Raw genomic sequence first — 67,469 nt, 5'->3', positions numbered from 1 at the left:
TTAAAAAAGATAGATGGCTGGAGAGAAAGCTGAAAGGTTGAAGTTTATTGTACCAATGTCAAAATTGCCACTAAAATTTAAATTTTGGAATAGAATCGTCGTTTTCTTTTCGACCACATGTTCGACGTAGGCTCCACGTTGTCTGATCACTGCCTGCAAATGCGTTGTCATGTTCTCCACACTTTGGGAAACGTTTCCTGAGGAATGTTCTGGATTTCTTGGTGGATGTTTTCCTTCAGCTGATCGAGTCTGAGGCCTAGGGTTTCCATAGATCCTGTCCTTGAGATACCCCCACAAGAAGAAGTCTGGAGGAGTAAGGTCAGGGGAATACGGTGGCCACTCAACGTCTTCGTAGAGGGAGAGAAAGCGGCCCTGAAAATGTTGGTTGAGAAAACGCCTTGTTTCCCTGGCTGTATGGGGCGGTGCCCCATCCTGCTGGAACCACTGGGTTCTCATCTGGATCAGCTTGTTTCTCCTACGGGCCTGAGTACGTAGCTCAGGCAGATAGAATTCCTGAATCATTTCGCGACAGTTCCTCTGGTTTACCATGCAAGTGCGTCCCTGGTCATCTTCAAAGTATGGACCAATTATCCCATACCAACCTTTGGTAACTTTGAGAACAGATCGAGGCACCAGTTCAGTTGATGCATTACCAGGATTTTCAGTCCCCCAGTCCCGAAAGTTTTGCTTGTTTCCCTCCCCAGACAAGTGAGCATGGTATTCGTCCATCATGTGAAGTTTTTTGAGGAAGTCTACATCTTCCTCCAACTTTCCTGAGAACCAATTTGCAAAGTCGTCTTTTGCATTTGTTGATCAATAAGCACAGTTTCCGTTTGAATTTTGTATGGTAAGGCATGAATGTCTTGGCAAAGGATCCTCTGAACAGTGTTCTTATGAATGTGTCTCGACAAAGTCATCGAATCGATTTTTTTGGACTCTGAACGACCACCTGTCTCACCATTTCCACATTTTCTTCACTACGACCTGTCCTCTTCCGAGCGCTGTGACCCTTGTGAAGCTCACAGATGGTTCCCACATTGGTAAACTTTGCGATGGTGCACTTTATTGTCCGAAAGTTTGGGGCATGGCGCAAGTGGATACCGAAATGTCTCGAGTAGACGTTGCACCTGTATGACTTTTCGTCCGTTGTTGTACGGTCCAGTCTTGGCATTTTTCTGGCACTTGTTTGGTATAAAAATAAACTTCAGGGTCTCAACAACAAGAAATGAAGCATGTGACAAAATTACTGCTTTTTAGGATCAAACAAAGCATTTTAAAAGTTGTATATTTTTTGGGGACACAAATATATATCACTGCTCTGGAAGGGTCAACCAGTTATTTTGCTGAAAAAAACCAGTTGTTTTTTCCCTTTTGCTGAAAGGGAAAGACATTGTCATGGATTGAGTGCTTTAACCACTCCCCCAACCCCCTGCTCCACCTGCCTTGCCCCCACCCCATCCATCCTGATGTCCCTTCCCACAAGGAATGGCTCACAATGACAGGGTCCTCCACTTTTTTAGGGGAAGGAGGTGAGGGGAAGGAGGTGAAGGAAAGGAAAAGAGGAAAGGAAAAGAGGAAAGGAAAAGAGGAAAGGAAAGAGGAAAGGAAAGAGGAAAGGAAAGAGGAAAGGAAAGAGGAAAGGAAAGAGGAAAGGAAAGAGGAAAGGAAAGAGGAAAGGAAAAGAGGAAAGGAAAAGAGGAAAGGAAAGAGGAAAGGAAAGAGGAAAGGAAAGAGGAAAGGAAAGAGGAAAGGAAAGAGGAAAGGAAAGAGGAAAGGAAAGAGGAAAGGAAAGAGGAAAGGAAAGAGGAAAGGAAAGAGGAAAGGAAAGAGGAAAGGAAAGAGGAAAGGAAAGAGGAAAGGAAAGAGGAAAGGAAAGAGGAAAGGAAAGAGGAAAGGAAAGAGGAAAAGGAAAGAGGAAAAGGAAAGAGGAAAGGAAAGAGGAAAGGAAAGAGGAAAGGAAAGAGGAAAGGAAAGAGGAAAGGAAAGAGGAAAGGAAAAGAGGAAAGGAAAGAGGAAAGGAAAGGAAAGGAAAGGAAAGGAAGAAAAGGAAAGGAAAGAGGAAAGGAAAAAGGAAAGGAAAAGAGGAAAGGAAAAGAGGAAAGGAAAAGAGGAAAGGAAAGAGGAAAGGAAAGAGGAAAGGAAAGAGGAAAGGAAAGAGGAAAGGAAAGAGGAAAGGAAAGAGGAAAGGAAAGAGGAAAGGAAAGAGGAAAGGAAAGGAAAAAGGAAAGGAAAGAGGAAAGGAAAGAGGAAAGGAAAGAGGAAAGGAAAGAGGAAAGGAAAGAGGAAAGGAAAGAGGAAAGGAAAGAGGAAAGGAAAGAGGAAAGGAAAGAGGAAAGGAAAGAGGAAAGGAAAGAGGAAAGGAAAGAGGAAAGGAAAGAGGAAAGGAAAGAGGAAAGGAAAGAGGAAAGGAAAGAGGAAAGGAAAGAGGAAAGGAAAGAGGAAAGGAAAGAGGAAAGGAAGAGAGAAAGGAAAGAGGAAAGGAAAGAGGAAAGGAAAGAGGAAAGGAAAAAGGAAAGAGGAAAGGAAAGAGGAAAGGAAAGAGGAAAGGAAAGAGGAAAGGAAAGAGGAAAGGAAAGAGGAAAGGAAAGAGGAAAGGAAAGAGGAAAGGAAAGGAAAAGGAAAGGAAAAAGGAAAGGAAAAAGGAAAGGAAAAAGGAAAGGAAAAAGGAAAGGAAAAAAGGAAAGGAAAAAGGAAAGGAAAAGGAAAGGAAAGGAAAGGAAAAGGAAAGGAAAAAGGAAAGGAAAAAGGAAAGAAAAGGAAAGGAAAGGAAAGGAAAGGAAAGGAAAGGAGAGGAAAGGAAAGGAAAGGAGAGGAAAGGAAAGGAAAAAGGAAAGGAAAAAGGAAAGGAAAGGAAAAAGGAAAGGAAAAAAGGAAAGGAAAAAAGGAAAGGAAAGGAAAGGAAAGGAAAAAGGAAAGGAAAAAGGAAAGGAAAGGAAAAGGAAAGGAAAGGAGAAGGGAAAGGAAAAAGGAAAGGAAAAGGAAAAAGGAAAGGAAAAGGAAAGGAAAAAGGAAAGGAAAAGGAAAGGAAAAAGGAAAGGAAAAAGGAAAGGAAAAAGGAAAGGAAAAAGGAAAGGAAAAAGGAAAGGAAAAAGGAAAGGAAAAAGGAAAGGAAAAAGGAAAGGAAAAGGAAAGGAAAAAAGGAAAGGAAAAAAGGAAAGGAAAAAAGAAAAGAAAAAAGGAAAGGAAAAAGGAAAGGAAAAAGGAAAAAAAAAAGGAAAGGAAAAAGGAAAGGAAAAAAGAAAGGAAAAAGGAAAGGAAAAGGAAGGGAGGGGAGGGAAAAGGAAGGGGAGGGGAAAGGAAGGGAGGGGAAAGGAAGGGAGGTGAGGGGAAGGAGGTGAGGGGAGGGGAAGGAGGTGAGGGGAGGGAAGGAGGGGAGGGGAAGGAGGTGATGGGAGGGGAAGGAGGGGAGGGGAAGGAGGTGATGGGAGGGGAAGGAGGGGAGGGGAAGGAGGTGAGGGGAGGGGAAGGGAGGTGAGGGGAGGGGAAGGAGGTGAGGGGAGGGGAAGGAGGTGAGGGGAAGTGAGGGGAGGGGAAAGAGGTGAGGGGAGAAAGGGAAATGAGGGGAGGGGAAAGAGGTGAGGGGAGGGGAAAGAGGTGAGGGGAGAAAGGGAAGGAGGGGAGGGGAGAAAGGGAAGGAGGGGAGGGGAGAAAGGGAAGGAGGGGAGGGGAGAAAGGGAAGGAGGGGAGGGGAGAAAGGGAAGGAGGGGAGGGGAGAAAGGGAAGGAGGGGAGGGGAGAAAGGGAAGGAGGGGAGGGGAGAAAGGGAAGGATGGGAGGGGAGAAAGGGAAGGATGGGAGGGGAGAAAGGGAAGGAGGGGAGGGGAGAAAGGGAAGGAGGGGAGGGGAGAAAGGGAAGGAGGGGAGGGGAGAAAGGGAAGGAGGGGAGGGGAGAAAGGGAAGGAGGGGAGGGGAGAAAGGGAAGGAGGGGAGGGGAGAAAGGGAAGGAGGGGAGGGGAGAAAGGGAAGGAGGGGAGGGGAGAAAGGGAAGGAGGGGAGGGGAGAAAGGGAAGGAGGGGAGGGGAGAAAGGGAAGGAGGGGAGGGGAGAAAGGGAAGGAGGGAGGGGAGAAAGGGAAGAAAGGGAAGGAGGGGAGGGGAGAAAGGGAAGGAGGGGAGGGGAGAAAGGGAAGGAGGGGGAGAAAGGGAAGGAGGGGAGGGGAGAAAGGGAAGGAGGGGAGGGGAGAAAGGGAAGGAGGGGAGGGGAGAAAGGGAAGGAGGGGAGGGAGAAAGGGAAGGAGGGGAGGGGAGAAAGGGAAGGAGGGGAGGGGAGAAAGGGAAGGAGGGGAGGGGAGAAAGGGAAGGAGGGGGAGGGGAAGGGAGAAAGGGAAGGAGGGGAGGGAGAAAGGGAAGGAGGGGAGGGAAGGGAGAAAGGGAAGGAGGGAGGGGAGAAAGGGAAGGAGGGGAGGGGAAGGGAGAAAGGGAAGGAGGGAGCGGAAGGAGGGGAGGGGAAGGAGGGGAGGGGAGGGGAGGGGAAGGAGGGGAGGGGAAGGAGGGGAGGGGAAGTAGGGGAGGGGAAGGAGGGGAGGGGAGGGGAAGGAGGGGAAGGGAAGGGGGGGGAGGGGAAGGGAAGGAGGGGAGGAGGGGAAGGAGGGGAGGGGAGGGGAGGAAGGAGGGGAGGGGAGGGGAAGGAGGGGAGGGGAAAGAGGTGAGGGGAGGGGAAAGAGGTGAGGGGAGGGGAAAGAGGTGAGGGGAGGGGAAAGAGGTGAGGGGAGGGGAAAGAGGTGAGGGAGGGGAAAGAGGTGAGGGAGGGGAAAGAGGTGAGGGGAGGGGAAAGAGGTGAGGGGAGGGGAAAGAGGTGAGGGGAGGGGAAAGAGGTGAGGGGAGGGGAAAGAGGTGAGGGGAAAGAGGTGAGGGGAGGGAAAGAGGTGAGGGGAGGGGAAAGAGGTGAGGGGAGGGGAAAGAGGTGAGGGGAGGGGAAAGAGGTGAGGGGAGGGGAAAGAGGTGAGGGGAGGGGAAAGAGGTGAGGGGAGGGGAAAGAGGTGAGGGGAGGGGAGGGGTGAGGGGAGGGAGGGGTGAGGGGAGGGAGGTGAGGGGAGGGAGGTGAGGGGAGGGAGGTGAGGGGAGGGAGGTGAGGGGAAGGAGGTGAGGGGAAGGAGGTGAGGGAAGGAGGTGAGGGGAAGGAGGTGAGGGGAAGGAGGTGAGGGGAAGGAGGTGAGGGGAAGGAGGTGAGGGGAGGGGAAGGAGGTGAGGGGAGGGGAAGGAGGTGAGGGGAGGGGAAGGAGGTGAGGGGAAGGAGGTGAGGGGAGGGGAAGGAGGTGAGGGGAGGGGAAGGAGGTGAGGGGAGGGGAAGGTGGTGGGAGGGGAGGGGAAGGTGAGGGGAGGGGAAGGAGGTGAGGGGAGGGGAAGGAGGTGAGGGGAGGGGAAGGAGGTGAGGGGAGGGGAAGGAGGTGAGGGGAGGGGAAGGAGGTGAGGGGAGAAAGGGAAGGAGGGGAGGGGAGAAAGGGAAGGAGGGGAGAAAGGGAAGGAGGGAGGGGAAGGAGGGGAGGGGAAGGGAAGGAGGGGAAGGGAAGGGGAAGGGGAGGGGAAGGAGGGGAGGGGAAGGAGGGGAGGGGAAGGGAAGAAGGAGGGGAAGGGAAGGGGGAGGGGAAGGGAAGGAGGGGAAGGAGGGGAGGGGAAGGAGGAGGAGGGGAAGGAGGAGGGGAAGGAGGGGAGGGGAAGGAGGGGAGGGGAAGGAGGGGAGGGGAAGGAGGGGAGGGGAGGGGAAGAAGAGGAGGGGAAGGGAAGGAGGGGAGGGGAGGGAAGGGAATGAGGGGAGGGGAAGGAAGGAGGGGAAGGGAAGGAGGGGAGGGGAAGGAGGGGAGGGGAAGGGAAGGAGGGGAAGGAGGGGAGGGGAAGGAGGGGAGGGGAAGGAGGGGAGGGGAAGGAGGGGAGGGGAAGGGAAGAAGGGGAGGGGAAGGGGAAGGGAAGGGGGAAGGGGAAGGGAAGGAGGGGAAGGAGGGGAGGGGAAGGAGGGGAGGGGAAGGAGGGGAGGGGAAGGAGGGGAGGGGAAGGAGGGGAGGGGAAGGGAAGGGAAGAAGGGGAGGGAAGGGAAGGAGGGGAGGGGAGGGGAAGGGAACGAGGGGAGGGGAAGGGAAGGAGGGGAGGGGACGGAGGGGAGGGGACGGAGGGAGGGGACAGAGGGGAGGGGACGGAGGGGAGGGGACGGAGGGGAGGGGACGGAGGGGAGGGGAAGGAGGGAAGGGGAGGGGGAGGGAAAGGGGTGAAAGGGGGAGGGGAAGGGGGAGGGGAAAGGGGTGAAAGGGGGGAGGGGAAGGGGGAGGGAAGGGGAGGAGGGGAGGGAAGGAGGGGAGGGGAAGGAGGGGGGGAAGGGGGAAGGAAAGGGGTGAAAGGGGGGAGGGGAAGGGGGAGGGGGAGGGAAAGGGGGGAAGGGGGAGGGAAAGGGGTGAAAGGGGGAGGGGAAGGGGGAGGGGGGAGGGAAAGGGGGGAAGGGGGAGGGGGAGGGGAGGGGGAGCAGAGGGAGAAGGGGGGCAGTAGAGAGAGAAGGGGGGAGCAGAGGGAGAAGGGAAGGACCAATTGATCCATGCAAAGAGCGCTTTAACCTCAGCATTGAAAGGTAACAAAGGAAACTGTAACACCCTCTGCCACCACGAGGAAATACTACACATTTACATTTATAATTTATGCCCCCACCGAAGGCAACAGCCACAGAGATGTTAACCCCCACACAAAGTTGTATTTGCACGTACGCACAGCAAATACTCAGGTGCATCCCACACAGCCTTTTTATATTTGATGAAGTGGATTGTGCTTGCAGTCTCAACGGCTAAATAAGTCAAGTAAATCAAGAATTAGTGATCAGAATGAGCTCTTTATTTAAAAGTGTACAGCGACAGTAATTTTTTTGAAAATATGGCAAAAGTTATAAAATAAGAAGAGGAAGTGGTGCTTGGCATTGCCGAGCAACCAGTTCGTGCAAGCTTCATTGTCTTGGGTGCGAGGCTACACGGGCCGTCTTTTATTCGCGCACATATGAGTTTGTGGACATTTTGATGATTGTGATTCCCCCCCCCCACCCCCACCCAGAATATTGGCTAAGAGTTCCATCAGTGAGCAAAATTTCAGGTTTCGAACCGAATGAGGAACTATGAAACATATACGAGTGAGTGCTGAGAAAGAGAGAGATATATATATATATATATATATATATATATATATATATATATATATATATATATATATATATATATATATATATATATATATATATATATATATATATATATATATATATATATATATATATATATATATATATATATATATATATATATATATATATACATACAAACAAACAAACATTCACGAGCTCGTTTCCTTGAACGTTTCCAAACAACTGGGCCAATTTCCCTGAAATTTGCTATTCCATATTATTTTCACATGCAGAAGGGAAGGTCAGCACCACAAATAAAAACTTTCAATCCTAAATCAAATCGATATGAAAAACAGCAGCAAGAATCGCGAGTCACGTGATACCATTCCCACCCCTCATCTCACATTGGCTTCGGAAGTGGCACATCACCCTCAGCCCGGAGAATAGCGGAGCTTTAACTGCACCCGTGTTAGCAAGTTTTATGTTGCATTTGATGCGATGCAAAAATCTACAGAGCAAGACCGATTTATATATCTGTGGGACCTTTTCCTCTTTTTATTCTAATACTCTCATACAAGGAATGACCATTTCATAATACAACATACTGCAGACATGCATGGTTGACCCAAACCCAAAGCAAAGGCCAAACCAATACGAACACAATCCATGGAAATGTTCGCAAACGAGGGTCAGAGTACTTTTGAAGAATGTGTGCAATAATGAGCTGTCTTCATATGGTGGGGAAGGGGGCTTGTGAAGGGAGGTGTAGGTGAGAAATGCGCACATCACGGATTGCAGGAAGAACCAGAGGGGCAGGTAAGCAGGCAAAAGGGGCATCTCATGGTGTGCTGCATATTTTAAGCCAAACAATGTGCAATCTTAAAAGATCTGCACACCATTCACTGTAGGGAGTGACCCAAGCAAGGGGAGAGCAAATTATCAGTGTGCTACTAAAAGGTCAAGGCTGAGATTAGACCCTGAACACATACCACTCTTCAATCCCCATGAACACCGCTCACTAACCAATATCAAAGTACTATGGATTTTCAGTGGCGACTTGGAATGTAAAGAGGGTGAGGAAGAAAACCGAAGACTAATCAATCCTCTGTAGGAAAGCGCGTCAAGGATTTTGAATCAAATTGACAAGCAAAATGGGCCAACATACAGAAAGTGAAGACAAGCAAGTGGGATCATGGCCAAGAATTGAGAAAATGAGTCGTGAGAGTCTTCTCTTCACCCCTCCCTTCCACCTTCCCCAGTGGATCACAGGTGAAATGCAAAAACCATATCCTTAAACCTGGTTTACCTGTGAAGTAGCTTGACAATATCAGGTGATAAAAAGTCAGTTCAGATAATGATGCAACAAAATAATAATAATAATAAAACAACAAATGATGACAATAATGGAAAAGACTGGTGAGGATGAAATCTCAGCATTTGATGAAGGGAACAGAAGATAAAGGAAAAGGGACAAAGCTGAAAGGCAAAATAAGACAGCAATGTAACGGGATACAGGGAACTGTGAACAGAGATGCCCGGCAAGACTCATTTATTGGCCTTGAGCTGGTTAGATAGCCAGTCGAGGCCCTCGTAGAGACCGTCCCCGCTGGTGGCACACGTCGCCTGGATGTACCAGTGGCGATGGCGCAGGGAGTGCAGACCCAGTTTGTCAGTGATCTCTGCTGCGTTCATTGCATTCGGAAGATCCTACAGAAGTGGGATTGATGTTGGAGAGAAGACGTTACAATTTCGGTCAGGCGAACATGCAATTTATTCATTTACTTCATTCTAAGGCATGGACAGGTTAACTTTTTGAACCCTTGTCGATAAATGCTTGGAAAGTTACTTTAAACAAAAAGAATGCATAGTTTTCATTATCAATGCCAAGTTCGTTTGAGGGGTTAAGATGGGTTGCCCACTGACATTCCCATTTAACCATGATGTGACTGTTTACTGAAAAATCATATGGTTGACACTCAATTGTTTAAAATAAATAAATAAATAAAAAATAATGATAATAATAATAACGAGAACACATTGAAAAGTAATTCCTCCTATTCTTTTTCTCCAAAACAGGTAAAAATATTCAAAAGAACCAATGATAAATACTTCAATTGATCTTTATTCTCCGATGGTGTAGATTTATATATCAACATAATTAACACTGCGGTCCACACATTTCCACAAACGTTCAAGTAGTTCTGCGATGGTGTCACAATACAACCACATGCGTCCTGCAAATTAACGAGCACTCCACAGAGGCTTGACAGTCAGAAAAAAAAAAAAAAAAAAATATATATATATATATATATATATATATATATATATATATATATATATATATACATATATACATATATATATATACATATATACATACACACACAGTATATATAAACACATATATACATGTTGTGTTCGTCTTTCGGCTGCTCCCGTTAGGGGTCGCCACAGCAAATCATCCGCATACTGATTTGGCACAGGTTTTATGCTGGATGCCCTTCCTGACGCAACCCTGGTCGCCTCTTACGACACAGGGATAAGGATTGGGTTTTGCCGTGATTCCAGGCTGCCCTACACCCTCTCATAGCGCTCCCGTCCTCAAGCGATCCTCCAATCCAAGCCTCCGAGTCGCCGGATTACAGGCGCACGCAACTACGCCCGGTATAGATTCCATATTACATGTACATATACATAGCTCTGGAAAAAAAAAAAAATAAGAGACTACTGCAAAATTATCAGTTTTTCTGGTTTTACTATTTATCGATATGTGTTTGAGTAAAATGAACATTTGTTTTATTTCATAAACGACTGACATTTCTCCCAAATTCCAAATAAAAATAGTCATTTAGAGCATTTATTTGCAGAAAATGACAACTGGTCAAAATAACAACAAAGATTCAGTGTTTTCAGAACTCAAATAATACAAACAAAACAAGGTCATATTCATTTTTAACCAACACAAGACTAATGTTTTAACTTAGGAAGAGTTCAGAAATCAATATTTTGTGGAATATCCCTGATTTTTCAATCACAGCTTTCATGCGTCTTGGCATGCTCTCCACCAGTCTTTCACATTGCTGTTGGGTGACTTAATGCCACTCCTGGCGCAAAAATTCAAGCAGCTCGGCTTTGTTTGATGACTTGTGACCACCCATCTTACTCATGATCACATTCCAGTGGTTTTCAATGGGGTTCAGGTCTGGAGATTGGGCTGGCCATGACAGGGTCTTGATCTGATGGTCCTCCATCCACACCTTGATTGACCAGGCTGTGTGGCATGGAGCATTGTCCTGCTGGAAAAACCAATCCTCAGAGTTGGGGAACAGTCAGAGCAGAAGGAAGCAAGTGTTCTTCCAGGACAACCTTGTACGTGGCTTGATTCATGAGTCCTTCACAAAGACAAATCTGCCCGATTCCATCCTTGCTGAAGCACCCCCAGATCATCACCGATCCTCCACCAAATTTCACAGTGCGAGACAGTGTGGCTTGAAGGCCTCTCCAGGTCTCCATCTAACTATTAGACGACCAGGTGTTGGGCAAAGCTGAAATTTGGACTCATCAGAGAAGATGACCTAACTCCAGTCCTCCACGGTCCAATCCTTATGGTCTTTTGCAAACCTCAGCCTGGCTCTTCTTTGCTTCTCAGTGATGAAGGGCTTTTTTCTTGCTTTGCACGACGTCAGCCCTGCCCCAAGGAGCCTGTTTTGAACCGTCCTCGCCGTGCACTTCACCCCAGCTGCCGTTTGCCATTCTTTTTGTAGGTCACTTGATGTCATCCTATGGTTGTTGAGTGACATTCGAATGAGTTGGCGGTCATCCCGGTCAGTGGAAAGTCGTTTTCACCCTCTGCCAGTCTGTAGCTTTGTTGTCCCCAATGTCTGCTGCTTGACCTTGTTGCTATGAACCGCAGTCTTTGAAATTTTAAGGATGGAAGCAACGTGACGTTCACTGTATCCCTCTGCCAGTAAAGACAGAATTGAACCCTTCTTTTCCTCACTCAAAACTTTTCTTTTCAACTCTTTTGGCATGGTCAATAGTTATTTTTTTTGATTCCAATTACTTTTGAGGTACTACACACTGTTTTTGCCATCCAGCTGGTGCTATTGCAAGAGGATAGTGATGACCACAACAGTGGTTTTTATACTTTTTCTTGTTAAATAAGATTCGGTTCAGGTGATCACCTAAACAGTACCTCACGAAACAGAATGAGGTGTGTCTGTGTTGGAATTTAATGGCTGCAATACATGCAGAGATGCTGATTTAAATTTTTTTTGGAATGGTCTCTTATTTTTTTTCCAGAGCTGTATGTGTGTGTGTGTATATATATATATATATATATATATATATATATATATATATATATATATATATATATATATATATATATATATACATATATATACATATATATACATATATATACATATATATACATATATATACATATATATACATATATATACATATATATACACACATACACACACACACACACACACACACACACACACACACACACACACACACACACACACACACACACACACACACACACACACACACACACACACACACACACACACACACACACACACACACACACACACACACACACACACACACACACACACGACACTTAACGACGGGGATACGTTCTGAGAAATGTGTCGCTAAGGCCTAAGTCACATTTGCTCTACGGCGAGGATATGGAGGCCGTACGCCCTCTGAATTGACAGAAACGTGCGGCGGCCGCAGAGTTTCTGTGGTGGCCTCAGGGTGGCCCTACGCCGTTTGGCTATCTTTTACAGGCCGTAAGGTCGCCGTGGAATTATAACGCGGAGTTACAACTTTTTTCATTTCTACGTTCGCCGTAGCAATTCGACAATCCGAAACAAAAAAAACTGGTAAAAATAAAATAAAATTAACCCACTCTTTACCGTCCGTCTGGCCGCACGTTCGCCTTAGGGCCCCCCTGCAGGCACCTTGAGGCGATCTTGCATCTGCCTTAAAAATTCTATGGCCGCCGCAGGGCCCCCTTAAGGTCACCGTGCGACATCAAATCAAAGACCGTACGGCAACCCCACATTTACGGTCTCCACAATTTCTAAGACCTAAGGCCCAAGTCACATTTGCTCTACGGCGAGGATACGGGGGCCGTACGCCCTCTGAATTGACAGAAACGTGCGGTGGCCGCAGAGTTTCTGCAGTGGCCTCAGGGTGGCCCTACGCCGTTTGGCTATATTTTACAGGTCATAAGGTCACCGTGGAATTATAACGCGGAGTTATAACTTTTTTCATTTCTACGTTCACCGTAGCAATTCGACAAGCCGAAACAAAAACACTAGTAGAAACAAAAAATTAAAAAAAGAACGCACTCGTTACCATTCGTCTGGCCGCACGTTCGCCTTCGGGCCCCCCTGCGGTCGCCTTGCGACTGCCTTGAAAATTCTATGGCCGCCGCAGGAACGCCCCAAGGTCACCGTGCGACATCAAATCAAAGACCGTACGGCACCCCCACGTTTTCGGTCTCCACAATTTATAAATATGCCATGCGGCTACCCGAAAAATAAAAACATGTGACTGCTACATTGTGTGACCATGGAAATACTGCTGCCGCCATATAATTGCAAGTGGCCGTAGATTTTGGAGACCCCACGGCCGCCGTGGCAAATTTGATTTCAGCCTAAGCGATATAGTCATTGTGCGAACATCATAGTGTGCTTACACAAACCTAGATGGTATAGCCTACTACACACCTAGGCCAGATGGTGTGGCTTATTGCTCCTCAGCTACAAATCTGTACAGCATGTAACTGCACTGAATACTGTCGGCAATTGTAAGACACATCCAAGAGAGACGGACGACACGTTAGTTTTACCTTTGTGCTGTTCATGATGGCCATGTGTGTTGTTAGCGGCTGCTTACAATCTCCTCTCCCATCGATTATAGAAAGGTGAATAAATAGCGTTTAGATCTTACAAATACGTAATCATTGCATCGATGTTATAATTTACAAATGAAGAAACGAGCACCTGTCAATTGTGTGATATATTTTCGGAACAGTGCGAATGTTTTAATAACATAAAAAGCTTCACCAAAAATTAACTTAAGTTTTAATTTTGACTGTAACAATGATTTATTCACTGAATTCTTTAATTCAAAAATAATTTACTTGCTTGAAGGTAAACGTGCAAACATAGGTTCAGTTTGAACGCCGATTTTCTTGAATCCCGATTTAGCGCGACCCCGCTTTTTTCACGATGACATTTTATGGACCTCAACGATCGCATTATAACGGGGCCACACTGTCGTTTATTATTATGAAGTATTATGCACTGTACATAATTGTATGTGCTATCCTGTACTTTTATACGACTGGCAGCGCAACGACGGCTATGACATCACTAGGTGATAGGAACTTTTCAGCTCCATTATAATCTTATGGGACCACCGTAGTATATGCGGTCCGTCGTTGACCGGAACGTTGTAATGCGGCGCGTGTGTGTGTGTGTGTGTGTGTGTGTGTGTGTGTGTGTGTGTGTGTGTGTGTGTGTGTGTGTGTGTGTGTGTGTGTGTGTGTGTGTGTGTGTGTGTGTGTGTGTGTGTGTGTGTATATACGTATAGTCATCCCCCGTTTATCGCGGGGGTTTATGTTCCAAACCCCCCGCGAGAAGTGAAAATCCGCGATGAATGGACGCCTCCCCCAAAAATGCCTATTTTTTTTATAAACGCGGTGTATAAACACGATTGGGTTTGATTTATATCGAGTGCATAATAAACGCTGGGTGGTGTATTAACACGATTGGGTTTTTTGTGTCGAGTGTTTCTATCGAGTGATTATTAAACGCTGGGTGGTGTGTAAACATGATTGGGTTTGATTTATATCGAGTGAATATTAAACGCTGGGCGGTGTGTAAACACGATTGGGTATTATTTATATCGAGTGAAGATAAACCTTCCTCTGGCGCTTCGGTTCCTTGCCAGAAGCCTTGGCAAGGCGTTTCGGCGACATCGTGGGGCTTGGAGAAAAAAAAAAAACGAAGAAAATATTCGAAGTTCACAAGCGAAACTTTGGCTCGTGCGTTGTGTGACTGGTCGAGCGCCACGCATTATAATTTATATATTACCGCGGTAAAAATTAGTTAGGTTCCAAAGGAAAAACCGCGATGAAGCGGGGGCGCGATAGGTGAACCGCGATATAGTGGGGGATTACTGTGTATGTGTGTGTATGTGTATATATATATATATATATATATATATATATATATATATATATATATATATATATATATATATATATATATATATATATATATATATATATATATATATATATATATATATATATATATATATATATATATATATATATATATATATATACATACATACATACAGTAGACGAGGCGAAAGTCGGCAGCGTGTAACTCGTCACTTCGCCTAAGTCAGCAGCGTCAAAAAGTCCCGAATTTATCTCATGTTAAATCCCTTTGAATAAAGGGTCATCCCTCTGTAAGTCGTCATCTCTAAGTCGTCACTTCGTCCAAGTCGTCAGATGTTGTCTGTTCCCGCGTAATGGAAACAAGTAAATTACCACTCCTAACTCATCACACGGAACTGCTGCCTCGTGAGAATCCCGATTTCATGGAATCGTGATGCTCGCTCATTGGTTTACACCGCCAGTGATAGGCTATTTATAACTGTGTACACACATTGATCGCACTTCAGGCAGGACAATGGCGACCAAGCGTAAGCTTACAACTAAAACCTACCAAGAAAAATACGACATTATCCAGTTTTGCGAGGCAACCCCACTGATGAAGAAAACAGCCATAGCTGAGAAGTTCCGACATCAAACGGCAGACATTGAACAATATCTTGAAGAATAAGGGCAAGATATTTGGACAAATGGAGAAGATCGCGAGGCTGGTAGTAAGTGTGAAACGCGTGAAATGTGTGTCCTTTGAAGATGTCGATGACGTGCTCATCATCTGGTTTCGGCAAATGTCGGCTCAGCCAAATATTCGGTTGGACGGTGAAATGTTGCTGCTGAAGGCACGTAAATTCGCTGCGGACCTCGGGCATAATGATGCCGAGACCATGCTGATGCACTGGATAGACTGATTCAAAGTGAGGTGGGGAATCAGCAAGGTCAAGAAGTGCGGCGAATCAGGCAGCGTGGATTCAGCAGTGGTGCACGACTGGAAGGATGGCAAATTGAAAGACATCTTGGAAAGGTATGAGCCTCAGGACGTGTACAATGCCGATGAGACTGGGCTTTTCTGGCAGATGCTGCCAGAAAAGTCTCTGGGGCTCGTTGGTCAATCCCATCATGGTGATAAGCAGGCGAAGTTGTTGTCTTACAGTTGTTCATGATATTTACTTTTGATAAAGTGATTCATGAATTCCATCTTTGCTTGATCACTTTCCAACTCACCAATGAACCCCCACCTATTCCCTGAGGATTGTGTTTTCCTTTTGGTACAATAGCCGGCTCTTACACATACGTGTCCAGGCCACGCGCGACCTCATCCTTCACCCCACAGTCATCATGAATGTTCGCATACGCGCAAGTCGTCATTTCTAAGTTGTCACTTTTTTCTCGGTCCCGATGGTGACGACTTATGCCTAGTCTACTGTATGTATGTGTGTATGTGTATATATAAATAAATAAAGTTACGGCTGTGGGAATTCGCACAACACCATAAAGGGCCCTCAGGTGAGATATCTCCATAGGTACATGTGCAGTTAGCCCAAACCCGTTGTATCGAGGGAATTTATGTGATCCATTCGGGCTGCGATTCTCCAATTAGCCATTTTTCTGTTCTATCTTTTATTTCAAACAAACAGCATCTCAACAACCACGCCATCCCCATCACAGCGCCAACCACACTACAACCACGCCAACTCCACCATCCACGCTACCACATCTTCGCCACTACGTCCGCTTCCGAACGGAAAACAAAGGCGCCAAGGAAGGAACTGCGAGGATGTGCGGCTTTTCCCGCTGTTTCTCCCGTTTGAGTTCTCCGCGCTCGGTGTGGGAGGTGCGATCCGAGCCGGGGGTCAAAGGTGAGAAAAGGTGGGGGTCTCTTTTTGGGGGAATAATTCTCTGGCCCCGAGCAAAGACTGACTTTCCTCGCCCCTTGCACGGCATGGGTAGGGGGGAACGAGAGGCACGCCCCTTTTCGGGAACCTTCTCGAAGGAAGGTGGAGCTGAAAACAGGGCGGAACGAAGGGCGGAGCCCCGCGCTACAAAAAAGGCGGACAGGACGGACCTATGGGGGGGGGTTTTGTTCGTCGAGAGTTGGTCTTCGGTTGGTTGGTTGGGCGAGGGTTGGTCGAGTTGGTACGAGAGTCTGGTTTTCGAGGGAAGAGGTCCTGCGCCCGCGGCTTGGCGAGCAGCCCTGTCACGAAGGCACGGACGGGAGACGCGGCAGCGTCAGTTGTGAGGTGGACTTGCGCGTCCAGACAGAGAGTGCCGGAGAGAATTCGCCGGTCGTGAGAGAGGTCGGGCCCAGGCGCGACTACGCTGACGGTCGTGGGAGCGGGACTCACCAGCCACAAAAGGGAAGTCGCGACTTCCTTTCTTTCTTTTCTTTGGGTTTGTGTAAATGACTGTGGGTGGCGCCTGTCCGACAAGTAGAACTGTTGTAGTGTTGCCGTGTGTGCGTATTCGGTTTTAACTCTTCTTTCGCTTTATATGTGCATTTTGATTATTGTGACTGTAAATACGTGCCTTCCGTGCTGGTCTGTGTGTGTGAATAAAAATGCTTGCTTGTTGAACTGTTCCCGCTCTGCTTCGTCTCTTTTCCTTTTTATTGACCCTCTATCTTGCATCACGTAAGGGGTTCGTCGTGGGTGCAACATCCCGGTAATCAATTGGAACCGTCAAGGCCGATGATAACACCGCTCGGTTATCACTGCAGAACGGACCGCTTAAGCGGTTCGTGTGCGGAGTCGGCCTGCGGCGTGGTACGATCGCCCGGTCGACCATTCGCGCAGGTACTTAGGTAGATCGAATTTGGCGAGCAACCCTATCCTGCGCGGGTGGGCAATTGGCACGATCGTGGTGAGTTTAAACCCCCACCCGTGACTAACTCCCGGCGTTGTTCCGAGAGGGTCACGACAGAATTGTCCGTTCCGGTGGGCGAGGCGGCTGCCATTCGAGTCGAGCGGCCGATCGCGAATTCGCAACAATATATATTGTTCTCCTTGAAGGTGTTCCTTAAGTTTGGGGAAGAGATGAAAGTCTGACGGAGCCAAGCCGGGGCTGGTGATCCAAAATGGCGGTACTCCGTTGACCATCATTTACTCTTTGGATCATAACGGTGTACCTAACTCACCGCCAGTCAATCATCCCAAAACGCATCTCCAGCATTGACATCATGCTGCCCTCTACCATCTTGACAAATGTTTCACTGAGACATCTCATGTCAGAATCTTAAATCTTCGCACCCAGTGGTGGGAAAAATGAAATTGCACACTGCGATTTCATTCGAATATCTTTTCCTGTTTTGAGGAAAAAAGAAGAGGAGACATTACTTTTCATCATGCCCTCGTAATAGGTGTTCGAGGACTTAAAGAGTGGAATTATTTCGAAGCATATACAGTTGAGACACCACAGATGATGCTTTACCATGGTGCAGTGCCAGACCAGAACTCACAACAATGTGCAAGCCGATGTTCTTCAAGACACAAACCATTTGCTAAACGTTCTGTGAAGCGAATAAACAACTGACTGGTTCAAAGCTTGTAACGTATCACAGAACAATGACTAAGAGACTGGACTGCAATAAGACACAAGCACGTGAAGAAGTTCCAATGAAAGGATCCCAGGTTTGGAATCAAAGCTTTCATTTCACATCTCTTCAGATGATGATTTTTGCAGTGTTTTGAAACACAAAGGAGAAACTTGCTATTTTTCATGTGATAATCTCATTTAGTAAATACTTGTGCATGCCCGTACATGCAAAGAAAAACAAGTGAAATCCTTCAATACAGCACGTGTGGTGAAGTAAATGAGTACACTAATGTTAAAATATGCAATTTATGCTTTTTCAGTTAAAAAACAATTAAAAAGCGTACTCAATATTTGAAATGTAAAAATCTTGTTATAATCGTGATAAGCACCTTTATATATATAACAGCAGGAATGAAATCGTTCGATAAAGCGTGGCAGAAGGCCACAAAAGAATGATAGCATAAGAAGAACTTAGCTTTCAGCATTCAGCGATCGGCGCGAAATGCGATGGTGGGCGGAAATGACGTCTTTCGGCACGAAATGCGATGGTGGGCAGAAATGACGTCTTTCGTTCGTTCGAACATGAGAGGGGCGCATTTCTTGGTTTTTTCCCCATCAAGCAATAAATGAAATGGTTTTCACATATACAACACATTAGTTTCACAAATTTCCATTGAAATACTTGGGTATTTCCGTCAATTATCGCTATTTCCGTCGAGGTTACGCACTGCCATCTACCGGACGGCCGTCATTGGCCGTCTTGAGGCACGAGGGGGGGGGGGGGAGGGACACTGGAGACGTGGTAGACACGGGGGACATTTCAAACTCGGTGCAATTGTATACAGCACACACGCTGTAAAAATAATAATAAACTTTCAAACCACGTGCCAGAAACAACCACACTTCGCTCTCGCGTGCCCGTACGTACAAAAAAAAAAATGAATATCCGTTTCGTTCTTCATCAGTTTCAGCTGCACGACACCTTGTCACGCGCGTAGCGTCGCGTGTCAAGTGAGCAGCTCGTGCTTCGTGAGATTCCATTGTGCGTGCACGCCGCGCATCTTCGTTCCTTCGCCGTCGTAAACGACGACTGGATTGGGGCATTGTGTTTTTTCTCTTGTTGTAACTGCTATATGTGCATTTTGACTGTTTGGCTGTATATGTGTGCTCTGTATCGAGACAAGTTTGGCTGTATAAGAAAATTGAGAAAGTACAGAAATCGAGAAAGAAAGAATACAGTAAGTCGATAAATCGAGAAAGAATACAGTAAGTCATCACTATCCGGAAGTTCGCATATCGCAGTTACAATTATTCACAATTTAGTTTTAATGGCCAATTATTCAATTCGCGCCAACGTATTTTGCCTTTTCGCAATGTCATCGCAAGGAAAAACACAAAGAGAAGAGAAGAGAAAAAAAAAAAAAAAAAAAAAAAAAAAAAGTACGTGCAAAAAACAAAAAAAAAAACAAAAAAACTTTCAAACAAATACACAGGCCGTTCCTTCGCTCTCGTAAATGACGACTGGATTGGGGCATTGTGTTCATCTATAAATGCGCAGAAGAAATCGAGAAATTATTAGAATACACCAAGTCATCACTATCCGGAAGTCCGTACGTTGTAACCCGTAATGGGGAATGCGGCTGAGGTTCTCTTCCCCATCGGCCACGCCTACGCAGCACCATGTCCTGTCATTGGTTGGTAAATAAATGGCCATAACTTTGGAAGCACTTGTCCGATTAATATTGTTGTGGTTACCAAATTCGCAAACCACCATTCAGGTCCCTTAGGTGAGGTATCTCGGTAAGTACATGTGTAGTTAGGCCCAAACCCGTTGTCTAGTGGGAATACATGTCATTTATGCGTGCTGCGACTCTTCAGGATAGCCGTTTTTCTTTTACTATCTTTAATTTGGACCAACCGCCATGATTACCACCACAACCACAACAACCACCAACCACCACGCCGCTTCACCACAACCGCCACGACCTTCACGTCACACCTCGCAACCGTCGCATCGCCACCGTTCTTGCCCCGCTGTGGGTACTGGTGTTGGACTCGTGCAGGGCGCGCGCCGAACAGCGTGTACAAAATCACGGATTTTGTGCTTCAAAAACGGATCAAAAACGACACACGCCCACTTTTTGCCGTCCAATCGGTGAGCGAGGGGCGAATTGGCCCCGCCCCCAGGGCGATCGATATATGCAAATTTATGGATCAAAAAGCCTTCACGCCCACTTTTTCTCGGGCCAATGGGGAGCGAGGTGAAAGGTCGAAGGGAGGGGGTCAAAGATGAGAGGGCGAAGCTACGGGGCTGATAAAAGGACCGTGTTCGTCAGTCCAGAGAGTCGAGAGGCGGAGAGTAGGAGAGTCCAGAGGCGGAGAGTAGGAGAGTAGGAGAGTCGGAAACAGAGTCAAGACTTCGCGGGCGGTGGAGTTGGCAAGAAGGAGCTGGTCGTCGTGTGCGTTGGAGTCGGAACGGAGGGGACGGAGCTGTGGAAAGGCAGCGACACCAGACGAGGGGGTGCTCGCGTCGGGAGCTGCACCCCAGGGAGGCCGACAGCGCGACCTGGCCGAGGTGGAGACGCTCGTCGCGGGATAATAAAAATCCTCTATACCCCGAGCATCAGCAACCCCCTCCTGTTTCCCCCCGCGCTGAGATAGTGCGACCAAGGGGGCCCCTTTCCCACCCCCTACCAGACACTGTCCGCGAGGCCCGCGGAGTTGAGGCGCCATCGCCGCTCCGCGTCTCATCACCAGACGGGTAGGCGCGACCCGGTCTCGGCCTCAGGCCCGCCTCATCCTTGAGGGTATTCTTTTCCTTGGTTTTGGGTATGTGTTGTCGGCGCCGTCTGTGAAGTAGAATTGTATAAGTGTTGCCGTGTGCTCGGTAGTCGGTATTAGCTCTGCATTGTGTTTTCGCTTTTACATTTGCTTTTTGTGTAAATTACATTGTGTCTTTTCTGTGTGCTTTTGGTGGAATTGAATATGTGTGCTTCCCGTGTGCCGCGAATAAATGTGCTTTGTGTTGAACTGTTTCCCGCTTCGCTTCGTCATTTCTTTCTTTGAATCCTCATCTTGCTTCACGTAAAGGGTTGGTAGTGGGCTGAATACGCCCGATAATTAATCGAACCGTCGAGGTCGACGATAACACCGCTCGGTTATTCTGATAGTACGGAACGGGTCGCTTAAGTGGCCCGTGTCCGAAGTCGACCTGCGGCGAGGTGCGATCGCCCGGTCTACCCTCCGCGTGGGTACTTAGGTAGGTCGAATTTGGCGAGCAACCCTATCCCACGCGGGGGCTGATTGGCTCGATCGCGGTGAGACCGAAAGGTCCACCCGTGACTGGTTCCCGGCGTTAGTCCGAGAGGGTCACGACTGGATTGTCCGTCCGGTGGGCGACGTGCCGCGATTCGAGTTACGTGGCCGTCAGCACGCCGGCGGGCGCGAATACCGCAACAATATCATACCTTGAAAAGGCACATCCTCAGGTCCCCAGCAATATACCTGGCAAGTTTCAATTAGATCGGACCAGTGTTTGTTGAGAAACAGCGGTGACACACACACACACACACACACACACACACACACACACACACACACACACACACACACACACACACACACACACACACACACACACACACACACACACACACACACACACACACACACACACAGCATGAGCAAGTGCCAAGGGAAATCCTTATGATAATTCATGGAATGGTGCTTGTTGGAAAACTCCTCCTTCAGTTCTGGCCCAATTACATCCAGACTTGCTACAGAAGATCAGCAGAACCCCAATTAATATATCGAGGTGTTTTTATCTTTGCCGGTGGTCTTAGAGAGATGAGGGGGACGGCTGCGAATTCTCTAATAAATGTGGATGGTGGAGCGCCGCCTCCAGGTGGGGGAGGGTATTAAAAGTCCACATCATTTATAGAACAGTATTCCTGTCCCCACATTTCCCAGTGCAGTGACACGCTTTGAATTATAAGCAGTAGGTACGTTTTTACTTCATGTACATAACCCGGGTTATTTATTTTTCCTAGACAGAGCTGTCACTTGCCTATACACCTCCCAAATAAAGGTATGCATCAAAAGAACATGTTGCATGCTTGGAACAAGATCACCCTTAAGGCAGGTACTCTGCTGGTTATAATCAAAGAATGACACAGGTCATCAGGAATAAACCATTACCAATGTAATTCGATAAGCAGGCAAGCATGTCCAAATGATGAGATGGTGGATTACATCAATATCACCTGTTTGTTTGCAAATACAAGCAACACAGCATCTCGCAGCTCATCCTCAGCAAGCATTCTCATGAGCTCTTCCCGTGCCTCGCCGATACGCTCACGATCATTACTGTCCACAACAAAGATAAGACCTGCAAAGGTACAAGGACACGCCGTAAGTTGGAGCACAAAGAGCCCAAAAAAAGACACAGGATATATGTTAAACATTGATGAGCACATGACATGAAAAGGCAGGAGGGGAAAGGCTGGGTCCATGTTACATACCCTGTGTGTTCTGAAAGTAGTGACGCCAAAGAGGCCTTATCTTGTCCTGGCCCCCGACATCCCAAACCGTAAAGCTGATGTTCTTGTATTCTACAGTCTCAACGTTAAAACCTGAATGACAGGGAAGGCAGCCACATTGCATACACAAAGTACTCAACTTGCAACGCCGTGCCCGAAAACCACTTTATGACACTTATTAAATGTGCATGTGGCAGAGAGTTGGCTGCTCCCTATTCTGTCACATGCATAAAACTAGAGGGTTATGCTCCAATTAAACCAAGTCACATCTTGTAACAGGTGGTCAATTCTGCAAAAATCCAGATCGGATTTAAAAAAAAAACAATAATAATAGACCATGTGTCCTGAAGCTCACCTGGATCAGGAGCAACAGTCTCACCTGCCCAACCACCCCCCCCCCACCCATATATATATTAATGCTGTGAACAAACTGGTACATTTTTAGATAAAGGAGCAAATACCTATTTTTTTTTTGGGGGGGGGAAATCACCCCCGTAATGAGCAGATTTTCGTGTGGTCAACACACCTTCGTTAGGCATCAGAGGTGAAGCTTGCAGCCAAGTTTCATCAAAATCGTGTGTTTTGTTCAAGCAATAATGATTGAAGTGTTTACAGACTGAATGACACTCATTCACAGACACTGTTCGATCGCACAAGATCACCAGACTAAAGTCCAGGTGAGCAAAAAAAAAAGGAGATGTTACAGGTCTTAAAGTTTCAATGTACATCACATTAATTGCAGCAACAGCAGCTTCAGAATAAAAATATTGTTACGGTTGTGGAAATTCAGAGCACCATATAGGTCCTTAGATCAGTTATGTCGATAAGTCTGTGTTCAGATAGATTTCCCCACCGATGTTTAAAGGAAATTATTCGTGTGCAGGGCTGTGATCTTTGAGGTAGCCATTTTTCTTTTGCTATCGTTATTTTGGACTAACCGCATTTCAACCACCACAACCACCTTCTCCATAACGCTGACCACAACCACCTTCTCCACAATCGCCAACATCCCCACAGACAACGAACAACCACCTTCACAATGCCAACCACAACGCCAGCCACAGTCACCATCTCCTAAACCACATCTCCCCCGATAACCAACAACGAACACCATCGCCTCACCTTCAACTCCGCAAACGCCGCCATCTTTGCGCCAGCCACGGCGAGTTCCCAGCGAACAGCATCGCTGCAAACAGACGCAGGGGTTTCCTCGTTGCGCAGGGGCGGTGATTTCACCCACGTCCGCGCTCTCAGAGCTTCGCATCGAGATCAGATCAGGAGATCAAAGGGGGCGGAGCCAGCGGGGGGTCAGAGGTGAGGGATCGAAGATCAAACCTCGCCTCACAGGTCCTATAAAAAAAGCGCGCAGAGCGCCAAGCTCGCAGTCGGTCTGGGTTTGGAGTTGTGTGAAGATCAAGGTTCGAGTCCAGTGGAGGGCAGTGGAGGTCTGGGTTCGCCGAGGAGCCAAGGAGCGCAGCCAAGCCTGCCGTGCTGCGCAGAACTGCACGTGACGTGGAGAGGAGTCGCCAGCCAGAGGCATAACGGTCCGAGGTGATCAGGCCTTGGGACAGTCCGAGCAACGCTGAGGGACGGACGGGCTCTTACAGAGGGCATCAACTCTTCAAGAGCGAAGACCCGTTCGTTCCTCGGAGGCGTTGTCGGCTGGGCCCGAACCACCAGGCTGCCCGACGAGGCCTGGGCCGGACCGCGGTCATGCCAGCTACCGTGAGGACGGGACATCGCAAGTCACCCCAGCGAGGCACCACGAAGGTGAAGGTAACCAGCCCTGCCTCTCAGAGTTTCTGCGGTCGTCACAGCTCCGTGAAAATAAAGACCCTTGAGGTCCAGTCTACCCCTCGTCTTCCCTTGTTTCTTTGCATGAACGTTGTGGCGCCATGTCCTTAGGTAGAACTGATGTTAAGTGCAAGTGACTGTAGATAATAACTATACGGTTGTAGTCTTTGTCTTGCTCGCGTCTTGTCCCTACCCCCATTCATTGCATGCTTGTACATCTCTGCATTGCTGCTTTGACCGTATATGTGTACAAATAAGTGTCCTTGTGTGAATGTTAACCCGTTTGTCATGTCCTTTTCCTTCGAATTGAACTGCCGTATTGCATTCGAAATAGCTGGCTTTTTAGTAGCCGATAATAGAATCAGATCAATCGGGGCTTTCGCGATAATACCCCGCTCGGTTATCCCAAAGCGAAGCGAGCTTCTTAAGCGGCTCGTTTCCAAGTGGGCCCCGTTGAGGTACAGTCTCTCGGTTGTCTGCCCGCACAATTAATTCGGTAAATCGACCATTCGGCGATCGGACCCTGTAGCGCGGGTAGAGTGTTGACTAGGTTGTGGTGTGCATTAAAAACACACCCGCAGCGGGATTTCGGCGTTTGAACCGGAAGGCTGCGACTGGATTGCTCATCCGGTGGGCGTACGGCCACGATTCGGCTGAAAGCGGCTGTCCGCACACCGGCGGGCGGAAAACAACAATATTTTAATCAAGTCTACACTCAACAGCACATTAACATTTATTGTTGCGAGAACAGACTCGAGGCAAAATTACATGTACACACACATTGTGTGTGTATAATATATATATACATACATACACACACACACACACACACACGTGTGTGTTGTATATGTATATATACATGGGGCTGCAAAAGTAGGTATACAGTAAGTATACCAGTATAGCATTACTGTATACCTACTTTTGCAGCCCCCTGTATGTATATGTATATGTATATGTATATGTATATGTATATATATATATATATATATATATATATATATATATATATATATATATATATATATATATATATATATATATATATATATATATATATATATATATATATATATATATATATATATATATATATATATATATATGTATATGTATATGTATATATATATGTATATGTATATATATATATATATATATATATATATATATATATATATATATATATCGTTACGAATTTCACTGGTTCAACACCCACGCACGACCGCTTACGGCCCAACTACAGTCGCGCGTCTGCCGAAAACCAGAATTCAGTCGTAGCTTCTGGACAACTCCGGAAACCTGTTACGGGTGCCTTAACGCGCCATAAATTGCCAATATTCTGCCCACGCAGTTTAAGGTTAATCGCCGAATCTCGATATAACTAATTATCCACGCAGACAGAAGTACCGAGAATTTATACCTCAACGGATTTTGAGCGGGGCGAGCAGTTACCTTGCCCACACTGTTCGTGACCCGAGCGGAGATCACCAAGGTCCGTCGGACCAAATGACCACTTTTATTGGCTTTAACAGCCTGCTAATTTCTCGAGCGTGCCGTGGAAGTCAATGGGAGGAATGGACGCAACGAGCAGGTTTATTCAAACAATGGGGCATTTATTTTTAGACAAGCAATCAATGGGGGAAGGGGATATGACACGAGAAAAGCCTACAGTCGATGTATATTCATTTGTATACAGGCATGCACTTAACCATCATTTCTACTTACAAAGACAAGGCGCCACAGAACAGACTTTCATACAAAAACCCAGAAAAGAAATGGGCCCGGGATCCTTTATTCGAACTCGGAGCCTGGATGACCGAAGGCTCGCGAGAGGTCGTGCGCAGGTAACCTGGCCGCCCCTGGTGACGACTCGAATGTCTTCGGGTCAGCGACCCGTGGTGTCTCTGCCTGGCCCTCGTGTCGCAACGCGCCAGTCGCTTGAGCGGCCGAGCGGCTTAAGCAGCAGTGCGAGCGGCTGCTTGGTTCTCCTCGATGGTCCAGCTTCCATCGCGGCCTGTGGTCGGGCCTGGCCGGTGATGCTTTTGGAGAAGTGAACGGGTCCTTGCTCTTAGAGTTGATGCTCTTTGTGACCCGTCCACCACCTCAGCGACGTCGCTCGACCGCCTTCAGGGCCGTTCGCCCGGGCCACCAAGCTCTGCCACTGTCCCATCGACCATCGTCCCAAGCGCCTCCGACTGGCTCTCCTACCCACTACGACAAATCTCCACGACTGGCTGCTTCTCCGCGACGACCACTCCTTCTCTCGCTTCTCCAGCTTCGACACGACTGGCTTCCTCGCCCGCTTCTGCTTCTGGTGCGTCGAGCTTCGCCCTTTTATTGGTCTCGGCAAGCCGCCCCTTGAACTCTCACCCGAGGCCGGGGCTCTGCCCATTCTTCACCTCCGACCTCTCACCCCTCGCTGGAAACCCTATGTTTGATGTCACTGGCGATTTCCATCGCCTCAGACCGGGACTCTGCCCAGGAAGGCAGGGGCGTGCCCTTGTCCAATCATGCCACAGAAGGCGACTTTCCCACGGCACCCCGGCCAATGGGGTTGAGATTGCCACAGAGCGACTTTCCCACGACACCCCGTCCAATGAGAGTGGGGAGCGCCTCAGATGGCGATTTTCTCGCCCCGGAGGAATAAGGAATATAAAGGAATGCAAGGCTGGGAGCGTTGGTCATGGTGGTGGTTGTAAAGTCATCGCCGTCTTGGGGGTCGTGGGTCTTGGTGCCGGCTGGTTCGTCTGGTCCTGGATCATTGTAGTCTCTGATCTTCTCCTCGGTCTTGGTAGATTGGTGCATGGCCGGTTGGAGAGCGCAGTACCGGGAGCTTGGAGTGGCATCGTGTTGCGGGTTCGAGTCCCGCCGAGCCGGATCATCGAAGACCACATGAGGTGGACAGGTCCAAGCACAGGCTCTGGTCTCCAGCTCACCTTCCCTCGAGCTGGAAGCCTTCAATACAAAACCGACAGGGTCCATTTCTGTGTGTGTGTGTGTGTGTGTGTGTGTGTGTGTGTGTGGGCCCATCTTCAAGTGGAATTGTGTAAATGCTTTCTTTTGCTCATTCTACATTGCATTTCTTATAGTCGTGATAGCTCTGCTCTTTGTGTGTTCCCTTCCCCCGAATGTAAAATAAATACCCCTATTGTTGAATGTACCAGCTCATTTATGTGTTTCTATCATTGGTTTGCCATGCTGTGAATGGGAACTAGGAGGCCTCATTGCTGCCGAAATCGTGCAATCAGCCTGGCAGGATTCTGGTACTCTCCGCTCGGGGTATGGCTCGGATCCGGCTCGGTAACGGCCCGGATCGCGCAGATCCTGCCGAGGGTGAATTTCCCCGGTAGTTTGGACGACGTGGGTATTTAGGTAAATTGAAATTGGCAATCGACCCTATCCCACGCGGTCGACCTATTGGCGATCTTCGGTCGGATAAGGGACCCGTCGGCTCCGGAGTTGTCTGGAGTGACGACCTATAAATTCCAGGTGCTCGGTGAAGCCAACTCTACTGCTCCATCTCGCGGTCATGCTCACCGAAACTCGGCCCCACAATATATCCCCATAAACGAACCCTTCCACTCCAACTGGAGTCACTTGTTTACCTGCGCAAACAGCACATTTGACATCAGGTACCACCGGCAGTCTACCCTGATGCCACTACACCTCTTGTGCACCAAGCTGTTGCAGGAGTTGCACAATATTGAATTGTTACCAACACCTTTTCTTCAGACAGTACAGGGCCACCTCCCTCTTTTTTCCCCCCCACACTTCCTTCTCCAGCACCACTAATCAGTACTTTCATTTTCCCTGTATTCACTTTCAGCCCTTTGGCCTCCGAACTGTATATTTGCCCATTATCTCTTCCACACAGTTGGCTATCAGCACCAGGTCATCAGCATACAGGAGTTCCCAAGGTAAGCCTCCTCTAAATTCCTGTGATGTAGCCTCAAGAACCATGATGAACAGGATTGGGCTCAAGACTGACCACTGATGAACACACACTTTCACTTCAAAATCCTCACTCTGCACTCCATTAACCCTCAAAGATTTTTGGGCAAAAAAAATAAACAAATAAATAAGAAAACATTTTCTTGACATATAAACAATGGTATTGAGCTGGAGTAAGAGCAGAAATACCTTATGCCATCAGTGTTCCACATCACAGCCAAACTGGTTTTATGGGTGTGCTCACGACCCCTCCCTCGTTGTCCCTCCAATTCCCAACCCTCCACCACCCCCTTTTCTCAATTTCACCCGTCCCATACAACCAACTATATTTAAAGACATGACAAGTAATTTGACACCTTAAATTTATTCATTTAATCTGTATATCACAGTTTTACTCAGTGATTTGAACTAATATTTAACTATTTATTTGCAGAAACGAGTTCCTGGGTCACGTATGACAATAAACTGTCTCGAACCCAGGGAGCACACTCACTTTAATTTTTCAAGAGGACGAATTGTTAGCCATTCAGAAGGTGGAGTCAGCCAGCATCAGATAGCTCAGCACTTTGACATTCCACTTTCTACGGTCAATCAGGTGATTGTGCAATTCACCAGTGAAGGCAAGGAATCCACAGCTTCCCGTTCTGGTCGATCTGGGCCTTCAGAAAGTTGTCTTCGAGCTGTCAAGCGGTCCATTGAGAAAACTCCCCGTTGCAAAGCAGCAAATGTTGCAGAGGAGGTCCAGGTTAGCTCAAGAACTGCCGTGCGGTACCTTCATCAACGGCCACTATGGGAGAGCAGCTCAGAGAAAACCTCTTCTTAGACCAGCCAATATTCAAAGGAGAAAGAAGTGGGCTGACGAGATGGCCAACAGACCCTTGGAGTTTTGGCAAGCTGTCATTTTTTTTTCCAGGTGAGTCCCAATTTACTCAAATTTTCTGATAGTGAATGTGTATGGATCTGGAGATTTCCCAATCAAGAGTATTATTTGAACCGATTGCAGTCAACTGTCAAACAAGGTAGTTTTTCAGTGATGGTGTGGGGAGCAATATGTAGCACTGGTCGGTCACAGATTGTCGAGTGTGTTGGCATAAACAACTCTACGATAGACGTCTCCCAGTTTTCTCCACTGGTCAGATGGTCAAAAACTCTGTTCATGGAAGGAGCTCCATGCCACACTCCGAAAAGGCCAAAGAATGGCAGGACAGAAATGGGATCAAACAACTTCCATGGCCAAATCAGTCTCCTGACATGAATCCCATTGCACACTTCTTGGCCATATTGGATTGAGCTGTGCAGGAAAATTCCAGGAAGCCAACATCATGGGCAGAATTACTAAACCTTTTGTGTGAAGCCTGGGCAGAAATCTCACAAGAGGAAATTTCAGAACTCATTAGATCTACGTCTGAAAGAGTTAAAGCATCGAAATCTGAAAATGGCAAGTCCACCAAATGCTCATGTTCAGTATGTATCAAGATGGATCAAATGTACTTCAAATGTTAAATAAATTATTTTAAAATCATGGTGTCTATTTACTTCTGTCATGTCTCTGTAGATGTCCAACAGTCATTGCAGGATATGCAACACACCAAAGATGTTTTTGGATCAGCCATTCCAAATAAAAAAATAATTTAACAGCAAAATCTGAAACAACATGCTGACAAGAATGAAACGATGCTTCAAGCAGGTGGTCAAGCTTTGGAAAGAGAGAATAAGGAAGACCGAGGGAAGGTCAAAGGAAGAAGAGGAGGAATGTCAAGGGAAACAGAAGGCCAAGGGAAGAAAAAAAAAAGAAGAGCAAGGCTGAGGGAAGAAGAGGACAAAGAGGAAGACAACGACGAATTAGAGGGCCAGGGGAAGAAGAAGGTCGAGGGAAGACAAAGACTATGAAGAGGGTTTACACAACGCCAAGCAAACAAAGTCCACCGACCTATTGTAGGGATAGTTGTGACGATCTCGCCGAGCTTCAGCTTGTACAAGATTGTCGTTTTTCCAGCCGCGTCAAGCCCCACCATTAGGATCCGCATCTCTTTCTTTCCAAAGAAGTCCTTAAAAAGCTTGATAAAACTGTTCCCCATTGTAAGGATTACCTGCTGGGAACAGAACACCACAGCAGGAATATTACGCCATTCTGACAGAACTTCATCAGCCAGACGTTCAACATTGCTCATCATGTACTCGGAAATAATAATAAACCTGTTCAAGTCATTGCATTTTACTCCAGCATGAAAATGAAATGGAACATCCCCAAAAAACCAAAGCCAGACATAGGATTGTGTACAAGCGCCAAGTATCCACAGACACAATGGTTGCAATCCTGGACGTTTCCATTCGACTGATGGTGGAAAAAGAAATAACCGATATTCTAGAAGGCTCCAAAAGGGATTTCAATAATCACCAAACCAAGTAGAGTGATGGAATTTGAATTTGTGTGTAAGGGGTAGGGGTGGGGAGGTAGCACTTATCACAAACGTCCCTGCTCGTAAGCAACACATCCCAGTTATAAAAGAGCAGCCCAAATTCCCTCAGCACAGAAGGGTTGAACACAGAAGCAGCTTCCACTTGCATGGGCAGAGCAAAAGGCTAAAGTCCGGGCGAAAGACCGATCATTAGCCATGGCAAGTTAATTGCAGATCTGGAACAGCACGTGGGAAGGGAGGAGATTTATGAATCACCGCAAACACCTGCGCCTTTGGGACGTCCCTGGGCATGGATTCGATATATAAAAAAATGTTGAGATCTGCAGAGTGGAATTGTGGGGTGGGGGGGGGGGAGGGAATAAAATAAAAAACTACATCTACATGAACAAAAATAAAAAGGGAGGTGTGTGTCGTGGGGTGAAATAATATTGTTTATATTTTTATTATTTATTTATTTTGTGCAGATATGAGGTGACCGTGGTCGAGAGTCGACCTAATGGCAAGCCTCAAGCTGTTCAGAAACAACCCATCGTTTAAAGAGCTAAAAGCTTCCGGTTTCTTGTGTGCTTATGACAGGCCCCCAAACTGAAAGGAAACATCGACCTGATGAAAATACAGGATTCCTCGTCGGATTGTGCCTCCGAATCACAAAAGCTCCAAAATTTTCAACCAAGATGTGAAAAGTATCCCAAAATTAAAAGTTTATCTCAAAGATCTTGCATTAAAATTGAATCGCATCCTTTGTCAAATAAACTCTGATTTGACATAACCAGCAATACACTTCCAATCATAGTGGGTGCACTGAAGCAATTAGTGAATCACGTGATTTTAAAGGGAGAGGAGGATTGGTGCAAGGGGGGGGGGGGTGGAGAGGAGATGCAATTGCATTCACACAAATTCTCCCCAAAAATGTTGGGTGATAATTATCACCTTCACAAAGAATATGGTACATTGATTATAATCAATGTACCATATTCTTGTCTATACAATGTTGGTGCTGGCCAAAGCAGTCCCTAGGCAGGGGTTAGCTCTGGGTGGTTTGCCATTGCCTTCCTAGCAATCATGGAATAAATTTGAAATTTGTTCATGGTGCTGGTGATGGCTCGCCTACTTGACACAAAGGACAGCGTGGGATCTTTAACATCCACCAACGAATGCTGGAGGGGAAGGGAAAGGAAGGGAAGGCAGCATGAGGGATGGGAGGGGAAGGGAAGGCAGCACGAGGGATGGGAGGGGAAGGGAAGGCAGCACGAGGGATGGGAGGGGAAGGGAAGGCAGCACGAGGGGATGGGAAAGGAAGTATGTGTCAAAACAGCAACATTTTCTTTTTAACCGCCAGGTTCTATATAAAACTGGGTGGGAGCATAGAAAACCAACACTATCTACCTGGCAAAGGCCTGCCTGTATGCATGCATATTCGCACATGCAGTGACATTTGCACCCCTCCCGTCGGCTCACTCCGAATCGTACATGCTATAGTCCCCAAAACAGGGGAGAGAGGGGAGAGAGGGGAGAGAGGGGAGAGAGGGGAGAGAGGGGAGAGAGGGGAGAGAGGGGAGAGAGGGAGAGAGGGAGAGAGGGGAGAGAGGGGAGAGAGGGGAGAGAGGGGAGAGAGGGAGAGAGGGGAGAGGGGAGAGGGGAGAGAGGGGAGAGAGGGGAGAGAGGGGAGAGAGGGGAGAGGGGAGAGGGAGAGAGGGGAGAGAGGGGAGAGAGGGGAGAGAGGGGAGAGAGGGGAGAGAGGGAGAGAGGGGAGAGAGGGAGAGAGGGGAGAGAGGGGAGAGAGGGGAGAGAGGGGAGAGAGGGGAGAGAGGGGAGAGAGGGAGAGAGGGGAGAGAGGGGAGAGAGGGGAGAGAGGGGAGAGAGGGGAGAGAGAGGGAGAGAGGGGAGAGAGGGGAGAGAGGGGAGAGAGGGAGAGAGAGGGGAGAGAGGGGAGAGAGGGGAGAGAGGGGAGAGAGGGAGAGAGGGGAGAGAGGGAGAGAGGGGAGAGAGGGGAGAGAGGGGAGAGAGGGAGAGAGGGGAGAGAGGGGAGAGAGGGGAGAGAGGGGAGAGAGGGGAGAGAGGGGAGAGAGGGGAGAGAGGGGAGAGAGGGGAGAGAGGGGAGAGAGGGAGAGAGGGAGAGAGGGGAGAGAGGGGAGAGAGGGGAGAGAGGGAGAGAGGGGAGAGAGGGGAGAGAGGGGAGAGAGGGCAGCGAGGGGCGAGAGGGGAGAGAGGGGAGAGAGGAGAGAGAGGACAGGGGCAGAGGGATGAGAGAGAGAGAGAGGAGGGTGAAAGGGATTGTGGCAGGTGAGACACCATTTTATGTCCATCCAAGAGACAGTGCACACATTAATCACCCTGCCTGTGAAATACCGGGATGATTGTTTATAGCTGGGTCAGTATTCAAATCCAGGCTAGCTTAGAGTGGGCATGCGTACCTCTTAGCTTTCCTGCCATGATGTGGCCATTCATTACTTCAAAACTGAAAACTTTTTTTTTTTACCAATTGCGATCATATCATTTATTTTGCCTTTCTACCTCCGGTATACAAGAACCGCGGTATGACCATTGATTGATACTTGAACACGCACCAAGTGGCTTCATCAAGCAATCCACAAAATGGTTGAAGAAACTTTAAAAAAAAGAAAGCTTTAATTTTGATTTGTATTAATCTGTGCCAAGGTGATGGGTTGTATAATGGAAGAACACACAAAAAGGGGAAACGTGTAAAATAAAATTTCACATTTTCAACGAGCCAGCAATCATCACCTGTTGCACCGCAGAACACCACGTGGCCAACGCACACGAGTGGCCCCTGAAACTGTTCAAGTCAATCGATATAGTATTCAGTGACATTGCGAATATTGTCGAGCGCTTGCCAAGTGGTTTAAGCACTACTACGAAACAGCTGATAAACGGCTTGCTTGGCATGTGATTAGCAATCACTAAAACATCATATTAAACATACACCTCCCAGAGATGCTGGAAATGGACAAAAAAATTTTGGAGTCAGAACTGCTACTAAGTTCAATTCTGGAGCTTAAATTCTGTATTTCAGCTTAGTTCAAGAGATTCGAGGTTATCGCATGTGTGGAAATGAAATAAAGCCATGAACACTGGTGTCTCCAGGTGTTTATAAGCATTGCAATGTACCCAGCAATTCATCACCATGATGAAAAGGCATTCGATGAGTGAGGAATGTGAGAGAAGAGAAAAAAACAAAACAAACAAAAACAACAACAACAACAACAAAAAAAAAACCCATAATCATCCTGTTCCAAGTCAAGGCATGGTTGTGCACACCAAAAAACATGACAGCTTCAGACCCAAGTTCAGGAACCCAGGATATGCCTTAAGACCCCAGAGAGCGAGGAGGCCGCGGATGCGCCTGATAAATGATATTGTTGCGAATTTGCGCCCGCCGGCGTGCGATCGGCCACGTAACTTGAATCGCGGCTCGTCGCCCACCGGACAGACAATTCAGTCGTGACCCTCTCGGAAGAACGCCGGGAGCTAGTCACGGGTGCGTCTTTCGACCTCACCACAATCGTGCCAATCGGCCACCCGCGTAGGATAGGGTTGTTCGCCAAACTCGACCTACCTAAGTACCTACGCGGATGGTTAATCGGGCGATCGTACCTCGCCGCAGGTCGACTTTGGACACGAACTGCTTAAGCGGTTCGTTCCGTACTGCAGAGATAACCGAGCGGAGTTATCGTCGACCTCGACGGTTCAGATTAGTTACCGGGAACTTACACCCACTACCAATCTCTTATGCGATGCAGGATGGAGGGTCAATAAAAAGAAAGGAGACGAAGCAGAGCGGGAACAGTTCAACAAGCAATCATTTTATTGCATGACACACGGACACAAAGCAAGCACATATATTCAGTCACAGTAATAATAATAATAATAAAAGGCACGTATTCAAGCACAGAAAGAAACAGTAAAAGAGAGATACTACCGACTAAGACCGACACACGGCAACACTTACACAGTTTTACTTAACAGACGGCGCCACCACAAGCATTTACACAAAAAGCAAAAGAAAAAGAAAGCCACCCTCATAGGTGAGGAGGCAGACAGGTCCGTAGACCAAATGGACGTGGATCCTGGAGGATCAGCCAGGTCCACGAGACCGGGGAGGTCTTACCCGCGTGACGCGATGGCGGGCAAGCCGCAATGTTCGTGCCGCTGCGCCCCGACTCCGGGCCCTGGCGTGGTCGGCGAGTCCTCTCTGGCGTGCTCCGCGCGAGCAGTCTTGTTGGCACCACGTTTAGGGTGGGGGAGGAACGGGGGCCCCCTCGGCACTATCTCAGCACGATTGGGGGGGGGAAATAGTTGATGCTCAGGGAGAGGGGTATGGCTGGCTGGACTGGATCCCGCGACGAGTCGAACGGCCCCCACACCGCAACCTCGTCGCAGTCTTCCCTGTAACTTCTCTCCAAGCTAAACTTCACCCTCTTTTAGTTCCACACTCCCACCCCGCTCCACCAGTTCCACTCTCTCCCTCTCTAGTTTCACTCAGCTCTGCCCCGCGTGAGTCGCCTCACGCTCGTATCTTTATAGGTCTCAGGAGGAGCCGATATGCAAATATGCGGATCAAAACGCGATTGGAGGCGGGGCCACTCCACCCTCTGTTCAGCTATTGGTCGGGCAAAAAGGGGCGTGAACCTCCCTTGATCCGCATATTTGCATAAACGGACTTCACATACACACACTTGGAGGCGGGGCCAAGCCGCCTCGCGTTCGCCCATTGGACGGAGGGGAAGTGGGCGTGAAGCATTTTGGATCCGAATTTTCCCCCGGAAAGGCCGCCATTAGCGCTCGTGGCTTGGCGAGTTTGGCACCAATCGCTGAATGGGCCCTAGACAGCCCGACGTTCAGTGTTCAAAGGTGGTGCGGTTGTTGGTTGTGAAGGAGAAAGGCGAAGGTGGTGGAGGGTTTGCTGTGGTGGTTTGATGGTTATGGTGTCGTTTGGGAATGGCGGTGAAGCAATGTTTGCGGGATGGAGTTGTGAAGGTAAAGGTAGTGGCTGTTTGCATTGTTGGCGGCTTAATGGTTGAAAATAACAATAGAGAAAGAAAAAAATGGCAAACTCAAAGCGTCGCATCCCGTATGAATCACAAATTCCCTCTATACAACGGGTGTGGGTTAACTACACATGGACTTATCGAGATCTCACCTGAGGACTCTTTATGGTGTAATGCGAATTTCCACAACAATATAATTAAATAAGGCCGTTAATCATCTTCAAAAAGGGGAGTTTTAATTTGCCCCAAACACCCAATTCTCAGTCATGCACTTCCTTGGAGTTCTCTTAACATGTATGCAGTGTTTCAGGCTGCTCGGTTTCATGGTTTTAGAGTAATAGATGACATGCGTTTGAGGTTTGCGACGAGGGGAAGCACTCGGGTCACTCTCAAACACCCGGTCCTGAAGCCACTGAGCACGGATAACTCCGTGTATCAGCGGGTTGCTTATCAACCACGAGCACTGATTGGTACCACCACTTCACACAGGTACCTTACCTGTGGACAGCCTCACCAAGGAGGGCACGTGGGGGGGGGGGGATCTCGTGCCCTCGATGCTTGCTCAAGTTAACTTACCACATCAGGTGTAGCCGAGCGGAACTGCCGAATTCACACCGAATAACAAGAGCCAATCGGTGGGGTAAAACTTCGTCTATCACGAGTACACCTTAAATCGAGTCAATAGGAAAGACGAAACGGGTAGGTTGGAAACAATGTACCAAAGAATTGCAGCACCATTGTAGTATTCAAGAGTCAATGAAAGAAACACATTTACAATGATCAAATACAAGCAAAAGGCACAATAAAAAACAAACAAACAAACAAAAAAAGAAATAAACCACACAGCATAAAAATCACAACCCCAAAAGTAGGCTCCATCGGTATTGACAGTTTCCTGTGTAAATCGGTGTTAAATGAATAATTTTTTTTTTTTTAAAGCAGGTTCCAAAAATATTGTTACGGCTGTGGAAATTTGCAATACACCAGAAAGGTCCTCAGGTTAGATACATCGATAAGTTCATGTGTAGTTAGTCCACACCCGTTTTTTAAAGGGATGATGTGGTTCATCCGGGCTGCGACGCTTTGAGTTAGCCATTTTTCTTTCTCCAACGTTATTTTGGATCAATACGCCCGCCAACAACTCAAACACCACAACCTTCGCCTCTTTACCTCCACAACTCCACCCCGCAAACATCGCTTCACCGCCATTCTCAAACGACGGCCGCCAACAACCAAACCACCACAGCAAACACCCCACCACCTTCGCGTTTCTCCTTCCACAACCATCAACCACACCACCTGCCAACACCGAACGTCATGCTGTCCAGGGCCCGTTCGGTGATTTTTGCCGAACGCGTCGAGTACAAATGGATGCCTTTACGGGAGAGGAAATCGGATCAGGGGAGGTTCACGCCCTTTTCCTGCGTCCAATGGGCGAGCGTCGGGCAGTGTGGCCCCGCCCCCAAGCGCGATGCATGTGGACTCCTTTTAGGAGGGAAATCGGATCAGGAGAGGCTCACGCCCATTTTTGCCCAACCAATGGCTAAACGTCGGGTGGCGTGGCCCCGCCTCCAAGCGTGTTTTGATCCGCGAATTAGCATACACGCTCCTCCCCCAGTCTATAAATACGCGAGCACAAGGCGACTCGCGTGTGGGTGTGTGCTGTGCTGGCTGGGCTGGTCGAGTGAAGACGAGGGTCGTCGTTGCTGGGTCGAGGGACGAGTCGCGGAGTGAAGCAGGGACGCGGAAGAGGGCTCAGGGGCGAGAGTTCGCCGGAGTCGGTGCGGTCCCAAGGCCCCGCTAGCGGGACGGAGCGTCCGCCATTCTCTCTCTCTCCACCCAGAGCATCAACAATTTCTCCCATCCGTGCTGAGATAGCGCCGGTAACCCCGTCCGTTCCCCACCCCAACCGAGGTGTCGACCGACCAACACTTGCCTGCGCGACGCACGCCGAAAGGAGCTCACCGACCACGCCAGGGGCACGGAGTCAGGCACGTTACACTGACATTGCGGCAAGCCCGCCATCGCGCCACGAGGGCGCGGGTAAGACCCCTTTGGTCTCGTGGATCTGGCCGCTCACCCAGGTCCCACGTACATTTGGTCCACGGACCTGTCTGCCCCCTTGCCTATGAGGGTGGCTTGTATTAGGTTTTTGTGTAAATGTGTGTGTGGCGCCAGTCTTTTAAGTAAACCTGAATAAGTGCTTGTACATTGCTTTATTCGGTAGTGGCTCTGCGTTGCTTTTATTGTTTTGACTGTTTTATGTGCATTCTTACTGTATGGCTGTGAATACGTGCCTGCCTTGTGTGTGTGTGAAATAAAGGTGCTTGCTTGTTGAACTGTTTTCCCGTTTCGTTGCGTCCTTTCCTTCGTTTGAAAATTCCATCTTGCATCACATAAGGGATTGGTAGTGGGTTTAGACATCCAGTAAGTAATCTGAACCGTCGAGGTCGGCGATAACTCCACTCGGTTATCCCCTTAGCGCGGAACGAGCCGCTTGAGCGGTTCGTGTCCGGAGCCGACCTGCGGCATGCTACAACTCCTCGGTACGCTACCCGTGCGGGTGGTACTTAGCTATATCGACATTCAGCGATTCACCCTATTTCGTGCGGGTAGAATGCAGACTGGGTTGTGGTGAGGTTAAACCCCCACCCGTGACTGGCTCCTGGCAGTCGTTCCAGGAGGGTCACAACTGAATTGTCCGTTCTGGTGGGCGACGCGTCGCGATTTGAGTTACATGGCCGATCGCAACAATATGCAATGGTCCAATGAACCATGACGTATCCATCATTGACCGATTAATTTTTCAAAGTATTCCCACACGGGACTTTTCTCCTCTCGATGATGAGAATGGTTATTTTACTTCCAACTTCAACTTGTATGAAAAATGATTTTATTTTTAAAGCGAGATCAGCATTTACAATCCATCGCTATCGTGGATCACCATGTCGGTAATCAGCACAGGCTTTCGAAAGCACGCCCGATTCATATAAATAACCAATTAGCAATTAGTTTAAAAACAGCCACGAGGGCAAAGAAAAACACAATTGCTTGTGTGGTGCTCAGGTGTTGATGGTTAAAAGTTAAAACCTCCCATACTCATTTCCTGGTACGTCATACATTTTACTTGTCCAGGGGTAGCCGAGACAGCGAGGGCATCAGTTTTTTAAATCATGCACGGTATTTAAAGATTGTAAACACCATTCTTCAATTTCTTGGTGATACACCAGTTTTGTTTTTTCTTTGCGGTTAAATCGATAAATCAACGGACCCGAGCGAAAAGTATTATTTACATTAACGCTTAAACCCTTCGACAATCTTACACTTGATACGACATGCATGACATGGGCCAAGTAGAATCACACCGAGAAAGTTAGATCGAGGAAGACGAGAAGGTGGGAGAGTTAGGTTCAGAGCACAAGTTCGGCCCCCAGACTCATCCCGGGCACAGTCTACTGATGAGTACCGGCCATGATGCAGTTTAGGTTAGGGGAGAGAAGGTCAATGTGGTATCATGGTGTGGGCAGAGAGGAAAAATGTGAGGAAAAAAATCAGTACGCCAGTAATGCAGTCTCGCCCTTTGCCAGAGATCTCTGCCTACCTGCCTCACACCAACTGGACGGCGCTTCGGGCTCAGCATAGCTCTGACTCCGTGCAACGGGTCTCTCTGGTGGCATGCAGGTTCCTCTCTTGACAGCAGATCTTTGGTTCAGTCAAAAAACCCAAGTAGTACCCACATTCCACCTTTTAGCCCCTTGAGCAGGGCAGAGTCTGGTGGGATCAGAGCTCAGATGTTCACCTCTGATCCAACACTGAGCGTTTGGGATTAGTGTGCTTTCTGGAACACTGCGAATCAACTATGGCCAGCATCACCATGCTGTTCGCAGGCGACATACACTTGCTAGGATTTCCCGCCAAATTCCATTAAATGCTACGACGTTCTTCCTTGTACTGCGTAATTCATAATAAAGGTGTCTGTGTGTAGTGTAAAATATGGGCGACCAGGGGAACTGCGGATTCTGAATTTACAAAGAGTGCAAGGATCGCGAATGTCTCAAACGTGTCTGGACAAGTAAGGGAACAAAATTGGAGCAGTGTCAAAGCAAAATAAAGACCAACGAGAACTGCCACTTTACAACTGCTGGCAGTGATGACCGGGTACCCAGACCTCCGCTTTTGATACGACGTGAGACTTAAATGATAGTCGCAGATAGATAGGATAAGTGGTTCCAGAGAAAACAATATTTAATATTTTTCTTGAATCCAACATGGCTGCCAAGCCATGTGACCTATCAATTTGAAATTACAAACGTATTGTTGTGGTTGACGAAATTCGCAAACCACCATTCAGGTCCCTTAGGTGAGATATCTCTGTAAGTATATGTGTAGTTAGGCCCAAACCCGTTGTTTAGAGGGAATAAATGTCATTCATGCGGGCTGCGACCCTTCTAGATAGCCGTTTTTCTTTTACTATCTTTATTTTGGACCAGCCGCCATTACTACCACCACCAACCACGTCTCAACAGCCATCACACAACAACCACCAGCCGCAACGCCGCTTCACAACAACAACAACAACGCCAACAGCCACGACCTTTACCGTCACATCTCGCTCTCGCAACCATCGCATCGCCGCCATTTCCGCGCCGCTTGTGGGCACCGATACTGGACTCGTGCAGGGCGCGCACCGAGCAGGGGTGCAAAAGCGCCGGCCTTTCCGAAGAAAACGGATCAAAAACGACTCACGCCCACTTCTGTTCCGTCCTATTTGATGTAATTTGAACAGTAATTGATGCAGAAAAGATAAGACAACTCGTACAGATGGAAAACTTCAAAAGCCCTGACCCAGATGGGATCCTAAACTTCTGGTCCAAGCAATTTGATGCTCTCACTATGCTTGATAATTCAATGAGCTGATCCAAGGCATCAGGAAATGGATGAATGGCTCACAGAAGGGAATACCTTCCTCATCCCAAAATCTGAAGAAACCCAAAAACTGGCCAATAATCTGTCCACCCACAATGTACAAACTTTTAACAGGAATCATCACAGAAACAATGCAGCACCACCGAACACAAGGAGGCCAAGAGGCAGAACAGAAGGGATGCAAGAGAGATTGCTATGGAACAATAGACCACTAACTCGTAAACAAGGCCATACTCAAAAACTGCAACAGTAGAAGAACCAAAAATTGTCCACAGCCTGGATAGACTATTAAAATAAATAAATTAATAAAGCTTTTGATAGTGTCGCACATTCATGGATGATAAAGTGCATGCAAATGTACAAGATAAATCTCCAAGTAATCAATGTGATTGAGAAAGCCATGGAACTCTGGATACAACACTAATCCTGCAGCACTCAGAAGGAAAGATTGAAAGGAGTGAAGATATGATGTGGGATCTTTCAAGGAGACAGTCTTTACACCCCTCCTGTTTTGCCTGGCTCTGGATCCACGAGGTAACCTCATTAATGAGCAAGGACACACAGGAACAACCAATAAAAGAACATTCAAAGAAACAAGAAAGGTGATATCTATTAGACGCGGATGATTAAAAGAAAATAAAAAATAAAAAAATAAAACTCTGCACAGAATGACGAAACTTGGCACGCTCTCTGCTGCAGAGCTTTGTTTACTGCAGTTGATTTCTGAGGTTTTCTGGGTTTCAAGCCCATATCAGCAATGACTTCTTCAATCACTGCCACTCTTTTAAGTGGGTGAATTGGGTAACACCTGAAGTACCTTTTTCTTGGCCTTCCCCAGAGCTTGAGGCGACTTGAAGAGGTTTCTCACTTGAACCTCTCCAGTCTTACGTTTGGTTCTCCTACCATCCCCGTCACGAAACCTTGCAACCCTCTCTCGATTTTTCACGTTTTCTGCTAACTTTTGTTGTGCAGTCATATTCAACTTTTTGACTTGTTTTCGCTCACAATATTTCTTCACAAGGTTCCACTTCCCTTCATCTGTTTTCAACTTTTCACGATAGCGTTGCATCTTTTCTCTGCTAGTGAGGGGCATTTTGCCTGCAAATAGAAAAATAACTAGCATCCGTTGAAGACAAAGTCTTCGATATCCCCCACCATAGTAAATGAGGATTAACAAACTTATATTCCCTAAGCGTGTGCAATATGTATGTGAAGTTTCCCCTTGATCTGACCAGCTGTTCTGGAGAAGATGTTTGAAGGTTTTAGGGTAAATTCAATATGGCCACCAAACCATGTGACCTATCAATTATAAATTAACAAACTTCTGAAAGGATGTCTTGGGGAAAGTGCATGTGAAATTTTACCTCAATCTGTCCAGCCGTTCTGGAGAAGATTTTTAAAATTTATTAATTTCAATCCAAGAAGGCTGACAAACCATGTGACCTATGACATCATAAATTTACATTCTGCCTCCAATCCTCCAGTGGAATACGTGTGTGAAGTTTCGTGTTAATCGGATGAGGTGTGTTTTTCTATCCAAGATGGCCGCCAAACCAAACTGAAAAGAAGAAACAAACTGTACAGTCAAAACTTGATATTTTCCTGAAGAACACTATGCCTGCGAAACCATCAACTAATGTCGATGTCCCAGTGCCTTCTACCAGCTATATTCGAGCCTCATCAGAAGAGAAATTGATGACCCTGTAGCATCCCCATCATCATCATCCAGCAATTAATTTTAGTTCAACGCCTCAAACATTCTTCAGGCCCAGTGTGCTTTCAGCTATGTACGTTAATGGTAAGTACCCATACAACCATTCTGTTTTTCACTGAGTACAGTACTGTATTCAATAAATTACACGAGATATTCAACACTTTATTACAAAATTGGCTTTGCGTTTGATGATTTTGCCCAACTGTAGGCTAATGCAAGTGTTCTGAGCACTTTTAAGGTAAGCTAGGCTAAGCTATGATGTTCGGTAGGTTAGATGTATTAAATGCATTTTCGACTTACGATATTTTCAACTTACGATGGGTTTATCGGGACGTAACCCCATCGCAAGTCGGGAACCGGCTGTATTTATTTTGCCGACACAGACCTGTCAGTTGCCTATACAGTATGTCAGGTATGCATCAGAAGAACGTGTTGCATGCTTGGAACAAGATCACCCATTGGGTGCGTACTCTGCTCGTCTCCATAAAGACAATCGGTTTAATACTTGTTTTACTTAAAACAGTACAGAGAGTCCCTGGGTCACAAAGGGATTCCTTTGTTCCAAACAATCATTCATACTGTAAGTACTCTGTTATAAATTGTGATATCAGCACACGAATGAGGGCTACTCAGTGATTTAACAAGCTCAGCACGAGACCAACCATTACCTTGTTACCTGTGCTCACATTGTCCAAAATAAGGAAAATGACATGTTCAAGAATTTTAAAATTTCAGGTCCACAAAGCTGAAATTCATTTCAAGAGATGAGTTTCTCTGCCTTGTTGGATGAAAGCATTCACCACATGCTGCAGAAGCAGCACTGAACAATCTTTCCTTCGAGTCAACGTGTTATATTGTTACGAATCTGGAAGCCATTTGCACACAGACAGCAGTCCCTAAGCTTAGTTATTTCGATAAGTATATGTTTATAGTGAGAATCCTCCCTATGTCTAATGGGAATTTCATGTGTGTGCACTGCGAGTTATTTTATAGTCAGGTTTTATACATCTACAACAACAGCACCACCGTCCCTCACTCAACCAGGTCGCCATTGCCCACGTGTTTTTGGCTGAAGGCGTGGGAGGAGCCTCCATCACCTCAGATCGAGGCTCCACCCCGAGGAGGGGCATGGAAGGCTTCCTCCAGCCAATGAGCGAAGGGCGAGCATCGCACGTGCACCCCAGCCAATGGGAGGCCAGCATGCCGAAAGCTACTACGGAGCCTCTTTGGGGGATGGACCTCCAAGACGCCTCGATACCCCCCCCCCTGAGACGCCTCGTCCAATCAGGGAAGCTCATCACCTCAGGGCTGGCTCCGCCTTAGCCAGATGGAGTGTTCAGCCCGACCAATGAGGGGCGGCCACGAGTCGCCTGACAACCCCTCATCCAATCGGGAGGCGAGTGGCGAAGAAAGAAATCACTCCGACCTCAAGATGTGGGGGGAGGAAAAAAGACAAGAGGCCTGTGACAGTGGTGGTCATGGTTCGAGCAGTCTGCGGTCCTTTGAGGGGCTCACAGTGGTGGTCATGGTTCGAGCGGTCTGCGGTCGTGGTGGCTTGGTCTCGATCGTGGGCCGTGGACTTCGCGTCGTGGGTTCGAGGCCCACCGTTGTGGTTTGGAGTCGGTGTGACCGCGCGAGGCAGAAAGGTGCCCAACCGGTCCAGTTCTTTTGGGTGTGTGCGTGTGTGCGTGTGTGCGTGTGTGCGTGTGTGCGTGTGTGCGTGTGTGCGTGTGTGCGTGTGTGCGTGTGTGCGTGTGTGCGTGTGTGCGTGTGTGCGTGTGTGCGTGTGTGCGTGTGTGCGTGTGTGCGTGTGTGCGTGTGGTGCCGTCCTGCAAGTAGAAACTGTTAAGTGCTTTTCGCGAACTGCACATTGCTTGAGTTTCTTTTATTCGGATAACTCTGCTCTTTGTGTGCTCCCTCCCTGATTATTGTTTACAAATAACCCCCCCCCCCCGTGTTAAATGTTCCAGTTCGTTGTTCGTGTTTTCTTTCATTGGCCGAGCATGGTTCAGGCTTGAGAAATAGTAAGGCCGTTGGTGCTGTAAGTTGTCATTGGGACCGGCGCGGCTCTGGTAACTCCGCTCGGTTACGCCGGATCCGAGTCGGTACCTGCGACTCGGTTCGGACAGAGTAGGCCGAGGATGTGATTTCCCTGGTAATTTGACTTGCTTAGTACTTAGTTCCCTGGTACTTAGGTATTGACCCTACCCCACGCCGTCAGAGAATTGGCGATCACAGTCCTTTAAGTAGCCCGTCGACTCTGGAGTTATCCAGGGTGACGACCTTTTAATTCCGGGTGTTCGGTGGGAGACGGCTCTACTGCTCCACCGAGTGGTCGTTTATTGCCACTGACCCCGGCCCACAACAATATAACAGGGCTGTTAAGACTGCATGTGCAATAATGCCCCTTTTGCTTGGGGGGAGGTGGGGCAGGATTCTGTCAGTCCACCCTTCAAAATGAAAAACAAACAAACAAGCAGTCAGAGACTGGTACTTACGAAATCGTCAACTTGACCTCTGACCTTGTCTAATAAAAGCCGTCTCTGGAGAAGGTAGCGACGCAAACCAGAAGTTTCTACGATGATTCTGTACCAAACCAATCAAAAAAATCGAATGTTTGACCTCACTGTGACCTTGACCAAAATCTAATCAGCACTGGCCAGCCCCCTCCTGAATCACGTGGTGCAATTTGAAATTGGTTGCTTCTTCAGTTCTGGAGTTATCGTGCCGACAAAAAAACACACACACACACACACACACACACACACACACACACACACACACACACACACACACACACACACACACACACACACACACACACACACACACACACGACGGAAGTCATCAATATACTTACGAAATCTAAAGATTTCATAAGTAACAAGCAGTCATAGACTGGTACTTATGAAATCGTCAACTTGACCTCTGACCTTGTCTAATAAAAGTTGTCTCGAGAGAAGGTGGCGACGCAAACCAGAAGTTTTTACGATGATTCTGTACCAAACCATCAAAAAAAAAAAAAAAAATCCAATGTTTGACCTTTGACCGATTTTGACCAAAATCTAATCAGCGCGAGCCATCCCCATCCTGAATCACGTGGTGTAATTTAACATTGGTAGCTTCTTCCGTTCGAGTTATCGTACCTACAAACCACACACACAAAAACAGATGACGGAAGACATCAATATTGTTACGGCTGTGGAAATTAGCAATACACCATAAAGGTTCCTTAGATTAGCTATGCTGGTAAGTGAGTGTTCAGATTGGTCCCCACCGTTGTTTAAAGGAATTCTTCGTGTTCACCGGGCTGCGACTCTGAGATAGCAGTTTTTCTTTATCCATCGTTATTTTGAGCCACCATTGCCACAAACCTCCACGCAAACAACCGCCACCAACTACGCCACAATGCCCACCACTCTCACACCACCCCCACAATCACCACCATCTTCGCCACTACGCCCGCTTACGAACGCCATCCTCCGCGGACCACGGTAAGACGGTTTCCGCGGCGAAAACCGTCTGAGAAGGACTGGCAGAACAAAAGCTCTTGTGAAACCTGTGGGGTTTTTCCCACCTGTTCTCCCCGCGCTTGGTGTGAAGGGAAGGGGGCAGGGCAGCTCGCTGCCGATTGGTGGATGCACGGCATGAGGCGGTCGGGGTGAGGGAGCGCCCCTTTTCGGGAACCTTCTCGAAGGGAGGTGGAGCCGAAAATGGGGAGGAGCGAAGGGCGAAGCCCTGCGCTATACAAGGCGGACCGCACATGGGGCTCGCTCTCTTGGTGGTCGACGTAAAGTTCTTTTTTCTGGGTCGTCGACGTCATCCTCTCTGTCAGGGTCGTGCTGGATATATCTCTCTATCTCTATCTCTATCTCTATCTCTATCTCTATCTCTATCTCTATCTCTATCTCTATCTCTATCTCTATCTCTATCTCTATCTCTATCTCTATCTCTATCTCTATCTCTATCTCTATCTCTCTCTCTCTCTCTCTCTCTCTCTCTGTCGTCGGGGTGGCCTTCGTCGTTCTTTGTCATCGAGGTCGAGTTCTCTCTCCCTCCCTCTCGTCTTGGCGTTGAGCGACCTGTCGGTGAAGGTGCGGGCCGGTGGCGAGTCCGGGCGATGCCTCGGAGATGCTGACGGGAGGCGCAGCCCTGCCGGCGGTGTGGTGCGAACCTGCGCGTCTGGCGAGGAGTGCCGGAGAGAACTCGTCGACCGTCGCACCACAAGGGTGCAGGTAACCAGCGTCAGTCTCGTGTGCACATTCGGTCATCCACAGCCATAAAGGTTTACGAACCCCGTCTACCCCCTTGCCTATGAGGAGGTCTTTCCTTTTGCTATGAATGAATGTTGTCATGGCGCCGTCTGTTAAGTAAAACCTGTGTAAGTGCCTGTACATTGCTAATAATTATAGTCGGTCTTATTGCTTTTGTTTTCTATACGTGCATGATTCATTGCCTTGGCTGTACATACGTGCTGTATAAATGTATCCCGTTAGTCGTGTCCTATTTCCCCTTTGAAAGTGCCATCTTGCATCGTGGAATGAGTAGTCGGTTTTGAACACCCGAGTGAAGGAGAATCACTGAACCGTCAAGGTCGGCGATAACACCGCTCGGTTATCCCTGTAGCACGGAACGAACCGCTTAAGCGGTTCGTGTTCTAAGCCGACCTGCGGCGTGGTGCAACCCCTCGGTAGGTGACCCGCGCGGGTACTTAGGTCTATCGACATTCGGCGATTCACCCCATTTCGCGCGGGTAAAATGCGGACTGGGTTGTGGTGAGGTTAAACCCCCACCCGTGACTGGCTCCTGGCGGTAGTTCCAGGAGGGTCACGACTGAATTGTCCGTCCGGTGGGCGACGTGGCTGCCATTAGAGGAACGCGGCCGATCGCACGCCGGGCGGGCCAGAATTCGTAACAATATACTTACGAAATCTAACAAACATTTTAACCGAACTTTAGACACGCTCGGGTACGCCTGGAACACCTGACGTCGTACTTGGCCAGGAAGTAGGTAGTCAGTTTTAACTTTTAACCGCAGCAGAGTCAGAGTGATCGCATTTTCCTTTATCCTCACGGCTGTTTCTAAAGAAATTGGTTATTTTATACGATTTAGAAAGCCTGTGTCGATTGGACCGATAAACAATGCGATACGATATAATCATAATCACGTGTGCTGAACAAACTATAGCTGAGCATAACACACGTGATCAGTGAGACTGTACATTATATTTGTTAAGAAGCATGTGCACACTTGTATGTGTATTTTACACAAAGCGTGCCAACGTAGAATGCACGGTGGCCTTACCAGCTGTCTCTGTAGTCTCACCAATTTTTTTTTTAAATAAATAAAGTGTGACATCGATATACTGGGATGGGACATTTTCACAAAAGCGGGTCAGGTAACGGTAAAGACTGTCCGAGAATTTTTATCAAGCATATATTGCCCAGTCAGTGCAGAGGCCTTATGGTGATCCTGCGTTGCTGACATCATTTGAACATTTTTTCTCGGCCTTATAAGGGGTTCAAGCACTATTTTGAGAATATCAAAGAAAGTTGATTTTTTAGTTTGTTCTTTACCGTTATCTGACCCGCTTTTGTGAAAATGTCCCGTATATACCGGTATGAACCCACCAATGCAGTCTGTAATTGGTGGGACTACAATACCGATGGAGTTTAGAAAGGAAGTCAGGAAGAACCCAGATAGATACAAGTACGTTAAAATGGTGCGCAAGACAGGATGTGTTTTAGCACCCTTCTTATGAATGGGAAAAGTTTACTGACTTCCAGGTGAAAAGTGCAAGCTGAAGAAAAGAAAGAGCAGCAGCAGAGCAACAACATCATCTGGGGCAGTCAAGGATAAAGAGTCAAGGCTGGACAGAACTTCCTTCACCTTCTCAGGTGTGAATGACAGTCGAGAAAGGAGTGTGTACGAGGGGTTAAAGTGAAAACAGAGCGGGATGGGTTGGGTACATGACATTTGGAGGCAAACACGGGGTTGACACATTCTGACTGTCTCGGGTAAGGCCCAAGGTGAATCTGGGCAGGGAACGGAAGTATACATTAGAGTCTGACTTGACAACACCAAGACTTAAAAATAAGACATCGGTTGGAGAATGACCCGAGTGGAAGGAGACAAAGGTCAGAACAGTCCAAACTGGAAGGGCACTCTGTAGAGTGCATACCTCCGCCACGCAATGCCCGATCCATGAGAACATATCGGGCCCAATACATTTTTGAAATATTGTGCAACACAGAACGATATCGTTTTTGGGCTATATCTCTCAATGGTGAAGAATAACTTTAAAAATTAAATAATTCTCATAACCAGATCCAAATTCGGATCTTCAAAAAAAAAAAAAAAAAAAAAAAATTTCTTCCTTGTCACACACCCAATGTGTCCACCAAGTTTCGTCTGGATCCATCCACAACTTTTTGAGATATCGTGCTGTATCACTTTCGCCCTCTGTCAATGGCGAAGAATCAATTTTAAGAATTCTAGCAGTCAGATTTGGATCTTCACCAAAATCTCATCAGTTCATCCTTGTCACACATCCAACCTGTCCACAACTTTTTGAGATATCCTGCATACAAACAAACAAACAAACTGACAGAAAAAGGGGGTCAAAACAACCTCCTTCACCTTCGGTGGCAGAGGTAATTAACCCCTTATATCAGAGTACTAAAGCCAAACTCTCCAACCACCGTATCTTATGCTTTCAAGAACAACAAATCTTTAATCCAAAATAAACAAACTATACCCAAAATTAGAGGTCGATTTGATTTACAACAAATTTCTCTCAACGGACACTGAATGTATTAACGGGCCTTTCGGAGAGTTGGCACAAAGCTCATCTTTAAGAACTCGAATATTTCGAGAACAATCATGGTTTTAAGAAAGCTGCAATTTTTAGCCGCATCTCGCGTAGCGAACGCTGGCTCTAAGAGAGCTCCGCGTTGTTGTTCTTCTGGTGGTGAAGACAAAACCTTTAGGACTCGGCTCTTTTATATACAGGATGCGGATCTCCTTAAATACTAAACACCTGTACACATCCTCGCATTGAGGGTGCCTTTTGAGAGCGTCCATCATCAACTTTTAAATATATTCGGACATTTGCTTTAAAGTTTCGAAAAGTTCACGTTACTACTTAAAGATTATCCCATTCAATGTGTTGTAATTTCGTAAATACACGATTTTCTCATCATGAACAGGAGCCTCCATGGCGGGTCTCGCTATTGGCTCCATCAAGTCACGTGACGAAATATCAGAAGTTGTTGTTATTGCCTTTAGGACGCGGCTCTTGGACACATTTGTCCTTGTTTAGTAATATTTTCAAAAAGTACATTTCAAAGACATTCCAAAGGTATAAACGGTTCTTTCCAAAATCTTAAGACGAGAGACTCTCTTGTAAAAGAGCCCAAAACACACACCTTAATTGAAATTGCGAGCAGAAACATGTTCCAGTGCCAACACATCGTGGTTCTCAAAATATTATCTCAAGTTTGATCTTTTGTGCCATGAGAGGGCTCCTTTGCACCTGGACACCCATGAATGGAGATTTAAACTAAACATGCAAAGGAAGGCAACTGACTAAACTAAAATGTTGAAATGCCCGATTCTGATGTACCATACTCTGTCGCAGAGTACCGGTGATGCTAAAGCAGTTTCTTGGCAAGAGTTATACTCACCGAGGGGTTTGCAATTGCTTTCCCAACAGTGTGGGATGGAATTTGTAATTTGTTCATGGTGGAGGGCGATAGCTTGCCACCTCTTGCAATGCGGGCACACGGGATGCCCAGTTTAACGTCCATCCGAGGGACGGCACATGCATTGATGAATGACCCTACATGTGAAACACCAGGATAACAGTTTATAGCTGGGTCAGGATTAAAACCCAGGCGAGACAGCTTCGAGGCGAGTGCGCATACTTCTCGGCCATCCTGTCAGCCCGAAGTCCCCAATAAAAGGCGGCGCAATAAGAACGAAAAGGCCACGTTCACAAAACAGCTTGACAGACTCTTCGACCTCATTTTAAGCATGTCGTCCATTTAAATGAAATAGTTGTAAACTTGGTGAAACATCTGAGCACTTGCTCACGAGGAAGTCTGCCCTTTTATTTTATTTCAAGGAAAAGTTACAATAATGTACCACCATTTGTAATACAAGATATATATATATATATATATATATATATATATATATATATATATATATATATATATATATATATATATATATATATATATTTTTTTTTTTTCACTTCATTCAATGTAAAGTAGGTCAACACAAAACCAAGTTGGGTAAAACAAAGTTATTCATTCATTGCATACCAAATGACAGCTGATAGGATGCCCCAAATCATTTTGAGTTGCATGCATTCCTAAACTGCTGAAGGGAATGGGTTAACTGTAGGTTGCACGGGGTGGGGGGGGGGGTAGTGCCCAGAACATTTTAGGTGGGAGAAAGCAAAACAAATATACTCCTATGGGTTCATGGCGGGGAGGAAATAGCCCCAATTCTCTCCCATGTAAGTGTGCATAGGAATAGCATCACTATTCAGAACCAGTGTGAGGATGAGTCACAAAACCATGCCAATCCTGGAGGGGGGGGGAGTGAAATCAACCTGGCAAGAATTGTGGGCTTCACTTGTATATTCAAATACCTGTATTCCCGAAAACACCTCCTTTCCCAATCTCTAATCATAGCTGTTCCTTTGAGTGGTGAGACATCTACAAAACGGCATGCTTACTTTTTCAGTTGCTTGCTTGAGGATTTACTGTCAAAAGCAACACACAATGAATGCAGCATCAATGAATATGCCGTCCTTGGGAGACGAGCTGGCAGTTTTACCAGCAGACCCACGACACTCCCTACCTTACTCGTTCAGGTATCCATCCCTATCGAATGTCATCAAAACAATATCAAATCAAGATCGACCGAGCACCACACGTTAGGAACAAGGAAATCCAACACAGGTGGAGGCCATTCAGCCCATCATGCCTGCGCGAAAAACCATACTCGGTGGGGTAACTTAACTCACGTTTACAAAAATAAAGTGACGAGACAGAAATAATTTGTTTTAAAAATAGCACAACGATCACTTACAAAGAAAATGGATAGCTTTACCTGTATATACTTACAAATAAACAATCAATTCGTTCATAATAAGTAATAAAGGCACAATAAATAAATAAATAGCAATAATAATAATAATAATAATAATAATAATAATAATAAATAAAAAGAAATAATAAACGTTCAAAAAGTGCTCTCATCCAGAAAGCTACAAATTCATTCTAAACAACATACCAAAGCAAAGGGGGTCTCTGCTACCGGGAAGGGTGAAGTGGGGGGTGTCGTGAGCCCAATCAATGTAACCATGGCAATCAGGTTCTACGAACCAAAAACTGACAGAAGCTTGACTCTATTTTACTCAGAAACCAATCAACATTCTCCAAACACAACTAGAAAGAACCTCGAATCGTAGGCCCAAACAGCGGACCTCGACTAGTCTGGCATGAGGCAGAAGAAGATACAAAGCCGAATGAACCGAGCAGGAAACACCGTATGCATTACAAGGGCCTAAACACCGGAGAGAGGCGGTCAATGACAATGCGAAAAAACACCGAATATAACCACGTTTATTACACTCACTCAAGATCGAAGGGATTAAACGTCAGGTGACACACCGGGAAACCTTGAAGAGAGCCGCGAACGAGGAAGGCGTTGAACGGTGAAACAAGAAACTAACCCTCAAACCGTGAAAAAACCTGCTATGTTAAAGCCTACTTCAAAATGGCGGCCCCGATGCTGTACCACCTCCCACGCCGGAAACCGCTCGCAATTAAACCCTTTCGTCACTTCCGGTGTACACGTTCTCCGGAACTAGAAATCCTTTCTCACGAACGAGCACTTTTGTGATCGACCATCGTCGTGATGTGTCGTATATACAGTAATAGATATAATTATTAAATTTTAATTCACGAAACAACACAAATAGCTCCACGAACAATGAAACCTTCGCACGCTTGGAGTGTTTAAGTAGAACGAAATTTATCATTTCAAAAGAGATAGGTTTCGTCGATTTGCTGTTACAAAAAAAGTTTTTTAAACATTGCAACCGATGGCGAGAGCAAGCTTTTCTCACGATAAATGTCGAGATTTAGATTTTATTTCAACTTTTACTTCCCCGCGAAACAGCCCGATAAAATCATACGCCGTATGACGTCATTGCGCAGTTTTGCGTGACGCGTCGGGAGGTGTATAAATCTTTGTGCTCCGTGCTCACACACACCATTCTGTTCGTCGACAAACGAAGAACCTGTTCTTGTTGGACGTTATAGGGTTTAAGCTCTAACAGCTTCAGTGTGTGCTTGGTCTTGCCGTGACTTGAGGTCGTTCATTGGAAAAAAAAACAAAAAAAAAAACATAGATTGTGGGAAAACGACTGGAGTGGCCTATATAGATTTCGGTAAATGTTCGAACGTCATTGAGGACGAGATTGTGACGTGGACGTGGACGTGGACGTGGACGTGGACGTGGACGTGGACCAGAAAGTTTTGGCTGATATTTGTGGGATCGCATAGTTGGTCCAAAAATGGTGATTTATGATTTCGGTTTGGTTTCGTTGGAGTGTTTACTTGAGTGCTCAAAAAATAAAGTGAGCCACGTGGCGAGCACTCTTCAAGCTGATGAGTAACAGAACACGTACCACACCTCAGGGTGTGTTCGGTTACCAAGTTTATTGTAGAGCGTGGGTGTTTCCTGGGGAGAGACGGTGGGGTGGTGCCACAGTCACGTGACACCATCAAGGAATCGTGTCCATTGTGGAACTCCCATTTACACTGAAAGGTCGATGAGAATCCTGGAGGATATCAGGAGATGAACTGGATACCTTATCTCTATTTTGTTTCCCATATTTGTAGTCGAAAATGGTTTTCATTCGGAATTAATATTATACATTGAAAACATTTCATAATTGTCTTGTACCTCATACCAGATATCATGATTGTGCAGAATATACAGGGTGTCCATAAAGTCTCTTTACAATTAAAAAAATTTATTACAAAGGCAATTGATGGGATGTTTACCTTGACCTTTTGACCAAATATGTGGCATCACAGCTGGATGACCTTCAACCAACCATCATTTTCCAGCAAGATGGTGCACCACCACATTGGGGACTGCATGTTCGTGAGTTCCTAAATCAAACATTTCCAGAACGGTGGATTGGAAGGGATGGCCCAATTCCCTGGCCACCTCGTTCCCCAGATATCACGACCCTGGACTTCTTTCTATGGGGTTATGTTAAAGATATCGTGTATCGAACAAAGATACGGGACATCAACGACCTGAAGAAAAGGATCACTGACGATCACCAAGGATCTGAAGACTTGGACTTTCGTCCTCCCAAACAGGTACCGACAGCGCCACACCCCATGATCCAGTGAATCCATGACTCCCCAGACCCGACCCAGACGTCTGTTGACCTCTGACTCTCAGCCAGCGGAGACATGGTTATCACTGCCAAGGAAAGTGAATCTCTCCATGACCTCAACATCCTCACCACAAACCGGCACTGACAGGACAGCAGCATCCAAGATGTCATTGAAAGCCTGGATCTCAGTTTTGACCCAGGAAATCCATAATCCCAGCAGCTCCGACTCCTCATTCAGCACCTCGAGGGCCCCCAAAAGGAAATCTAAAGTCTCCGCAAAGATGACGGCATCATCTGCGAAATCAAGGTCAGAGATCTTCAAATTCCCAAACGATGCACCACAACTTGATCTCTCCGACATCCTCCCAAGAATCCAGTCCATACAAGTGCTGAAAAGTGTGGGGGCAAGTACACACCCCTGATGAACTCCAGTAACAAATGGAAACAAGTGGTGCCAGGCACAACAAATCCCATCCATTTAAGGCATAAGGTTATTTTGGGGATCAAATTTAAATTTGATACATCCTTAACCAGAATGTTGATTATGAGGAATAGAATAAGGAATATTTTAGACTTAGTTTGAAGTCAATTAAACCATTTTTGACGAAGTTATGACCGTAAAATGATTTTGACCTTTCAAGGCCACGTAAGGTCAAAGGTCATGGTGTCAAATTAAAGCCAATAAAGGACATGATATATGTCTTCCATGGTAAACACGCATATTCCTAACCTTTTTTGATTCATAATGGAAAATATGTAATTTTGACCGATGACCATGACCCCCAAAACTTCAGACCCCACCGATCTTCACAAATATGCATTTTCACTATAGGAATGGGAAGGATTATAAGTGACAAATAGAATAAGGTTCACTATAAGTTGAGCTTGAAGTAAATCAGATCATTTTTGATGAAGTTTTGAGCGAAAAACGATTTTGATCTTTTCGTGACCTTGACCTTGACCTTTGATCCAATTGGACCCAAAAGTTAATGGGGTCGTCCAAGGTTCATTGCCCACCTGTGGATGAAATTTGATAGTGTTTGATAAAGCCGTTTTGCCGTAAAGTTGCTAACAGACAGACAGACAAACAAACAGACAAACAAGCAGTCATAGACTGGTACTTACGAAATCGTCAACTTGACCTCTGACCTTGTCTAATAAAAGCTGTCTCTAGAGAAGGTAGCGACGCAAAGCAGAAGTTTCTACAATGATTCTGTACCAAACCATCAAAAATCGTAACGTCGACCGAAGCAAAAATCTCCATTTCTCCACGCAATTATTTAATATTATTTTATCAAAGTTACAAAACCGTAATATTCGGCCATCCACCAACAATCTTTACATAATCCGACGGCTTAGCGAGTCAGGCATGCGACGATAACCTTTATTGGGATAAAAAAATGACTTTTAAACACCATCTTTATCGAAAACACCATCAGCGCGCACACGCAAAACCTTTACGTGACTCAAGGACGCGTCTGCTCGAGCGCACTGCACCACGTGACGAGCCGTGATGCGGTGAGTGAAATATTTTTTATACAATCTTAAAACGTCTCCAAAACATCCGATTTTTACCAGAATTTCGACAACCCAGTGTTAAGCGTCCTAAGTGATCGCAAAAATCGAAGACAAAATTAAAATCGAAGTTAAAACGAACTCGTTACGTCGACCGAAGCAAAACTACTCCATTTCTCCACATGAATTTACGGAATTATGTTTGACCTCACTGTGACCTTGACCTTTGACCGATTTTGACCAAAATCTAATCAGCGCTAGCCATCACCCTCCTGAATCACGTGGTGTAATTTGACATTGGTAGCTTCTTCCGTTCTCGAGTTATCGTGCCTACAAACGAACAAACAAACACACAAACAGAGGACGGAAGTCATCAATATACTTACGAAATCTAAAGATTTTGTAAGTAACAAGCAGTCATAGACTGGTACTTACAAAATCGTCAACTTGACCTCTCACCTTGTCGATTAAAAGCTGTCTCTCGAGAAGGTAGCGATGCAAACCAGAAGTTTCTACGATGATTCTGTACCAAACCATCATAAATCGAATGTTTGACATCACTGTGACCTTGATCTTTGACCGATTTTGACCAAAATCTAATGAGCACTAGCCATTACCCTCCTGAATCACGTGGTGTAATTTGACATTGGTGTCTTCTTCCATTCTCGAGTTATCGTGCCGACAAACAAACAAACACACACACAAACAAACGACGGAAGTCATCAATGTACTTACGAAATCTTTAGATTTCGTAAGTAAAAACAGAGGTCATCAATATACTTGTGAAATCTTTAGATTTCGTAAGTAACAAACTGGACTATTACAATATCCCGCTCTATCCCTCCGGGGGGGGGGGGGTATAATAAGCCAGAGATGGTACCACCACATCTCACAGCACTCTCAGTACCAGAGTAGAGTTCTGACATCAGATCGATCACTTTTTTGTGGAACCCCACGAAGACCAAGAATCCTCCAGAGGGCACCAGATTCACTGATTCAAACGCTTTACAGAGATCAACATAAGCTGCAAGCAGCCCCTGCCGAAACTCTCATCTGCGTTCGGTGAGGACCCAAAGAGCAAGGATACGGTCAATCGTTGACCTCTTTGGTGTAAAGCCTGACTGTTCTGGACGCTGGTGCTCAAGCAGATGGTGGCGAACCTTATCAATAATTATTCGAGCAAAGACATTGCCCAGCACTGAGAGCAGCGTCACCCCTCGGTAGTTCTTGCAGTCTTGGCGATCAACCTTCCCTTTCCAGAGAGGGTCACAAAAGCCCCTCTTCCAGTCAGTTGGGATGATGCCTGTGTTCCAGGCAGAGCACAGAACTGCATGCAATGACATGAGTACAGCATTTACTCCAGCCTTGAGAAGTTCAGCATGGATGCCACAGATCCCTGGAGCTTTACCCCATTTCAACCGGTTCACCGCAGCCTGTGTTTCCACAAATGAAGGTGGATCACAGTTGATTGGAGGGTCAGCAACAGTTATTGTAACACTCCTGATGTCCAACTCAACAGCTGGTGGATCAGCCTGGTACAGCCGCTCAAAGTAACCGGCCCAGCGGGCCTTCACTTCGGACTCCTCTGTCAAGAGCCTACCACCCTCTGCTCTAACTGCAGCGCACCGAGGGATGGGCTTGGATGAACGCCATGCGCGAATTCCCCTGTAAGCAGGATGAGAATCACCAGATCACAGTTGATGCTCGACCCCTCACAGATTCCTCGCACATAGGCCTCCTTGTCCACCCTTAGTGCACGTACAGTTTTACGCCTCAGCTCCCTGAACAGCTCAGCTCTGCCATTAAGCCTGGTCCTGCGACTCTGGTCAATGGTATCCAGTGTCCCCTGAGAGACAAAATTCTTCTTCGCCCTACGGTGAGTTCCAAGACATCCACAGGCAACATCAAGGATGATGGTCTTGAAGGCACTCCACAACTCTTCAGGACTTCCCAAAGCAGCCAGACCCCCCAAATCTCCACTCAGCTAATTCACAAACTCCTCAGCTACCCTCTCATCCTTGAGCTTGCCAACATCCAGCCTAGGCTGGGATGGTACCATTCTCCTGGATTTAAGGTGCGTCTTAAGAGTTGCTACAACAAGCCGGTGGTTAGTATTGAGGAACTGAGCACTCCGTTAGACCATACAGTTCTGGATCATCCTCCAGCGACCATCAACGAGGACATGGTCAATCCATTTTGCCAAACCACCAGCATTGGAATACTAAGTCCAGCGATGAGCCTGTGGGCGCTGAAACCATGAACCGGCCACCCTAAGTCCATGACTTCTAGCAAAGTCAAGGAATTTAGTACTATTCAGGTTCACAGTTCCAGACCCATGGGGACCAACACACTTCTCATTAACATTCCTATCATTTCCAGTCGATGCATTTGAATCCCCCAAGACTAGAAGAGTATCTCGTTTGGGGCACTGATCAACCACAGCCTCGAGTGTGGCATACAATGCGTCCTTCATGGTGAGATCACTCGCCTCAGTCGGGCATAAACAGAGACCAGGGAAATGACACCTAAGGAGTGACGAATCCTTAGTCTCATAATACGCTCGTTGGCCGGTGTTCCCTGAATTATCATTGGAGTCAGCTTATTGGACACAGCTACAGCAACTCCTTGGGCATGGTAACCACCAGAGCGACCAGACCAATAGTTGGTGTAACCATCAGCCATGATCTCACCACTGTTCAGTCTTCGAACTTCAGAGAGTGCTGTAATACCGATGTCCAAACACTTGAGCTCAGATAATAACAGAGACAGGTGATCATCCTTTTTTTCGGGATAGGACATTCCAGGCACCCACCCGAAGGGACAGCCTCAGGTTAACCTAAGGAGACCGCCGTCTGGTGAACGACACCTCAGCACCACTCCGACACACTCTCCCGCAATCTGACCCGGGTATGTTACCCCGTGGTTTCCCTCCCATCATCAAAGATTGGGGGTCCCGAAGGCTTTGCCCCAATCTCGTCATCCGGTGAGCTGCCTTTCGAAGGGAAGCTGCACAGGAGGTACTCCCACGGAGTGGGTTTTCGGGCGAAGTGTGTGTCAAAAAGAGTCACGTATTTTGTGTATGACCCCAAACACACACACACACACACACACACACACACACACACACACACACACACACACACACACACACACACACACACACACACACACACACACACACACACACACACACACACACACACACACACACACACACACACACACACACACACACACACACATTGATTTATCATGCCTATCTGCTCCGCAATCTCCTTCAATACTGCTGGATGTTTATCGAGCTCCAAAGCTTTATCTTCCTTCACCAACTTTTCAAGAAAGACACCAACTAAACCAATAACACTTGCAGATGGGACACCCAGCGAAACATCGATGTGAGGGTCGACGCAACCTGTGATGCAACACCCTCCTTGCGAAGCTCCAATCGAACAGTTTCTTTATTGTCGGTTCGAAATCGAACCTGGACAAGACAGCTTCCAGGAAAGTGTGCTACCTCTGTACCATATGGCATCTACACACGCACACAAGAAAAACAGCAGAAAATGCAGACCCTCACCAGGACTTATTTTGTGTGGTGTTTTTGCTGGTGTGTTACATAATTAACTTGAAGGGTACTCGGTAGAGCGCATACCTCCGCCCCATAATGCCTGATCCATGAGAACATATAGGGCCCATTACATGTTTGAAATATCATGCTATACACTACTCTATCGTTTTTGGCCCGATCTCCCAATGGTGAAGAATCACTTAAAAAATTAAATAATTGTCATATCCAGATCCGGATTCAGATCTTCACCAAAATCGAATCAATTCGTCCTTGCGACACACCCAACCTGTCCACCAAGTTTCATTGGAATCTGTCCACAACCTTTTGAGATATCCTATACACAAACAGACATCCATCCATCCATTGGGACCATACTCTGTGCAGAGCGTTGGTGCTGCCTTAGCAATCTCCTTGGCTATTGGGCACAATCCTGGATGGGTCACCACTCCAACGCAGGATACTAGCAAGCTGACACTCATTTTGCCAACCTCAGAAGGATGACAGGCAGAGTCGACCCCACCCGGTATTAATTCAACAGCCAAGTGGGATTTGAACTCAGGATTCTCGGATCCCAAGCCGACCGCCATAATCATTAAGCCAACACCAGGCATACAAACAGACATAAAGGGGTGAAAACATAACCTCCTTCACTTTCGGTGGCAGAGGTAACAAGCAAAAAAGCAAAGATGGCGTCATCAGGAGGAACCTGGATAGGATTCGCATTTCAGCTGCTACTCCTCTACCCCCAAACCCATCCAAGTACGTACAGCCAAGTGAGCCATATTTAATATTTTTTCAAAAAGAACTGAGATAAAAATTAAATAATTCTGCCTGCCAGACCATGGGTCCGATCAGGTTGAAATTTCAAACCAACATTCCCCATCCCTAGTAGATCAGAATTGTGAAGTTTCACGTCGATTGATGAAGCGGTTCAAAAGAAAGGGTTTTCAAAAGATTTTCGCTCAATCCAATATGGCTGAAAGACCATGTGACCTATCAATTAATTATTCGTGAATACCCTGGTATCACCAACGCTTGAAAACGTGTGTGTGAAGCTTCCCCTCAATCTGTCCAGCCTTTCTGGGGAAGATTTTTAATCGGTGACAGAGTAAATCCAATATGGCTGCCAAACCATGTGACCTATGACATCATACGTGTAAAGTTTTGCCTCGATCTATTCAGTCCATTCAAAGAAGAAGATTTTTGAAAGTTTTTTTTTTAAACTTTTAACCATATGGCTGCCGAATCCCGTGATTGATGATGTCATCGTTTTTTTTTGTTCTTCTGTGGACCAATATATCCCTGGATGACTCTCAAGATTTTTCATGCAGATTGGATGTAGCATTGTACATATGCAGTTATAACGTCAACGAAGGCACATGTGGGATCATCAAAAACATCACTTATTTCCCAAGAGGAGTAATCTTACCATGTGCCAGGTTTCTATTTTTCCCTTCCTGCGGTTTCAGAGATACATTGGTCCAAAGTTTTTCCAACATGCCCCCCCTGCTCTCTGCCCCCCCCCCATATTTTCACAGGGCGCTCAAAGTCCGCCAGCAACCCCCTTCTGGTAAAACTATCAAAATCACGAATCACTGCTCACCTTCACTCTTTCATTCCTCTTTTTCCCACCTTTGGAACAAACTCCCTCACTCTATTCAATCCCATTCCTCCCTCCAGGTCTTCACAACAGCTGTTCACCACCACCTCTTATCACCCCTCATCCAAATCCATGATCTTTTCTACCCCCCTTAATCCACCCCAACCCCACCTCCTTCAAATTCCCTGCTTTCCTTCCTGAAAGTCCCTGTAGTGTCCATCTTGTATACCCCATGTTCCCTGCTCCATCCCTCTCCCTTCCACAGATCTCCTCATGTCTCCGCTCCCCACTATTTGTCCTTCCCTCTCCCGCCCCTCTTGTTGTACGTTCTGTGTGTTAGCTCTCATATGAGCTTCGACAAGGTATACAACAACAACAACAACAACAAAAAATGGCCACCACACCATGTGACCTATGACATCATAAATATCATGAAAACATTCCACATGAGTAGTTGCTCAGAAAAGCGGACAAAAACTCTTAAACTTCTCTGGGGACAAACAAATCGACAAACAAAGAAGAAGAAGAAGACGTCACAAAGAGTACTTGCAATATTCACCCCCCCCCCTCCACTCTACAAACCATGCCATGGTTACATCAAGATTAAAATTGACAATCTTAATCAAAGCTCAGGTCAATCAGATGAAAATTAATTATTTTTCAGATTGAAATTGTTGACCAGAAGTTTTGGAAGATTTTGTTACAAGGTGCATCTGAGTGGGGGGGGGGAGAGGTGGGGTGGTAACCCCAGTTAATCTTCCCAGGTTTTCCCAGAGAGATCAGGTATATATACACATATATATATATATATATATATGTATATATATATATATATATATATATATATATATATATATATATATATATAATGTCTCTGTCTCTGTCTCTGTCTCTGTCTCTGTCTCTATCTCTGTCTCTCTCTGTTTCTGTCTCTGTCTCTTTCTCTCTGTGTCTCTCTCTCTCTCTGTGTCTCTCTCTGTGTCTCTCTCTCTCTGTGTCTCTCTCTCTGTGTCTCTCTCTCTCTGTGTCTCTCTCTCTGTGTCTCTCGCTCTCTGTGTCTCTCGCTCTCTGTGTCTCTCGCTCTCTGTGTCTCTCGCTCTCTGTGTCTCTCGCTCTCTGTGTCTCTCGCTCTCTGTGTCTCTCGCTCTCTGTGTCTCTCGCTCTCTCTGTCTCTCCCTCTCTCTGTCTCTCCCTCTCTCTGTCTCTCCAACCTCTCTCGCTGTGTCTCTCTCTCTGTCTCTCACTCTCCTTCTCCCTCTCTCTGTCTTTCTCTCTCTCCCTCTCTCTGTCTCTCCCTCTCTCTGTCTCTCCCTCTCTCTGTCTCTCCCTCTCTCTGTCTCTCCCTCTCTCTGTCTCTCCCTCTCTCTGTCTCTCCCTCTCTCTGTCTCTCCCTCTCTCTGTCTCTCCCCTCTCTCTGTCTCTCCCCTCTCTCTGTCTCTCCCCTCTCTCTGTCTCTCCCCTCTCTCTGTCTCTCCCTCTCTCTGTCTCTCCCTCTCTCTGTCTCTCCCCTCTCTCTGTCTCCCTCTCTCTGTCTCTCCCTCTCTCTGTCTCTCCCTCTCTCTGTCTCTCTCTCCCTCTCTCTCTCTCTCTCTCTCTCTCTCTCTCTCTCTCTCCCTCTCTCTCTCTCTGTCTCTCCCTCTGTCTCTCCCTCTCTCTGTCTCTCCCTCTCACTGTCTCTCCAACCTCTCTCCCTTTGTCTCTCTCTCTCTGTCTCTCACTCTCCCTCTCCTTCTCCCTCTCTCTGTCTCTCTCTCCAACCTCTCTCCCTCTTTCTGTCTCTCTCTGTCTCTCCAACCTCTCTCTCTGTCCCTCACTCTCCCTCTCCTTCTCCCCCCTCTCTGTCTTTCTCTCTCTCCCTCTCTCTGTCTCTCTCTCCAACCTCTCTCCCTCTTTCTGTCTCTCTCTGTCTCTCCAACCTCTCTCTCTCTGTCCCTCACTCTCCCTCTCCTTCTCCCGCCCTCTCTCTCTCTCTCTCTCTCTCTCCAACCTCTCTCTCCCTCTCTCTGTCTCTCCAACCTCTCTCTCTGTCTCTCTCTCCAACCCTCTCTCTCTCTCTCTCTCTCTCTCTCTCTCTCTCTCTCTCTCTCTCTCTCTCTCTCTCTCTCTCTCTCTCTCTCTCTCTCTCTCTCTCTCTCTCCCTCTGTCTCTCCAACCTCTCTCTCTCTCTCTCTCTCCAACCTCTCTCTGTCTCTCCAACCTCTCTCTCTGTCTTTCTCTCTCTCCCTCTCTCTGTCTCTCTCTCTCTCTCTCTCTCTCTCTCTCTCTCTCTCTCTCTCTCTCTCTCTCTCTCTCTCTCCAACCTCTCTCTCTCTCCCTCTGTCACTCCAACCTCTCTCTCCCTCTCCCTCTGTCTCTCCAACCTCTCTCTCTCTCTCTCCCTCTGTCACTCCAACCTCTCTCTCTGTCTCTCTCTCTCTCTCTCTCTCTCTCTGTGCCTGTGTCTCTCTCTCTCTCTCTCTCTCTCTCTCTCTCTCTCTCCAACCTCTCTCTCTCTCTCTGTCTCTCCAACCTCTCTCTCTCTCTCTCTGTCTCTCTCTCTCTCTCTCTCTCTCTCTCTCTCTCTCTCTCTCTCTCTCTCTCTCTCTCTCTCTGTCTCTCCAACCTCTCTCTCTCTCTCTCCCTCTCTCTCTCTCTCCAACCTCTCTCTCTCTCTCTCTCTGTCTCTCCAACCTCTCTCTCTCTCTCTCTCTCTGTCTCTCCAACCTCTCTCTCTCTCTCTCTCTCTCTCTCTCTCTCTCTCTCTCTCTCTCTCTCTCTCTCTCTCTCTCTCTCTCTCTCTCTCTCTCTCTCTCTCTCTCTCTCTCTCTCTCTCTCTCTCTCTCTCTCTCTCTCTCTCTCTCTCTCTCTCTCTATCTCTCTCTCTCTGTCTCTCCAACCTCTCTCTCTCTCTGTCTGTCTCTCTGTCTGTCTCTCTCTCTCTCGAAACTATCGCCTGAGTGCCTCCCTCTGTAGAATGTGACGTCACCCGACTGGTAGCTCTCCACATTGCAGGGATCACGAAGACCTGACCCACCTTTGTTAAAATACCCGCTGCACGAGGGATCCAGAAGGCACCTTTTTCAGAATACCACAGAGATGGCGTTTAAAGTGTCGGTTCTGCCGGAACTTGTAAGTTTGTTGTCGCAGAAGCATCTCCGACTCTGTAAAGCTGTGCTGAGATTGTTCAAAGAGAGCGGGAAATCCCGATGAAATAATTCGGGAAACCAAACCGGACCCTTGGGTATCACATCCGGGTTCTGGTGAGTGGCGTATATAGAGCCTCGCAGCTCTGAAAATGCCATTAAACACAAAAAAGACGAAGACGAAGAAGAAGAAGAACCACCAAGGGAAGGCCAGGTGAAGAAGAAGAAGAAGAAGAAGAGGAGGAGGAGGAGGAGTAAGAGGACGAAGGATCGGCCATTAAATTCTATCTAACTCAGGAGGAAGAAAAACATGCAATGAAGAGCGTGAGCGTGATATGAGCGACGCTTTGATTAGCGCGGTGATAATGGCGGACCAAGTCGAGATCGTTTTGTTCTGTTTGTTGATTATACTTTATGGTATTTGGAATCGCATGTGGATGAACCGGTTAAACGGACACGTGACCAGGCGAAAGCGAAAGCGTTGTCAGGTGGGATTCCGTGACGAGGATGGTGATGTATTTATATCTTCCTTTTTTATCCTCCACACTATCCTCATCGGTACCTCTTTGGGTGGGGGGTGGGGGTGGTAGTCCGTCTGTACTACATCATTACATCCGCAAGGGACAATGGAGTAAAGGAAGAGGAGACAATGAAAAGGCAGAGGAGTTGGGGGTCAATACAAGGATAATTATATTTATTTATTCATATATTGGCTGCTCTCTTAGAGCACCCTTATTCTGGACATTTCCATTTGTCTGTCCGCGAAACTTTGGTCAAGCCTTGGGGCTAAACCACTCAACCGATTCCAATGAAATTTGGGAGGAAGGACCAATATTTCTGGGAATTGTGTGCTTTCGAATATGGGACCCCGGGCCCTAGCAACGGCATAGCAACGGCCATTTAAAGTGGTAAAAAAATATTAATAATAAAAAAATCAAAAAATCGAAGCTTCGAGTTCTGTGCGCAATCTATCCAGCTCCCTTCATGCCAATTTGCAGCCCAAACAAAAAAAATATTTGTAGGAGGAGATGGTTTTTGGCGAGTACATGTCAAACATTTCAGAAACGGTTAATTGCGAATATCTGTCAGAGACAGTCTGATTTTGATGAAACTTGGGTGAAATGTGTACAATGTGGCTAGTATGTACACAAAAATGAATGGTTGCTATGCACACCTCCGTTGCTTAGCAACAGCTAAAATACTTTATCGTACATCGTACACTTATTGTGGACTATACAAAAAAATCAATACCTCCGAAACCGGACCTCCGAGGGACCTGTTTTTGTTTTGTGCCCAAGGAAAATGTCTCACAGCATTATATAAAAAAATTTAATCTTTAGCGAATAGATAAATGGAATTACCAGGGCTGCCATTTGTTAGAGTCTCTTTGGAAACATGCCTGAAATTTCACAAGGCGGGTTTCTGGGCGCAAACTAAGAGGGCTGTGATAATCATATTTATTGTGATAAATTGATTGATAGCATGAACATGAATATCGGCTCGTCGCGTCGGCCAGCTTTCCATCGAGAGCGAGCAGCCATGTCGCCTACCCGCTTTTTTTTTATATGATGCTGTAAGACATTCTCCTTGGGCACAAAAAAAAACAGGTCCCTCGCAGGTCCGGTTTCGGAGGTATTGATTTTTTTGTACAGTCCACAATAAGTGTACGATGTACGATAAAGTATTTTAGCTGTTGCTAAGCAACGGAGGTGTGCAGAGCAACCATTCATTTTTGTGTACATGCGAACCACGTTGTACACATTTCACCCAAGTTTCATCAAAATCAGACTGTCTCTGACAGATATTCGCAATTAACCGTTTCTGAAATGTTTGACATGTACTCGCCCAAAACCTATCTCCTCCGACAAATATTTTTTTTGTTTGGGCTGCAAATTGGCATGAAGGGAGCGAGATAGATTGCGCACAGAACTCTAAGCTTCGATTTTTCGATTTTTTTTTTTGATTTTTTGACCACTTTAAAGGGCCGTTGCTTTTCCGTTGCTAGGGCCCGGGGTCCCATATTCGAAAGCACACGATTCCCAGAAATATTGGTCCTACCTACCAAATTTCATTGGAATCGGTTGAGTGGTTTAGTCCCGAGGCTTGACCAAAGTTTCGCGGACAGACAGACAGATGGAAATGTCCAGAATAAGGGTGCTCTAAGAACAGCCAATATTTATATTGTATTGTCCATCTGAAACCTGACGGAATTCCCAACACCCCGTGCCCCCCCCCCCTGCACCACACCACACTACCTCATCCTCTCATCTCCTCCATAATTCGCTTTAATACGATGACTCGCCACGTATCCTACAATACCCTGTTCTACTCTCTTATCCTAGTGGAAAAGAAGGAAGTGTAAGGTGAGCAAGGGGGCAGTGAGTTGCAGCTGGATGGAGTTGGGAGGGGAGTGGGGGTGGAGAAGGAGTTGATGGGATTGGTCAGTGAAGTCGTGGTGGGGTAGGAGGGGTCGGGGTCAGCTGGGCTGTAATTGGGTGGGTTGTTGAGCTCGATCAGTGAAGTGGGGGGGGGGGTCAGTGATTTGGCGTTCAATGGGGCAGGGGGTGATGGAGTCGATGAGTTGGTGTTGAAGCAATGAAGAGAATTATTATTTATTTTAGTCGGTGATTGTAATTTTATATGTTGATTCATTTGATTGGCAGGATAGCCTAGGCCCGAGAGTAATGCACACTCACCTTTGAGTTGTCTACCCTGGGTTTGAATCTCGACCCAGCTATAAACTCTCTTTCTGGTATTTTGCAGGCAGGGTGATGCATCAGTGGTGTGCCATCCCTCAGAAGGACAATAAAACTTGGCATCCCTTCTGCGATCACCCTGAACAAATTACAAATTCTTGTCACTTTCAATTTAACGCCAGGCCTGGCCGGCCGTTCCGTGAAAGTCTTAGCCCCAAAACGTTCTTAGCCAACCACATAAGAAGATGGAAATAATTGGGGCCATGTAGTAGTAGTAGTAGTAGTAGTAGTAGTAGTAGTAGTAGTAGTAGTAGTAGGTTATTTATACATTCGCAAGATGCTTGGTTTCCAGGAAAGTTCCTCACCTGAACACTCACTGTAAAATCACTCTGTCCACTGCACAGCAGAGCAAACTTTGGGACGGATTTCAACATCTCGAAGAAGAACTCAGTGATGAACTGCAGGAGCATGAGGCAATGGAGAAACGTAGAAGACTTCACATGAACAAGGTGATCAAATTTGCCTGTTTTATTTTTTTTTTACCTCTGTCGCCGAAGGTTATGCTTTCACCCTGTTTGTCTGTCTGTGAGCAGGTTATCTCAAAAAGCTATGGATGGATTCAGATGAAAATTGGTGGGCAGGTTGGGCGTGTGACGAGGACGAAATGATTGGATTTTGGTGAAGATCCAGATCTGATTACGATGATATATTTTTTTTTTAAGCGATTCTTCATGATTGAGAGATGGAGCCAAAAATGATACATAGCATGAACTCTCATAAAGTTGCATGACAAAACTTGGTGGATGAGTCGGGTAGGTGACAAGAACAAGCCGATTATATTTTGGTGTGTGGCAAGGACGAATGGTCCGGATGCAATTCCGGACTCTTAGTGGATACAAAACATAAACTTTTCAGTTTGGCCAAGTTATGCACTCTACCCAATGCTGTTCTAGTTTGGTAATTCCGCCACCGAAGGTGGACGGAGGTTATGTTTTCACCTCGGTCTGTCTATTTGTCTGTCTGTCTGTGAGCAGGATATCTCAAAAACTTATGGACGGATTCGGTTGACAGGTTGGGTGTGTGAAAAGGACGAACTGATTAGATTTTGGTGAAGATCCGAATCTAGATTCGAGAACTTTTCAAATGATTCTTCACCATTGAGTGATTGTGCTAAGAACGATACATAGCACGATATCTCAAATAATTACAGACGGATTTGGACAAAACTTGGTGGACAGGTTGGGTGTGTGACGAGGAAGAATTGATTCGATATTGGTGAAGACCCGAATCTGGATACGGGAATCTTTTTGGAATTGCACAAGTGATTCTTCACCAAAGAGTGATTGGACC

General features: G+C 46.8%; 1 protein-coding gene across 4 annotated transcripts; it reads right to left on the bottom strand.

Annotated features, from left to right (window-relative positions):
- Nucleotides 1-6,785: 6,785 nt before the first annotated feature.
- LOC147013731 (ADP-ribosylation factor 1) lies at nt 6,786-52,030 on the bottom strand. Of its 4 annotated transcripts, none has more exons than XM_085850892.1 (5): nt 51,836-52,030; nt 30,045-30,207; nt 22,355-22,465; nt 22,097-22,221; nt 6,786-8,794 (listed from the first exon to the last, which is right to left on the bottom strand). In XM_085850892.1, exons 2-5 carry the CDS (start codon nt 30,190-30,192, stop codon nt 8,633-8,635), a joined length of 546 nt encoding a protein of 181 aa, XP_085707018.1. In that variant the 5' UTR covers nt 30,193-30,207; nt 51,836-52,030; the 3' UTR covers nt 6,786-8,632. The 4 variants fall into 4 exon arrangements, with proteins under 4 accessions (XP_085707018.1, XP_085707019.1, XP_085707020.1 ...); XM_085850893.1 differs by having other exon boundaries at nt 30,045-30,204; nt 51,836-52,022; XM_085850894.1 differs by having other exon boundaries at nt 51,871-52,012.
- Nucleotides 52,031-67,469: the final 15,439 nt, after the last annotated feature.

The sequence above is a fragment of the Eptatretus burgeri genome, chromosome 13 (assembly GCF_056783735.1).
Source record: "Eptatretus burgeri isolate ZD-2024b chromosome 13, Ebu_testis_v1, whole genome shotgun sequence".
Classification (NCBI taxonomy): domain Eukaryota; kingdom Metazoa; phylum Chordata; class Myxini; order Myxiniformes; family Myxinidae; genus Eptatretus; species Eptatretus burgeri.
Note: the sequence above shows the minus strand (reverse complement) of the source record. Positions and strands in the feature narration are given on the sequence as shown.

Bases quoted from the DNA above. Each gene is read 5' to 3' on its own strand.
- LOC147013731 (XM_085850892.1), bottom strand. From the start codon at position 30,192: ATGGGGAACAGTTTTATCAAGCTTTTTAAGGACTTCTTTGGAAAGAAA. The intron at 22,466-30,044 runs GTCGGTGGACTT...CCTGTCATTCAG, and splicing joins CACAACTATCCCTACAATAG to GTTTTAACGTTGAGACTGTA. The intron at 22,222-22,354 runs GTATGTAACATG...GTACCTTTGCAG, and splicing joins CTACTTTCAGAACACACAGG to GTCTTATCTTTGTTGTGGAC.